Raw genomic sequence first — 72089 nt, 5'->3', positions numbered from 1 at the left:
CATCTTGTTGTCTTCACCCGTGGACGTAGACTAAAAGCCAAACCACATAAATCACTGTGTTTCTTATGTATGTTTATTTTTGCGTCATTTTCTCGTGCCATTAAGACCCACACTGAGTAAGTGATTTCTATAACATCCTGGTGCTATTCACAACAAATTGGTATCAGAGCTAACTATCTACCGATGTCTTGTTACGATGGCTGCACACGTATCAATTGCTAAGTATGAAATCGAGAAATTTGATGGGCGAAATAGCTTCAGCCTGTGGCGTATCAAAATGAAAGCTTCACTTGTTACACAAGGGTTGTATAAGACTTTAAAGGGTAAAGAAAAGTTACCTGGCTGCCAGAAGCAGACAAGGAAGACTTGCTGGCAAGGGCTCACAGTGCTATATAGTTGAGACTAATGGACGAGGTATTGCAAGAAATTGCAGAAGAAGAGACGGCTTCTGATCTATGAAAGAAATTGGAGAATTTGTACCTGGATAAATCTCTCACGAACCGATTGTACCTGAAGAAATGGTTATACACCCTGTGGATGAAAGAAGGTACATAAATAAATGAGCACCTCGACGAGTTCAATAAAATCATTATGAACTTAAAAATTTTGATATTAGAATTAGTGATGAGGACCAAGCCTTGATTGTGCTATGTTCTCTACCTCACAAATGCGAGCATTTCGTTGATACTCTACTCTATGGAAAAAATACTATGTCTATGGAGGATGTTAAAGCCTCCTTGAACTCTCAGGAGTTGAGAAAGAGAGTATCTAAAAATGAAGTAGAAAAGCAGGCAGATGGTCTGGTTGTGAGAGGTAGACAAAGAAAGAGGTTCAAGAAACAAAGCTCTCTCAAAATCTAAGTCCAGAAAAAGTAAGTGTTATCACTGTCACAAGGAAGGGCACTTCAGAAAAAACTATCCAGAGAGAAAAGCTAAAGGAGACAACAAAGGTAAAGCCTCTACAAGTGCTAAAGCAACTATCATAGAGGAGAATTCTGATGTTGCGGAAAATGTCTTGTACGTGACCACCGACCGCTTGAAATATGAATCGATTCTTTGTTCGTCTTATTCCTTTCACATATGTCTAAAGAAAGATTGGTTTACCACCTGTCAATCAACCGATGGTGGCACTGTCCTGATGGGAAATGATATGGCTTGCAAAATTATAGGTATAGGACCAATGCAAATCAAGATGCATGACGACGTTGTGAGGATTTTGACAGATGTGCGGTATGCTACAAAATTGAAGAAGAATCTCGTATCTTTGGGAAATCTTGACTCCAAAGGCTACAAATATTCATCTATAGGTGGAGTTCTCAAAGTCTGCAAGGGTGCTCTAGTCGTGATGAACGGGCAATTGACCAACAACCTCTATTACCTTCAAGGTAACACTAAATCAGGTACTACGTCCATTTTTAAGTCAAGATACTCAAAAAGTCCACTCAGCTATGGCATATATGGCTTGGGCAAATGAGTGAACGGGACATGACGATTCTAAGCAAACGAGGTTTATTGTGCGATTAGAACACCAAAAATCTGGACTTCTGTGAACATTGTGTCTTTGACAAGTATTGTAGAGTCAAGTTCAGTATGACGGTCCACAGGACCAAAGGTACAATGGATACATCCACTCAGACCTTTGGGGTCCCGCTCCTACACAAACAAAGGGTGGCTATCGATATCTCTTGACTTTTATTGATGACTTTTTGAGAAAGGTCTGGGTGTATTTCTTGAAGCAAAAAAATGATGTCTTTGTCAACTTCAAGCAATATAAAGCATTGATCGAGAAGCATACTGAAAAGAAAATTAAGCGCCCGAGAACCAACAATGACATGAAATTTTGTGAAAATGAGTTCAACGAGTTCTACAAGAACGAAGGCATAGTGACATCGCACTGTTGTTAAAACACCACAACAGAATGGAGTTGCAGAAGGGATGAACAGAACTCTCTTAGAGAGGGTGCATTGTATGCTCTCAAACGTCGATTTCTTTAAGGACTTTTGGGCTGAAGCATCTAACATTGCTTATTATTTGGTGAATAGGTCTCCATCGACTGCTATTGAGTGCAAGACTCCTAAAGAAATATGGTCTAGTACTCCTATTGATTAATCTACTTTGAGAGTGATCGCTTGTCCTGCATATTCTCATGTAAATTATGGTAAACTTCAGCTGAGAGCAAGAAAATACATATTCCTAGGCTATGCATCAGGTGTGAAAGGATACAGGTTGTGGTGCACCGATCCAAAGTCACCTGAGTTTCTTATCAGCAAAGATGTAAAATTTGATGAGTCTGCGATGCTACACCAGCAAAAGGAGGACTCTATCGATACAGGAAAAAACCATGGTGTCAGTAAAAGGGTGGAGTTAGAAGTTGAAACTCCAGACGCCCATAATCCATCCAAGAGAAAGTAGAAGAAGAGGAAGAACAATACACTATTTCTACTGGCAGACAACGAAGGCAAATTAGACCACCGTAAAGGTACGCAGATTTTGTTGCTTATGCATTATTTGTAGCTGAGAACATAGAAAAGCCTTCTACGTATCAACAGGCCATCACGGGTTTCAAGTCTACCCAGTAGATTGTTGCCATGACTGAGAAAATTGAATCTCTTCACAGGAATCATACTTGGGAGCTAGTGAAACGACCCAAAGGCTAAAAGATTGTTGGGTGCAAATGGGTCTTCAAGAAGAAAGAAGGAACTCCAGAGGTTGAATATGCAAGGTTTAAAGCACGCTTATTGGTAAATGGTTATACTCAAAAGGAAGGTGTCAACTTAAATGAAGTACTCTCATCTATCATGAAGCATAGTTCCATTTGTGTGTTGCTGGCGTTGGTTGTGTTGTTTGACTTAAAGCTCGAACAGCTCGATGTCAAGACAACCTTTCTACATGGAGAGATGGAGGAGCAGATTTATATGCAGTAGCCAGATGGGTTTACTATTCAAGGAAAAGAACATCATGTTTGCTTGTTGAAGAAATATTTGTACAGCCTGAAGCAGTCTCCAAGATAGTGGTTCAAGCAGTTCGACACTCTCATTTTTTAACATAGTTACTCAAGGAGTGAGTATGATAACTGTGTTTATCACAGAAAGTTCTTAGATGGATCTTTTGTGGTACTTATTACTGTATGTTGATGACATGCTAATTTCTTCTAAGAACGTGTCAAAAATTAAAAGGTTGAAGACTCAATTGAGTAGTGAGTTTGAGATGAAAGACTTGGAAGCAACCAAGAAAATTTTGGGTATGGAAATTTGTAGAGATCGACAAGCAAGCAGGTTGTACTTGTCTCAGAAGAAGTACATCGAGAAGGTGCTTGAGCGATTCGGTATATAGAGTTCGAAGCCTGTAAGTACTCCACTTACTGCTCATTTTAAGCTTTCAGCTGAATTATCACCACAGACTGAAGAGAAGGAGAACATGTCTCGTGTTACTTATGCTAGTGCAATTGGTAGTATAATGTATGCCATGGTGTGCACTCGACCGAACATTTCATAAATTGTTAGCGTTGTCAATAGATATATGGGACATCCTGGTAAGATTCATTGGTAGGCAGTGAAATTGATATTGCGCCATTTGAAGAGTACTGCAGATATTGGATTGGTGTATGATAGGAACAGTGATTCCAATGGACGTGTCATCGGTTTTATTGATTTTGAGGTGATCTAGGTAAAAGAAGATCTCTAACAGGTTATGCTTTCACTCTCTCTGGTTGTGCCATTAGCTAGAAGGCAACATTACAATCTGTAGTTGCCTTGTCTACAACGGAAGTTGAGTATATTGACAACAGAGACAGTAAAAGAAGCTTTATGGCTGAAAGGTTTGGTTGGTGATCTGGACTTACAAACAGGATTAGACTGTTGTGCAATATTGCGACAGCCAGAGTGCCATACATCTGACCAAGAATCAGATGTATCATAAAAGAACCAAGCACAATGACGTTAGAGTTTATTTCATTCGAGATATAATCTTTCAAGGACGAATCACAGTGAAGAAGATTCCAATGGCCGAAAATCCAACAGATAAGATGACCAAACATATTTCAGTAGTCAAGTTCAAGCACTACTTGGACTTGATCAGTGTTAGTAGTACATGAGAGCCTCATTGGGGGCTAAGGTGGAGATAGCTGGAGAAGATTGTTATTTGAGCATGGGAGAATTCAAATCAAGGTGGAGAATTGTTATAATGTGACTTGAATAAGTCAAAAAGGATGTGCCCATTTGGTTTTGTGCAATGGAGATAAAATCTTCATCTTTGATAAGATGAAGACAAATATCCTTAATTGCATAGGAGACAAAAGCCTTCAAAAGTCTGTGACGTGCAACTCTCACCTATCCTGCCAACTAAATGTGAAAAACTTGTTTTTCATAAGTTATGCATTGAACACACATGGGACAGAGAATTCTAAAACTAATACAGTTCCATTTTCTCACCTATAAATAGGAAAGGAGAGGTTCTTGGGAAGCATGCAATTGAGTACAGAAAAACCCAATCACAGAATTACAAGTGCTCTTGTAATATTTCTGTTAGGTAGAGATAGGAAGAGTATAGTGGGAGTAATTGGGTAATGGGTTAGTGTGAGAGAGTGTTATTGTATTCTCCATTTTTCTCAATAGTGAAATCATCTCAATGTCTTCACCCGTGGATGTCGGCTAAAAGTCGAACCATGTAAATCCCTGTGTTTCTTGAATTGTGTATGTTTTTGCATTATTTTCTCGTGCCATTAAGACCCACACTTAGTAGGTGATTTTCGCAATATTCTGGTGTTATTCACAACAATCCAAGACGTTGGGACTGAACTACAAACCTAACAAGTACGTTTCTTCCAGCTTGAGAGAGAATAGCAGTTTTCTACAAGCCCAACTTGCTTTGAACACGACTAAGAATGTTATTCCAAATTATCAACTTTATATTTTTTGGAACCATTGGTGTTCCAAGATACACAAATTTCTCCTCCATTGAGAAAAAACCAAGGAAATATAAATTTTTACTCCTCTAGTAAGGAAAACTCTACTTTTGGAAAAGTTGATTTATTGTCTTGACAAATCTTGAAATAAATCCAGAATAATGCTAATAAAGATAGCATCTTATTTTGAAACTCGACCAAAAATTAAGGTGTCATCAACAACCAAGAGACGGTAATCTCAAGGGCTGACTGTCCAACCCTAATACCTTTGGAAAGGTTAAAATCTTGATATACTTGAAGAAGTGAGGAAAGTCCTTCCATAACTAGAATGAAAATATACGGACTTATTCATTTGCCACAAATGGATGATATTACTAACTATATTAGGCATTTAAGAGATCTTTGTCTATGCAGTCAAGCTCGACTCCAAACAATTTTGTATCTTCAATCTTTACCAAAAGTAGATGCATCTGATGGACAAGATAGCTCCTCCACATGAAAAAAAAATAACACACTAAATCACTAATCAATCACTTCATGGGATTACATTTGGTGATATCTTGAGAACATAGAGGCATTGATGATGGATGAGTTAATGAGATTCACTGTTGGTTTTTGGACCAGTTTACAATCATACTTTTTTTTTTTTATAATAAGAAAAAAAAATTTAAACAAGAAAAGAGTCCATACTATCAGTTATAACCATCTTAAGTTTTTCAAACATAGCTAACTTATTTGCTATGTTATGAGTTAAGCAAATGTAGCCCATATCCTGTTACAAAATATTACATTCAAAAAATAACGGAGCATACTTTATACTTTAAATATCCAAAGGTATGTGAAATAACTGTTAGATAGATTGTAATAAGGGGTTTCAAACCCATTAAGAAAAGAGATTGAACGGTCATGACTATTTCAGACTATTGAAATAGTCATGACTATTGGATTGAATAATCATGACTATGACCATTCCAGTGAATGATTTCCACTGAATGGTTTCCAATAAATAGTCTTCAATGAATGGATTCCAATGAATGGGTTCCAATGAATGGATTCCAAGGAATGGGTTTCCATTTTCCATTGAATGGGTTTCAGTAAATGGGTGCCAGTGGGTCTATATAAACCAAGGCTATTCAGCCATTCAATACAACATTTTTTTTAGTTCTCTCTCTCTCTTGCTACCGGAATCTCTTTAGAATTCTAAGTTAGTTCTTCAGTGCTTTGTTGAATCCTGAAAGTGAATTTGCTTCAACTGTGTGGGGGCAAATATCTCCTTTAAGACAGCAAGTACGCGTTCAAAGCAGTTTATAGTTTCCTTCTCCAAACGAAATCTTGTCTAACAATTTAAAGGAGATATATTGTAAACATGGAAGGAGGATCAGACAACGCTGCTTTGAAGAAGATGATGACCCCAGACTTCGTCAAACTTGAACGTTTTGGCGGCACCAACTACATCCGCTAGTAAGACAAGATGGTGTTGCCTATTCCTCAAATCGGGTACTTGTTTGCTACAATCTTAAAGTCTGAAACATTAGAGAGTATATGACTGTAGATTTGTATGATTATTTGAATTTATAATTGCTTATTTGACGAACCCGTTAGAGGTATGAGAATCAAAGTGACTACAACCAATCCATGTGGTCCGCAGAATTTAGCCTAAGGTGTCATCGTACTCTCTATAATGGTTTCATGAGGAACCAAGTGAGATGTGAAAGGATACATTCTCTCAAGGTATCCCTTGAAATGATAAAAGAGGTGGTTTATTGGTTTTCATTTTTTTTAAAGCATTGTGTCTGGACTGAATGTTTGTTATGGTTGGTATGAATGTGATAGATATAGTTATTGCTTGGATTGAGTTATGTTTTTGATTTTCTATTCTCTTTGTTTTAATGGAGAGAGAAAACCATGTATAGAACCATTATCGAAAAATGGTGTTGAGAATTGTGACCACTGTAGAGAGTGGTATCGGTTCTGGAGTCCATTTCACTTTTTATTGGTGATGGACAGATGTACCAAAGGCAAAGAGGTACATGACCGTATGTGATTTGTATAGTTCCCCTCGTTTCGTGTAGCAATTGAAAATTGGTAAGTTTAGAACTTCCAACTATACAAGGGAATCACATGTTTTGACTACGGATCCTATCCTATTTGGGTATGGATCTTAAGGCTCAATTTTTACAGTAAAAGTTGTGACTTTTGATGGATGATGTTAATTAATAGCATTTCCTGGTTACATATCATTTGGATACAAAGTGGTTTTTTCTGTACAATTCAACTCATTAATTGTTACCTCTTTACACCTCCCACTTCTGGGTACATCTTAAGAGGCACATGGCATGGCTTTTGAAAACCGAATACAATGTTCAAGAAGGCAATCGTGTTGGTTGATTATATATTGTTTGTGATTCATCATATTATTTGCTGCCATGTGTATTAATTTCTCAATCCCTCTAGTCGGGTGGGCGCCGGCCGGTCTTTCGACCAGATCCCCCTAAAAACCATATGTATGGGTCTCCCCGCATGCAGCTCATGCCATTCGAGGTGGCCCAGCCCAGCATTCATTCGCAAATCCTGTAGTGAAATTGAGACTGTTCGACCTCGGAAGCTAATTCACGTGTAGACAGCGTTGTCTGTCGTACCGTCATTCTGTGAACCGGAGACTCAACATTGCTATCACAAGAGTTGCTAAACCTTATGAACAACCTAAGATTCTTACAGAATTTGGAATATAGCTCTACAATTAAATAATAGAGTTTCATTTTGAAAGGCAATGAAAAAGGCTATTGAATTAACTGAACAAGCAGATACAAAAGGAATTCAGGTACAAATTGTAGGGCGTATCGACGGACTTCTTCGTTTGGTTTTCCTGATCTATGACCACCCTCACTCTCTCTAACTAAAATTTGATCAAATTTAAAACTCCCCATCCATTTCTTGATTCGATACCAGTTGTGATTCCCTACCCACTTCGGTCGAGGTGCCCACATTTGATACTCATCTCGAATTTCAGCTTGGGATGTCGAGTGAGACAGAAATGACGGAAGGGCTTGACCACTGCCTGACATGGTTAGATCGCCCGCCTCGCCCAATGAGAAGTTTAAAGTTGAGAAGAGGAAGTTGGCTTTCTCGTCAGAGGGAAGACAAATGGCATATCCCTTTCAGATAATCCCTTTCTTCTTTCTTTTCTCTTCTCTTGGTCAACGAGAGTGCTTTTTTGCTTTCTTCTTTCAATTGACTGCTCTGGCTCAGAAACTTTCTCCACATTGAAAGTGAAACATGTAAAGTGACGAGATATAGTTTGTGATCTTGAGTCTTATTCTCTTTTCGTCGAGATTGCTTCGGTAAATGTAGAAGATCGAAAGCTTTTTGTTGGTCTTTTTTCAAACGTCAGGTTTTATTTGATGCTTTTCACAAATTGTTGTTGATGGTATCGTTTGGTTATGTGATGGGAGTTTTAACATCAATAACCATAGCCTAAAGATTGCATTTAGTGGTTGTATTTGACCGTTGGATGAAACGGTTAGAATAAGAGTTAAATTTACAGCCTTTCATAAGAGTTGCAATGGTTAGATCTGTCCATTAAGCTTTGAAAGATCAGTCCATATGTAATATGTATGGCTTTAATTTATTATAGTTTTTCTTTGATTGTTAGTACATTGGTAAGTTGGACTCAGGAGAATCTGATTGTTAAGATTCAACGTTTTATCCTTCCAATGAAGTGTAAAGATATATATTGGTAGGACGATTCATGACTACTGGTTTGTTTTAATTATTGGTATCATTTAATATTGGTTTTGTCGGTTTGGTTATTTGCAAGAGAGATGATTTTTCAAATGGCTCGTCTTAATCATCTCGTTCTTGAGATAATGTTTTTTGTCTCATATAATATGAGGATGGTCGTTTGTCTACCATATTGTTCTTCTTGTTTCTGTAGAAAGGGAGACAATATCACTATGGTTTTACTGGTTCTCTTAGGATAATGAATGAAGTTGCTTATATGCAGAATTATATTAAACCTCTGTTTACAAGCCTGATTTTCACTCGGGATTGATTAGGTTCAGTAATCCAGTTGTGATTGAGAATCGATTGGCTTAATGGTAGTTAAAACCATATGAAGTTATGTTTTGAAAATCTTTCAAATGAACCGATTAAAAGGGCACATGACTTATGTGTCCCGGTTTTATTATATTGATGCAAAACTTAAAGAATGTCCTTGTTTGTTAGGCGCCATTTTGGATGACTATTTTATGGTTGATTATTATATTGATGGTGGATATATGTACAAAAAGTACTAATGTATGATTGGATTATGGTAAATCCAAGTACTATCTAATAAAGCCATGTGATCATATTGATTGACTATTGAGACAAATAGTATTTTATAATGTGTATTGGTTGGACACACAATTCATCAGTATTTGTGCATATAAGTTATATGGGAACATGAATTTTACTTGAATGCCACACTATATTTGATATGCAAGTAAAGTTGCATGAGTAAGTTAGTATGAAAGTATTTGGATTATAGTTTCTCACAAGGACATTCTCATATTTTATTGGCTTATATCTTTGAAAGTGATAAACCCAAAATGTGAGAGTTATTATGAGAATGTGTAAATTTACATGTTCAGTCTCTTTTTGAGAGAGAAATAAAACCAAGTAAAATGATTAATCTCTACTTGAAAATTGAATCTAACAGATATATTTAGATTCGACTATGTAAATTTAGAAAGATTACCTTCAAATAGATACGTTTAGATTCGGCTATGTAAATATTTGGAAGATTACATTGGTTTCAAAGGTAGCATATACAAACATGTGTTGGTGGGGGTGATTCATGGAATCGTTAATATAAGCCTAAATTATAGGTTCCACCATAGTTTTATTTTTATGGCTTCGTAAGAAAGTCGGATCTGGAGTCATAAGGCTATGAATATAATGATAGATATATAGTGTAATTATTTGTCTTTATGTCGATGACATGCTCATTTTTTGAACTGATTTAGTTGGTGTACTTGAAACTAAAAAGTACCTTACTTCAAAGTTTAAAATGAAAGATTTAAATGAAGTATATACTATTTTAGGAATTAAAGTAAATAAACATAGTGAAGGGTTTGCTTTATGTCAATCACATTATATTGAGAAAACAATAGACAATTTAAGTATCTTGACATCAAAAAAAGCAAGCTCTCCTTATGATTCAAGTTCTAAGACGAATGAGCATTCAGGCAGGGCTGTGGCACAGATTGAGTATGCTAGTGCAATTGGACACTTAATGTATGCAATGCATTATACAAGGCCTGATATAGCCTTGACTGTTTGCAAACTTTCAAGATACACTAGTAACCCTAGTTTAGACCACTAGAGAGCCATTGGTCGAGTCTTTGGATATCTTAAAAAAACTATGAACTTTAGTTTGTTTTATAGGAACTTTTCAACAGTGTTAGAGGGATACACGGACACTAGTTGGATAACTAGTAAAAGTGATAATAAGTCCATATTTGAATGGGTTTTTACACTAGCTGGTAGAACAGTATCTTGAGCTTCAAAGAAGCAAACATGTATCTCACATTCAACTATGAAGTCTAAATTTATAAGGAGCAATAGGAAAAGAAACAGAATGACTTAGAAATATATTACTGGATATAGAGTTGTGGCCACAACCAATGCCAACTATTTTTCTATACTGCGTTAATAAGCCATAATGTCTAATGCTTGTAGTAAAATTTATAATGGAAAGTCTAGACATATAAGCTTACGACATGAGTATATTAGACAGTTGATTCAAGATGGTATAATTATCATACTGTATGTGAAGTCTAACAGTAATTTAACGGATTCTTTTACGAAAAGCTTGCCTAGGGAGCTTGTAGAAGATACATCCAAAGGAATTGGACTGAAACCCTTCTAGTCACCTGTAGTAGGAACCCAACCTTATAAATAAGGTTTAATGGGTAATAACAAGCTACTGTTAAGTGATTGCGAAAGCATTGATATTAATAGCCTAATGGATCATCAATATTAACTGTTATGAGTTAAGGATAACTTCTATGAAGTCTTAATAAGGTTTATGTGAAGTGATAGTATCTATAGTAACATGGATACTAAAGAAAAACCTTATTTATATGAATACTGAAATGATGCTATTTCTAAACAAGAATTTAGGGTTTATTATTGGAAGTATTCATGAAATGAGAATAGAGCACAGGGCTGTAAAAGTGCTACCAAGTTGAAGATTTTGACATAGAATTAATCTTAGTTGTACGTGTGGTATTTTCGATTTTAATATTTAAAAGAATTGGTTTAATGCTGAGTCAACCGCAACCTTCTTTAAAGCTTTGAAATACTTACACTAATTGGAGGTTTAATGCCAAGTCAACCTTCTTGTATACATAACTATATAGATCGAGACAATAAGATAAATATTACAATCTAGTAAGAGATGGTTAGATAGATTGTAATAAGGGGTTTTAAACCTACTAAGAAAAGAGGTTGAACGGTCATTGGAATTGAATAATCATGACTTTTGGAATAGTTTCCAGTGAATGGTTTCCAATGAATGGTTTTCAATGAATGGATTTCAATGAATAGTTTTCAATGAATGGATTCCAATAAATTGGTTCCAATGAATGGGTTTCCATTGAATGGGTGCAAGTGGGTCTATATAAACCAAGGCAGTTCAGTCATTCAATACAATATTTTTTTACTTCTCTCTCTCTTGCAACCAGAATCTCTTTAGAATTCTAAATTAGTTTTTCAGAGCTTTATTGATTCCTGAAGGTGAATTTGCTTCAACCGTGTAGGGGCAAATATCTCCTTTAAGACAGCGAGTACACATTCAAAGCAGTTTATAGTTTCTTTCTCCAAACGGAATCTTATCTAACAATAACTGCCTAAGCCATATATTCACAAGAGTCATCTTGCATCCAATGTCCCAGTAATCTTGCTTGTTGCAGCCCTTGAAGCATTCCTCTTGCATTTGCTTCTTGTGCGTTCCCTGCATAACCATGATCCATAGAAACAAATATAAATTGAGAGATTTTGGAAGATAATGATAGATGCCCATCCAGCTTGACCAGAATCAACTTTGAAACTCCCATCACAAATTAATAAGAAAGTCCCATGTCTATTATAACTAAGATAATTCTGACTGGACAAAAACACAACAGTATTAGTATCCTCAGGGATTTGTTATGAAAAGGAAACATATTAAACTCAGCTAGCTGAGCTCAATATTTGGATAATGCACAAAAGGGTTTTTCTTTTAGAATCCAAATCATTGGCCTTCACAAGTTGGCAGGCCTATATACTGAAACTGGCCTTTTAGTTGGAGGGAAGGCCATAGGAATGGGCCCTGAATCACTTGAGTTTGATGCATGGGAAGTCCATTTATCTTTTACTGCATTTAATATGGATAGTTACTTGCGTAAGTCTTCGGGTGACCCACATAGATGTTATATCAAGAAATTGTATTATGGAGGTAAATGCCATTTACGGTTTGATTATTGTTTACTACTGTAACCCAACCAGATGTTATATCAAGAAATAATATCGTCGAGGTAAATGCCATTTACGGTTTGATTATTGTCTACTACTTTAACCCAACCAACCCAACCAATGAGGAGCATGGGAGGGAGGGAGCACCGCACAGGTGATTCTATCCTACATACAAAAGACTATTATCATTTCTAGTTTAAAATTATACATCTGCTGAGAGATGAGTATATAAAAAAATATAAAAATAATAGAGATCTTCTGGTTGGTATACAGTCATAAATGAGACCAATAAGGAAGAAAAAAAAATAATGAAATAACAAAATTTTGCGTTCCAAGTTTCCATCCAAAACGCTTAGCATATCTCGACGCATCAGTTTTCCTCTTGATTTTTCCTTTTGATATGGAGCTTAGAACATATTAATTACCACAACTTATTTACAACAGCTCTGTTCCAACTCGTGAGGCTGGAAATAAAAATCACCTACATCTGAAGATCTATACAACTCTGCCATAAGCACAACCAAAATAATGAGACCCTGCAAAAGAAATTCAGAACCACTTCATCTCCATAGAAAGAAATCCAGTATAGAAGAAGAAAATTTGTAAACAAAAAGTGTTAATGAAATATAGTATTTAGTTTAAATAGACCTACTCACATTCTGATCAAGCATTCATAGCTCTCGTTGATGCATAGTGTAGCCTTATAGATTCCAATATAGAGCACATATAATTTCCCTCTATTAAGAAATAACCAAGTGTAGCAGTACTATGAAGGTTCTCTAAGGCTAACTAAGGCATGACGATGATGCGTTATTCGTCATTGTCCTCTCAAAAGAGTGTTACCTTGAACTGCATGATCTATAATTTTTTTCCTTTTCTAAACAATAAGGTGATATTTACAGCAAGAAAATAAAATGCATCATTTCACATTGACTGCTGCAGACATTTTCCTCAGCCTCTGAGAAATTTCTGAAAAGGATGGTCTCTCTGCTGGATCAGATGCCCAACTACTTTCCATCAAAGACTTCCATTCAGGATCACACCATGTTGGAACTTGTGGCCGTAACGTGTTGTTCACAATTCCCCCTACAGAGGAAACAGAAGCAACAAGGATGATCAAGGTGGTCAGTGTAATGGACTGCTAATAAATATAATATAGCAAAGTACTAGCTCATGCATTCCTATGGCATGAAGAGAAAAAAAATAGAAAAATATTTATTTCTCATCTTGTCACATCCTTCCCATATTTTACCAAAATTTTCTTGTTTTCAGTAACAATGTAGCATGTCACCCACAATTACAAAAGAATCCAGCCAAAATATTCCCAGTACTTCCACCCAAATTGGATCACTTCAAATGTCAAGGGGCAATTAAAAGGTGTCAAGTTCTAAATACACCTATAGAAGTGTCATTTAGACACCTTAATGTCAATGCAATTTGATATAATTATGCTAATAATGACCTAATATGATAAAACCAACATATAATAAACAAAGCATAGGATATAATATAAGCATATTCATAAAAAATAAAAACTGTAAACATAAATCAATGTGGAGTGTCAAAAAACTCATATAATATAAGCATACAATACAAGCAAATTCATTATATGTTCCTCTATGAATTGGCATACAGAATAACACCAGAAATGGGCAGTTAAACAATAGTAAGAGGTAATCATCTATATATTCAAGAATTTTATATGATGCCGTTGAACAATATTGGCATATTTCACAGACCAATAATTGGGTTAGAAACGGAATCCATTTAATATAATATACAAAAATTATTTCATATAATATTTTAAAAAAAAACTATACACTACGGCGTCTACCCAAGCCACAAGGTGTCCAAGACGATTCCCAGGTGACCAAGGCAGTCGGCTTTCCTGCTCCAAGTAAGGTGTGGGTTAGCCATGGCCCAGAAAATCTGTCTAGATGCCTAGGCGGTGCCTTGACAACTATGCATTGATGAATACAGCATATTCCAAGAACATATAACATAGAATGAATGTAATAAGGATATAAACACCCAAAAAAAGAAGTAAATAATGATGACATTCCATTTAACCTAACAATGATGATCCAAGCTACTGTAATAAGAACATAATATCACTTGAACATGACAAGGAAAAACAAATCTCTAATGGTTTTCTGGTTTTATTGAGCTCATATGTACAAGAATGAACCATAATACGTTACATACAACAACTCAGCCTTATCCCAACTAAATGGGGTCAGAAACATGGATCCTTGTCCTCCAATCAGCTTTCTTCGAGGTCATACTTGATACAAGGCCTAAGCTATACATGTCTTTTCTCACCACTTCTCCTAAGGTCACTCTTTTAGTTCCTTCAATCTGAATCAAATCAATCCTCCGTATTGGGGCATCAAAAGGCCTCCATTGAACATGATCATGCCACCTCAAACGACTTTCTCGTAGCTCATCATGCATCGAAGCTACCCCCAAATCAGCTTTAATATGATCATTCTTTACTTTATCCTACCTAGTTTTGCCATTCATCCATCGCAACATCCTCATCTCCGATACACTGAGTTTATCTAGATGATGCTTCTTAACTGCCCAACATTTCGCATCATACATCATAGCCGCTCGTATGACTGTTCTATAAGATTTTCCTTTAGGCCCCATTTGTTTAGAGGGGACTTAGGTTGGATGGGAGAATTGGGGTGGGAAAATGCTGATGTAGAACTTCAAAATCCCACCCCAATCTTGTTTGGTTAATTTGGGGTGGTGAACTTACAAAAGCTCAGGGGACATCATTAATTGCTTTATCTGCTGATGTGGCACTGCAAAATCCCACCCCTTTGCTATCCAAAATCCTACTAAATTGGTGGGACTTTGGTTACTATTCATGGGAAAAGTAACTTTACCTCAACATTTCCACCCCAACAAAACCCCACCAACATGTGGGTCCCATCTTCCCAACAATCCCACCCCACCTTCCCCTCTAAACAAATAGGGCCTTAAGTTTTAAAGGTATACACTGATCACACAACACTCCAGACGCACCTTTCCATTTCATCCATCCTATTTTAATTCTCTATGAAACATCATCCTCTATATCACCTTCTTTATTTATGATTGAGTCCAGATATCTAAAATAATCACTTTGTGGAATCTCCCTCTCAACAATTTTCACCTCGTTATCCGTCCTAGTGTAACTAAAGTTATACACCACATACTCTGTCTTCGTTCTACTTATCTTAAAACCATTAATTTTTAAGGTTGATCTTCATAACTCTAACTTGGTGTTAACCTCTACTTTTGTCTCATCCACCAAAACAATATCATCAACAAAAAGCATACACCAAGGAACCTCATCTTGAATGTCTCTGGTTAAATCATCCATGAGAAGCGCAATAAAATAAGGGCTTAAAGCTAAATCTTGACGTAACCAAAGATTAATTGGGAATTCACTACCGTGACCCCCCACAGTTCATACACTTGTCACCGCATTATCATACATATCTTTAATTATATCCACATATTTACTTGAAACACTTCTCTAGTACTTGCCAAATTAACTCTCTAAGGACTCTATCATAAGTTTTTTCTAGGTCAATAAAGACCATATGAAGATCCTTCTTGCAATCTCTAAATCTTTCCACAAGTCTCCTAAGTAAATAGCTCTTGTCGTGGATCTTCCTGGAATAAAACCAAATTGGTTCTCCATAATAGTAGTTTCCCATCTCATGTGGGTTTTAATAACCCTTTCCCATAATATCATAGTATGACTCATTAGTTTTATGCCTCTATGGTTATTGTAGCTCAGAATATCACCTTTATTTTTGTAAAACGAAGCCACAATGCTTTTCCTTCATTCATCTAGCATTTTCCTTGTGCTCATAATCTTATTAAAGAGCTTGATTAGCCAAGATAAACCACAGATTCCTAAGCTCTTCCACACTTCTATTGGGACCTCATCTAGCCCTTATGCCTTGCCTTTCTTTTACTTCAAACACCCTCATTTTTCTTATATATCTACGACATAAGGTGTCTTGATGGGTAATGCAATATTCCGAAACACTATTACTCAAAGTATTTTCATTTAGTAAGCTGCAAAAATAACCTTCCCATCTCTTCTTACTGTCCTCATCCATTATTAGTATTTTACAATATTCACTTTTAATACATCTAACATGGTCGAGATCTCTACTCTTCCTTTCCCTCACTTTAGCTATCTTATAGATAGCTTGTTCCCTTTCCTTTGTGCTCAGATTGTTATAAAAATCTTCATATTTCTTCGCCCTTGCTTTACCACGATCTTCTTAGCTTCATTTCTAACAAATTTAAACCTTTGTATATCCACTACATCCTTAGTCCTTTGCCATGTCTTAAAACTAGCTTTCTTAGTCTTAATGGCTCTTTAAACCTCATCATCCTACCACCAAGTCTCTCTAGAGGAATGACGATTTTCTTTTGATTCGCCAAGGACATCTTTAGCAACCTGCTTAATACAAGTAGTCATCTCATTCCACATCATATTAGTATCTCCCTCAAAGTCCCACTTTCCTTGTTCAACCATTTCATCAGTAAATGATAAGTATCTCCTTTTAAGCTCCACCACGTTATCCTAGGGCAAATAAGCTCACCTTTCTTACGATTCTGTGTAACGATGCACATATCCATAACCACTAATCTATATTGTGTGGTTAGGATCTTCCCTGGTATTCCCTTACAGTCCTTACATAACAGTCTATCGGACCTTCTAGTTGGGAAGAAATCTATTTGGCTATGATGCCCACTTTTGAAGGTAACAAAATGTTCCTCTCTTTTCAAAGTAAGTGTTTACAATGAATAAATCATAAGCCACAGCAAAATCTAAAGACTGAGATACACTCCTCATTCTTCTCTACAAAATTGGGAATGGCAATGGAGCATCTCTCTCTACAAAATTACACCATTGGAACGACAGGCACATGAAACTAATATGTGTGTGCATTGATAAAGGGATGATATTATTGATTACATCTACTGCAAGTATGCATAGATTGAAGTAAAGTCAACTTGCACAATTCCTTGATCAAGCGTAGTTACTCTATCAATTGAGAACTGATTCTCAAAGCTAAGTGGGCAGCAAAACCAACCAGTATAGTGGAGTGGCTTATCTGTGGCATAGAAGACCAAAAACCTTAAATAGCTAGATAAGGTTAGGAGCTTGAGGTTGGGTGCTTTCAGAGTGGAGACTACCTAGCCTAAACAGGATGAAACTTAACATCCTATACTATAATCAATGTGAATATTATCTTGACCATTAATTGAGGCACAGAAGCAGCGAAACTTGTAGTTAGCCGCATAGTTGTCCAGGCGCCTTCAGGGTGTCAAGGCAAGGCTTCGCCTTACCGGATGTAGGTAAGGCAACCACCTAGGCTATTAGGCGTTGCCTTGGACGCCTTTGTCCGCCTAAGTGGCTGGGCAGGCACCTTATATTGTTTTTTGTTTTTATATTTTTGTTATATAATATAGATTCTTTTCCTAACTTCTTATTTGGCAGTGTACAGAATTATAATGCTTGTGATACATGGTAACATGGAATCATTGAATCTTAAACCTTGTTATCATAGTTGTCAGAGTGTCGCCTAGGCGTCCGAGCGGTTTTTTCTGGTCTAGGCGGTGATCTGCCTTATGTTAATAAGGCGCCCACCTAGCTCGCCTTTTAACCTGGCCAGTCGCCTTTGCATCATTTTTTTTTTTTTTTTAACTTCAAAGTATATTGCTTTGGGGATTCCATTTGTAATGATTTGATTTGCTTGTGTACAGGATTAAGTACACTGATACTACACAGGATAAGTGACTACAAAAACTCAACAACAAAGTCTCGGTCTCTCACAACTCTCTCTAAAGTCTAAACCCTGCAATAGAAAGGCCGAAAGGGTTTACTCCATTTCCGTTTTAGATAGTTCGAGTTCAAGCTTCTACTTCCTCCTAGGCCGAAAGGGTTTGCTGTATCTTCTTCTTCTTCCCGTGAGCCCTGACGCACTCAATCTGTTTTTCCCCCCTTCATCCCGAGCACTTTCACTTTCAAACTTGGAGTTTGGAATTGCCTCCTAGAACGTCCCAAAATCCTGGCTTTTATCCTATACAAGTGAAGCAGATTCATCACCAAATAGGGCTTGTTTGCTTAGGAATAAGTCTAGGATTGGGTTATATATATGTTGGTTTTCTATGTAATAGGCCACTTTTATGGGCCTAAAATATGGGTAATTGGGTTGCATACGGGATTCCTTACTTGGTTTTATTTTTATATAATTAATGGTCATGTGATCACTTAAGTGATCATGTGACTTGGTCAAGTGGTCATGTGACAACTTAAGTTGGGCTGGATTAGGACTCTATAAGTCCAGCCATGTTTTGAGTTTATTTCCTTTGTTATTTCACTTTCCTAGTCAGTTTAGCTTACCTAATAGGTTAAGGATTGGGTTAGGCCTTTCTATTTTAGTGTAAGAGTCTATTTTTGAGTCTCTTATATAAGGTTGTAAGGGGTCAAGTATGGAACATGAATTTTGATAATGAAAAGGGTTTTTGCTGCTCTATTCCATTGAAGATTTGTCTTGTATTTGATCAAGGCTGGTGGGATTGGTGTTTGATCTAATCGACACCTTGCGGTGTGAAGCCCGGGTGGTTCATTCAAGCTCTCTTTGTTCTTTTGAAGCCCTAATTACAAGTTCAATTCAAGTTTTAATTTTTATTCAAGATCTACAATCAAATAAATTGCTGCCAAGGAAATTCTGTAACAGCAGTGAGTTTGAATCATCCCCATCCCCAACAATTCTTCTTCTAATCCTCCTCTAACAGCCCAAACCCTAAATTCCCCCTTTTTTGTTTTCAATTTTCCCAAGACCTAAATTCTGCCGAGACCTAACCAGACATCAAAACCCACTCATATTTGGACCGAATTCTGCCCTCACCCATTGGAACACTCGATCCAAGCTGCTCCCTCATCTGACCATCATAGACTCTAAAAATTCATCTTTTCCTCTTTTCAAAACCCCGAAACCCTAACCCTAACCTTGCTGCCGATTCTAATTAAAAGGCTTCGACTTGTTAAAACTTAACAAGACCTTCACTGGAAGACTCCCCTACATCAACTTAGCATAACCCTACCATCAAACCCTAGGTCCAATCAAACCCTAACCCTAATTTCACAATTTTCACCTATTTTGACCTAGCCAAATTAGCTAGTTCATAGCAGATCCTGGTTATTGGCTTCTAGCTGGTCTCCTACCAATCTAGAACTACATTAACAAGTCTCCCTAGCAGGAGAACCAAGCCTGCAACCAGGTAATTCTGCGTTTGCGCTTTATTTGAAATCATTATTTGATTGTTGGGACTGTATTAGTTGGGAATCATGGCTCAGTGTTGCAAATTGCGTTTTATCACCTAATATTTCAGGCAAAACGATAGCCATAATAAACAGATTTCACAATCAAAAGGAGTGTACTGCACTGTAACTATAGTGTTTTTATTCATTGCTCAGTATGCTGTAATCGAAAGGAGTGTACTGTACTCTAAGTAGTACACTGTATATATATATATATATATATATTTTTTCATTCCTCTGTATTCTGTAATCAAAAGGGTAGTTATTTTTTATTGCTATGTTTCCTCTTTTACCAAGCAAAGCCTAAATGCAAATCAGTGTTTTTTGTTTATTGCTCTTTCTTTTTCTTTCTTCTTTCCGTGACTTCACATGTTAATGGTGTGTAGTGTACTGTCCTCCTGTGTTTTTGTTCTGGTATTGAGGCTTAAGTGCTTGAGCATAATGGTTAAATGTTAATGGTGTATTTCTGTTGGTAACTTGATTAAGTACTGTATTTCTGTTAATGGTGTATTTATGGTATTGCTCTTGGTTTATGGATTTGTATTTCTGATAAATATGGAAATAATATGCTTCTTTATATCCTATATTATGTCCATTATGTGTTGGTTTTCTCAGATTATGTCATTGCTATTAACACCGAAAAGGCAATAGCAGGCACCTCCAGAGCCCTGATTTTCACACAAACTACCACTTTCATGTGCTGGGAATGAGATCACTTTGTCAATCGGAAATGCTAGATGAAAAGATCCCTTTCCCACCAGGTGTATCAATAGATACTCGACCTTTTGCATTTATATTCCTCATCGCATAACTCCGGCGTGCTATAGTAGGGGCAACCTTTTTTGCAGAAGTTCTTACTTATGTGATGTATTAGGAGTTATCCACTTAGTCGAGTTCAGAATTGTAGGGGCCAATAACGAGCATAAAAGAAAATGGATGCACTAAAGAGCATACAGAAAGCAACTCAAACAACAGGAGAGGAGCGAAAGAGAGTTGCTAGCATATTTATACCATATTGCATTGATATGATTCTTGATGTAGCACCAAGGATAAAGCACTCGGTGCTGACCTAGGTTTCGACCATCCAAAACCAAAATTTGGTCGAAACCCGGTATTTTTTCCCAGCCAACTCGAGTTGGTGGATTCAAGGCCCAGAAATGAGTTTTTTATATGCAGACTATTTTTGACATTCTCAACACAATACATAAACTATTTCACAACACACACACACACACACACACAAAAAAAAAAAAAAAAACCCCTCAAAATGGTACTTGTGGTTTTACCCAAGTTTACCAGTGTACACTGAATGATCTTGTACAGTGTACAGTTGTACACTAGCCTTATATAAATGCTAACTAGTAAGTGCACATATAGTTAAACTACTAGAAAACTAAATAACTCATTTTAACTATCAAAACATAAATTATACAACACTCACCAATCATTTCCACAAGGAGTTTCTGGGTGAGTCTAATCCACAAGCTGCGTACCACTAAAGATATTGTAACCGTTCCTCCGAAAGCACCACATATGTATCCCATGACATGCTTTAGGCTCAATTGTTCTGATAGTCCATATTGCCCATCTAATCATCTATAAGCCCCATCAACAACTTGTCTGAGATATCCCAATCTAGGGAAGGGCTCACCGAGACTGTAAGAAGGTGGGGCCGTATACCCGAAGACACTGTTGACAAAAGATGACCTACCACTTGATCCATCCCCATATCCATATGTAGCAGAAGATGAATCATGGCCACTCCCATATCCAAATGAAGTAGAAGATCCACTATGGCCACCACCATATCCAAATGAACCGGTGCTCTAAAAGGATAGTCCACCAACATATCCACCATATGGTCCATACGCAACCTGTGATGTTGATCCGACGCTCTAGAAGCCACTATAATGATGTTGTGCTGGACTGGGGGTCTCTAGAGGATGGCACGCCCAAATCCTTTAGTCTCTCCCAAACTCATGGCTTCCATAGTACCAGACAAGCTTGATATATCCATCTCAGATGCCTCATCAGTAGGTCTGAACCACTTGCGAGGACCTCGAATGTAACCTCCGGAGGTACGTACACCATGATCATCTTGTGTTGCATGAGAAAATTGAGACTCCCCTGTAAATCTCTGTGGATCTGGCTCCTGAATTATCTGGTCCTCTGAACTGCATAAGGATGCTAATCTGGCATTATCATCATAATACTCACCAGTATCACCACCATCATCATCACCACCACGACCATCATCATCATCACCACCACTATCATAACCCTAAGTCTATATAGGTGTTTGAGTGCATCCGCGGAATGGGACCACTCATCATCATCAGCTTCACTACTACCAAGGTGTGCCTTGAATGGACGTGGGATCTGTGAATGAACTCTGCCCTCTACTGCCATATACTCATCAACACCAATACCTACCTGTGAAGCAATCTCGTTGTTGGGCTGACCCCCAACCTCATCTAATAAAGGCTCACCTCAATCCCTAATCCATTCATAAAGGGGATTCTCATCAACTTCGTCAACTTGGAATATTTCTAGTAACTCAATTAGGTTTGTATCGTGTTCCACGCCAAGTCATATGTGCTTCTCTCTCAATCTCATATTATAATGCACATAGATCAAGTCCTCAGGTCTCTTAGCACCCAATCGCGTCCACCTCTGGTAGCGTATGAGGTTGAACGTACTCCAGTTACACTCACATCCAGTGGTGAAACATGTCTGGGAAAGCACTCTAACTGCTATCTTAGATAGGTTGGGTGAATCTCTGCCATATTGCAACCAGAATTCAGTTGGATACGAGCATTAAAGATTATTGTTAGGTAATAGTAAATAAGGGTACATACTTAAATATGAATGTAAAGACTAAGGTGATTGGACCAACCAGGAGCAATGCCATCCCAAGCTATTGTTGCCACTGTCCAGCCAAAACTCTCAGTGACATCCCTAAAAGCTTTCATTTGTATCCATTTCAGTTATAGGAACCAGTGTTAGCATCAATACCAAAAAGTATAGTTGCATAAATTTTTTCCTACTAAACAATAGTTGATTCTCACCTCGCCATTGATAACCCCTTGTTTAGTTGGATTTGGCTCAAACCTAGCAACCACTGTATGAATTGCATCCATCAAATCTTGTCTCATCCCAAGTCTATGCTTGTAGTTGTACTTAGGATTTAGATAGTATGTTGAACACGGTGCAAAATACCATAATAAGAAACTAAATGACAATCACAAATTGACAAGTTGAATTGAAGTTAATAAAATAACAACTCCCCAGCCTTATGTAGTGGATGCATGAGCTGCCTCTCCCATCGTTCCCTAATAATCTAATTAAGCTTTGTATTACCCCTTTATTAATTGTCTCAATCTGCATCTTCATCATATCAATAGCTGCCCATAAGTGTGGTAAGGTGGGCTTCCTCTATTGGTCCACCATTTTCAACAGGGAGACAACTGAGTCTAAGATCTTTACGACCTTCTTGATATCATCCCAGAACCTGTCACTATAAATGGTGGTCTGGGCTATCTGACCTCCATAGACCCCTACCAGTTAATCATTCCTCAAAAGCAAACATCGACCTAAGTCCAGCCTTCTTCATCTCAAAGCTTTGAAGAGTGATCCAATTAGTTGCAAAGCGTGTAATCCCTGGCCTCACTAAGTCACCACCACACTTGCTCCTAAACATTTGCATGGTAAATCCATGATTATAGGTGAAGGTGTTCACTTGTCTTGCCTTCTCTACCACCCTTTTCACAAGTTTCAAATTCCCCATGTCCTTCAACATGAGATCGATGCACTGGGCTGCACATGGTGTCTAGAAGAGTTAGGTACATGGAATTGTTCATAAGTTTTTCCCCTGCCTTCTTAAAATTTCTCCTGTTGTCAATGTCAACCTATACCACTTTATCCACTCTCACATCCTTCACTTCTTTCAACAACTTGTAAATATATTTTGCATTCTTCTTTTCCTTGGATACATCAACAGAGTTGAGGACCACAATCCTCCCATCACAATTTAACATGAAGTTGATGAACTGTCTAGTGGGTTAATGTAGTCTTAGATAGGTAGGACACCTACTAGGAGCCAGACAACCAGGACCTGTTGAGCTGCTGGTTCGATGGGGGCAGAGTTGAGGTTTAAGGTCAAATTTAGGGTTAGGGTTTTGAAAGGTGGAAGATGATGGAATCTAGGGTACGAAATCAGGTGGTTGAATGGGCTTAATATTTAGGTTGAGTATACGTAGGGTGGAGGGGAATATATTCAGAAAGTTACAGCTAAATCAGATGGTTAAATCTGATGTTATGAAGGTTTCCTAGTTTGAGATAGGAGAGAGGGGTAAAAGAGTTGCAGACAATTGGATGGGTGGATGGTACTAAAATTTGGATCGAGTCTCTCTTAGGGTTTGAGGAATATTCGATCAAAATTTTAGTAGGTTCTAATGGTTAGATTTGGCTGGGCAGCATTTTCGCGAAAATCACCTTGCATGTGACCTTCTAGAAGGGGATAAGAATAGTTGCAGGTTGTAGGGTTCTAATGGATTTATGGTATTAATGGTGGATGAGGAAGGTAGTAAGGATTGAGTATTAGCAATGGGGATCGATGGGGGTGGGTTTAGAGGATTAGGAGAAGGGTAATGGTTAATAATGTCAAATACTAACTTGGAGTTGTAGGTCTTCAATGGCAGCAGCTTGAAGACTAGAAACAGGTCCTCCCGATCTACAAGATGCAAGGAGTCGATTGGAGGTCCACCAATCCTTTATAACAGATCCTCCCGGTCTACAAGACGCAAGGAGTCAACTGGAGATCCACCAGTTCCTTCACCTTGATATGACTCACAAGGCAACACTCAACAAAGCAAGGCAGCAGCAACAATGGTAGCAAGCAAAAGCTATTTTTATTAATCAAATTCGTATTCAATGTTTTCCCCCCTTACAACTTTATATAAAAGACTCAAAATTTGACTCCTACACTCAAAAAGAAAGGCCTAACCCAATCGTTAACCTATTAGGTAACTTAAACTGACTAGGAAACTGAAATAGACTCAAAATAGTGTCCTAATCCAGCCCAACTAAACAATTAAAAGACAAACTACTAAAATCACTTAAATTGAACCACTGGTTCAAACCAACTTTGGACCGGTTCAATTTCAAACATTAAAAACATGAAAATAAAACTAATTTCAAACATTAAAAACATGAAAATAAAACTAAGTATAGGACTAAAACATCTAATCCCGTATGCAACCTAATTACCCATATTTTAGGCCCATAAAAGTGGCCTATTACATAGAAAACCCATGGGATCAAAGGCCCAACATGTATATAACCAAACCCTAGACTTATTCTTAATAAAAAGAAGCCCAGTTTGGTGATAAATCTGCATCAATTCTCCCTAGCTTGAAAAAATTTGTCTTCGAATTTTGTAGTGATGAGAGGAAAACAACATGTGAGTAGCAGCTTTGACCATTCCCCAGCAGAATTCTGATTGCTTGTAGACTTTAGGGATGTAGTCTTTAAGGCGTAGAGCTTTCTCTTCAAAGAACCATGGTGGCAAACTCTATGTGCTCAACCTTTGAATCAATATCAACTGTATATATCGTGTCTGTAGAGTCTTTAATAGTGGTAACCTTTTCATCTAAGATTTGAGGCGCAAGTTGTACCTCTTCAAGAACAGCATCTTGAATGCCAACGATTTCCTGTGGAGTGCTCTCAACCACCTCTTCATCTTTTGTTGTTTCAGCTTTGTCTACTTTGATCTCTTCGACATTGACCTCTTCAGTAGAAACTTCTACATGTTGACTCTCCGTCTTTGAAGCTTCAGGCATTGTCTCTTTCTTTTCATCACAATTCACTGTGATCACTTCAGCTTTGTCTTCAACTTGTGCTCCCTCAATTTCCTTTGGCAATGTACATTTGTATTCAGCCGTTGATTTAACACTGGTGATGTCAGATTTCCAACACTCTTCCACTTGCAAACTGAATCTTATTGATGGAGGCTTCAAGTTGTCTTCAGATTTGAAGGCCTTTTGGAGGTGATGTTGTCGAAGGGAATTTATTTGACCTTGTTGTCGAGCTATGCATGCCGGTGGTAAATATTTCTACTCATGCTTCATCTCAGCCCATGTAATAGGCGTATTACCTTCATACTGAAGATCTCTCTCAGTAGTTCTCCACCACTCATGGGCTGGCCCCCCTAGATTAATGCGAGCTAATTTCATCTTCCTAGGCTCAGATAAATCATACCAATCAAAATAATCATCTAAAGCAGCTAACCAATCATAAAATACCTGTGGATCATGGGTACCACCATATTCCTTCAACTCGAACGCCTCTGGAGGTCTAGGTCGTTCCCTGGAGTCTCTATATTCTCTATACCTGTCTTCCCTGTGTCTGTCTCTGGGATCTCTGGATCGATCTCTGTTATCCCTAGATCTGTCTCTGTAATTCCTATTTCTTCCAAGGTTCCTTGTATTTCATAATTAACTTGATATCTGTCCTCTTCAAGGGGATCACTGCTGTCCCTAAGAGGTGCGATCTGTTTTTGCTCAATTACTTGCAACCTTTCAGTGATAATTCTAGTCTCTTCAGTTAAGGTCTTTTGATCAGCAGTAAACTTCTGAAACATCTCTAACATTGCTGCCATAGAATCGGGTAGGGGTGGTAGTGATGGATTAAGCACTGGATTGCCATGTTGATCCACGGCTCTAATACCACTTAATATAGTCCTAGATAGGTAGGAGACCTACTAGAGCCAGACAACCAGGACCTGTTGAGCTACTAGTTCGATGGGGGCAGAGTTAAGGTTTTAGGTCAAATTTAGGGTTAGGGTTTTGAAAGTTGGAAGATGAGGGAATCTAGGGTAGGAAATCAGGTAGTTGAATGGGCTTAATATTTAGGTTGAGTATGGGTAGGGTGGAGGGGAATATATGCTGAAAGTTGCAGCTAAATCAGATGGTTAAAACTGGAGTTATGGAGGTTTCCTAGTCGACATAGGAGAGGGGTAAAAGTGTAATTTCAAACAATCGACTGGGTGGATGTTACTGAAATTTGGATCAGTCTCTCTTAGGGTTTGAGGAATATTCGATCAAAATTTTAGTAGGTTCTAACGGTTAGATTTGGCTAGACAGAATTTTCGCAAAAATCACCTTGCATGTGACCTTCTAGAAGGGAAGAAGAATAGTTGCAGGTTTTAAGGTTCTAATGGATTTATGGTATTAATGATAGATGAGGAAAGTAGCAAAGATTGAGTATTGGCAATGGGGATCGATGGGGGGTGGGTTTAGAGGATTAGGAGAAGAAGGGTAATGGTTAATAATGTCAAATACTTACTTAGAGTTGCAGGTCTTTAATGGCAGCAGCTTGAGGACTAGAAACAGGTCCTCCCGATCTACAAGATGCAAGGAGTCGATTGGAGGTCCATCAATCCCTTATAACAGATCCTCCCAGCCTACAAGACGTAAGGAGTCAACTGGAGATCCACCAGTCCCTTCACCTTGATATGACTCACAAGGCAACACTCAACAGAGCAAAGCAGCAACAACAATGGCAAAAAGAAAAAGCTATTTTTATTAATCAAATTCGTATTCAATGTTTGCCCCCCTTACAATCTTATATAAAAGACTCAAAATTAGACTCCTACACTAAAAAGGAAAGGCTTAACCCAATCCTTAACCTATTAGGTAACTTAAACTGACTAGGAAACCGAAATAGACTCAAAATAGAGTCCTAATCCAGCCCAACTAAACAATTAAAAGACAAACTACTAAATCACTTAAATTGAACTACTGGTTCAAACCAGCTTTGGACCGGTTCAATTTAAAACATTAAAAACATGAAAATAAAACTAAGTATAGGACTAAAGCATCTAATCCCGTATGCAACCCAATTACCCATATTTTAGGCCCATAAAAGTAGCCTATTACATAGAAAACCCATGGGATCAAAGGCCTAACATGTATATAACCAAACCCTAGACTTATTCTTAATGAAAGAAGCCCAGTTTGGTGATAAATCTGCATCATAGGTCCAGTCCAATCATCACACATCACACATCACAGTCACTCCATAATGCTCCCACATTGACTTCAACTCATCAATATACTCCATCAAGTCTTCCTTGTGGTGGGGCAAGTAAACATTATACATTTCATATGGTGTGGGCCCCTTCACTCTGAGCCAACCGTAACTATCTTATCTAACATGTGCTGATAATATGGCCCCCTTAGGTGACATTGGTTGGAATACTATGGTAGAAAGCCTACTTGGAGAAAGCAATTTCCACTTTCTCCTTCACATTAGTCCACATCTGTTTTAATCTCTTTTGTTTAAACTCTAGTCTTGGAAAGAGTGCAGGCTCCGTCTGAAGGACATCAACAGCTGGGTTACGGGCTGGGGGTGTGGTGGAACCCGTGGGGCAGGGGCCCGTAAAGCTAGGGGGGCGTGGGGCTGGTTCTGGTTCTGAGGCCCTCACACTCTGGCTCCTCCTGAATGGAATCTCTGGCTCTTAATCTCTCAACTTCCTCCTTTGGGGTTGCTCTGGCTCTAGCTCATCTCTGGCCTATCTAGATGAACCAGATCCCCCGGCCATCTATAACAGTCTTTCTTGCTGAATCCTAAATTACTCTTTGCTCTCCATCTTTGCCCTCATTTGTGTAGCCTCTGTCACTGTTCCTACATCATCATACTCATATTTGCTCATCACTGTCATAATCCTACTTCCCTAACTCAGGATACTTGTCTAGACATGCTTCATCAAACCCATCCCTGGATGTCATCTCCCTCCTAGCTTCTACTCCGCCCCTCAGATGCGTTGCCATAACTATCTTTATCTCACTTGGCACATTAGGGCAGCCTATGACATTCCTATCTCTACCAGCAAGATGCCACTTCAATCTAGTGGCTCTACCTCCCAATATTTGCTTCCTACAGTAATTACACTCTGATTTTTTCTTGTCAGTTGAAAGGGGTCTCCCATGCAGCCATGCAATGTCCCCCATTATGCAATACTAGTTTTTACCATCCTATTGCAACAAGAACACTACAAATATGACTCCTAAACAACAACAAAGGATATTCTAAATTTTCCCCAAAGTATGCTATTTTTTGCCTTTTTAAAATTATTTTAATGATTACGTATTAATTAATTAAAATAAATTAAGAACATCACAATACTAATCAAATACAGCTGAAAACATATTCTATATACTTTTAACTATATTTCTACATTTTAAACTAAAATAGAATATTTCTCTTATTTATTTTCAATTTTTTTAATTTCAGAAATTATTTTTAAAAATCAGAAAATTTAAATAAATAAATAAAAGTAGAAAAAAAATCCGACACCGTCACGCTGTAGATCAGGGTGATATAAGTCATATATTAAATTGTTATCCATCCAACAAATATAAGTCATATTTTTTAGAAAATATGTTGTACGAAAATAGTTTTATAAAACAGAAAATTAAAAACTTAATTGGCCAACCAAAAAAAAAAACCGACTCTGTAGAGTCATAGATCAGGCCATTGAAGCTAACATATATATAAATTGATTTTTGAAAATAAAACACTGTTACCTTTGAGATTCAAGCTTCAAAATCTCTTCTACGAAGCTTGATAGAACTTGTAGCTGCACAAAATGTCAAAATTGAGCAAAGAAATCAGAGTTTTTGGCCCAAAAGATCACTCCCAGTATCCAAATTGTCAGCTCTAGTACCTCTCGGTCGAAACTGCTCAAATTGAGCAAGTTTCGACCGAGATATGTGACTTTAACAAGAGTTTGACCATGGTTCAACACTGCTTCGGTCGGAACAATGTCGAAACCAGTCAAAATTAAAGTCGACCATCAACTCGTCTCGGTTGGCTGTGAAATCGGGTTGTCTCGGTCGAAATTACATGTTTCGACTGAGTTCTTCTTCCATGTGTAGCACATAAATAGAATTATATAATTTCTAATATGTTATTTGGGCCTTTGGCTATTTGCTATACTGGTAGTAGTAAATATAATGGAAACATAAAAAATAAATAAAAAGAATTGACTACTATGCTTGTTATCATGTTGTATCTGGTTATACCATTATAGTATTGCTAATTCTCTGCTAGAATCAAATTCTAACCCTATGTGATATCAAATATCATTGAACTGAATTACTGAAATATCTTTGATGTAGATCACAGGTCCATGTGTAGCCGCAGGAACAAGCTCCAAAACTAGCCCATTGTAGGATTCAACTGTTGTGAGAGGCAGCCTGGTCTGATGATGTGGCAGGTTTCTGTTGGTTCGATGGAGCATCTCATAAGGCTGCCCCAGCCCATAGAGAATCATGAAGAAGAGAAGGAATCAAGACAGATTTTTTTATTAAAAAAAAAAAAGTTACTGTTCATGTGAATAGTGCTGTGGGTTATATGGACAGCTGGCATGGAAGATTAAATGCTGCCAATATCATATTTCTAATCTCTATTTCATTAGTTTCTATTTTAGTTACCTTCTAATTTTGTTACTTAGCAAAGTTCAATTACTTGCAACTCAAGTCTCAGCTCTTCTAGAGACTTTCCATTTTTATCGTTTCTATTTTGGGCTCAACCCTTGAGTCTATATAATGTAATGCCCTAAGAGGCCTCCACACAATTTAATGAATGAAGTTATGTTGCTGTTTTGCAATGCATTGTCGTGAGAGAGGCTGAGAAGGGTGAGAGACCCAAGGCTGAGATAGCCAATCCCCTCCTATCCCTATCCCCCCTTCTTCTATCTTTTATTTTCCAATCAATCTATGTGTGCTTGATCTACTGCAAATCTGAGTATGTTCAATTGATCCTACTGTAGAGTGGTTCTAACTTGAACTACTTCTACATTAATCTTCTTTGTCCAATTTATAACATATAGTTTTTACTGCTAGTTTGTTCTGAAAATCGGCCGATCTTACAATGGATGTTAATTTATATGTAACTACTGGTTTCTTTAATTGGCTGTTAATTTACTTATGATGTTTATGATGTGTCCATACTAGAGATATGGGATAGGTAGGAAAAACACTAGGGCATCTTGTTGCCTAGGCGCCCCTCCGGCCTTCACCACCTTGGGTCACCTTGGTGCCTTAACTATGGTTAGACGTTTTTTTCTGCAAAAGTACCGCAGGCCTATAGCCAGACAGCCAGCATTGATGAATTAATTAGATGTCAAAAAACACAAGGTTTAACCAAAAGAGGGAGGAGGGACTATAGAATGGATAGCTGCAATCATTAAATTCAATAAATTTTGATCGGAGATGTATGCGGGAGGGTATATAGGTAGGTAGGTCACAAACACTTGTTTTATTGCACAACCTGTGCAATACAACAGAAAGCATGGCAGATCCAAGTATGCTTATGAAGCAAGAAAATTGTGATTTAGTGAGCCTTCTGTAGCTATAAATGTAAGAGACTGGTGGCAATTCATATCCATTAGTTAAAAGCTTAGAACTTCAACAAAATGCTGCCTACCTATAATAGAAGCACAATGCATATTGGCATAAGGTTCCTCGCCAGTAAGCAATTCCCACATGATAATCCCAAATGAGTAGACATCAATCTACAACAACAGGGGATGAAAAAAACATAAGACAAAATACCACATAAAATTGAAGAGACCATAAAAGACAAGATACACAAAATATAATCTGAAAACTTCACAAGCATGATAAGATTGACCTTACTTTTTCTGTTACCATGTTACTTTTTCCACTAAGGAGTTCAGGTGCCATCCATGGTAAAGTTCCCCGGACGCCTCCTGACACTAAGGTGTGTTGTCTTACTTTCGATAATCCCAAATCACCAATCTTATAAAGAACGTAAAAAATAAAAATAGATTCAGTACCACACACCTTTCAAAGATCTGACAGAGTATCAGTACTAACCCCAAATAATTTACAACAGAACCAGATGAAGAATGAATATTGCAAGAGTCCATACAGAAGAACAGAGAAGTAACTCGTCCCATAATACACTTGTAGTTAGACACATGCCAAACGCCCCCCCCCCCCCCCAAAATAAAAAAGGGAAAAGAAAAGAAAATTACATAAATCAAAAATATATAAGGAGTTGTAGAACTTGGACATGAAAACATCTTGGGCTCGGATATGCAATTAGACAAACTGCCTCAACAAACATAGAAATGCCTACAGATCTGTACAATAGACTTCATTTATCATAGACATAAAAGGGCCTACCAGTGTACAAGGCTCCCGCCACTGCGGAGTCTGGGGAGGGTCATATTGTATGCAGCCTTACCCCTGCTTTCGCAAAGAGGCTATTTCCAGACTCAAACCCGTGACCACTTGGTCACAATGGAGCAACCTTACCATTGCACCAAGGCCCGCCCTCATTCATTTATCATAGACATGTTACTAAATACACTTAGTTCAAGTAAAATGCAGTAAAAGGAGGATACATATAAAAGAGACGAGAGAGAAATATCTAAAAAGTTGTGTCTAAAAGAGATGATGCCTTTAAGGATACATATAAAAGAGACGAGAGAGAAATATCTTAAAGTTCTGTCTAAAAGAGATGATGCCATTAAAATTATGTAAAAAGAATAAGATACTAATTGGATAAAATGAATATTTATTATAAATTAATTTTCTCCAAAGATCACTATTGGAATATGAGCATATCATTGTGACTTTAACCAAATTTTAGAAAACACAATTTCCTTACTATGTGGGTCATGAGCTTTCTTAAACACGATTCCACTGATGAAAACTAAATTATTCCAGAAATATTCTGGAACTGAAATAAATCACAGACTTTCATTACAACAGCTCAACAAAATTCACTAATAAATGGAAAAACATAACCAACAAAAGAGAGAAACCCAAAAAAAAAAAGAAAAAAGAAATCATCGACACACTTACCTTGCACACGGGTCTTTGGGGATCTCTCATATTTACAAGCAGATTTTCACATTTCAAATCAAAATGAACAATATTCTTTCCATGCAAATACTCCATTCCAAATGCAGCATCCATAGCTAAGATGAGTCTCTTACGACGATCGATCGTCCTGTTCAAAGTTACAATGAGGTCAACGTGACACTTTTCATGCTCCACACATCAGTCAACAGTAACAATTCCAAAATGTGAGAATGTTATTTATGACTATCCAAACTATCTACCTGTCTTTCTTTTGCAGAAATTGCTTCAAAGATCCATTAACCATGAATTCCGTCACAGTTGCCAGAGATCCATCAGGACCATCACGAACTATACCATAGAAAGATACAACATTCGGATGATGCAATGAACTCAATATCAAAGCCTCCTTCCAGAAATCAGCAATCTACCAAACAAAATAAACAGAAAAGAAGTTTAGCATGAACTACTAAAGTAAGACTGTAAGAGTACTGAAAAAATTTCCAAAGATTTACAACCTACAAGACCAATAAGTAGAAACTAGAAAGCCAAGCTTCTTAGAAAGAGTTTTACTAAAAGTTTAATTATATAAAGTTAGAAAAGTAATTACATGAATACAGAGGTAAGCAAAGAACATTGGCCGGTGAATGAGGTCAACCAAGACTACAAGTTCAGCAGAAAGGTGGGACACAGAAGCAGAAACTAGGCTTCCTTTTGCTGTTGTTAGCAATCCAATTTATCTCTATCTTATCTTTATCTCCAGAGTCAGTCTTTTGATAAAACAGATAAGGTTGTATGCAATTAGTTCCTACAATATCCTATTTTGGGCTAGCAAACACTATAAATACTTAAGGGCCTATGGCCTCCCCCAATAATTCCATAAATCTTAATATGGTAAAACATTGCTAAAAACCAGAAGTGCGGTAAAATATCCATTTGTTATGATGTCCAAAAAAATATTTTCATTTAGAACAGTTTTGACAGCATTCGCACACACCAAATTAAGTTTGACTGGTACATAACTCCTTCAATATAAATAGATTTAAGCAATCTTGGACATGTTGGAAAGCTATCAAAACAAAGCTTTCTAACAAATCCAAGATTGCTTAAATCTGATTTATATTGAAGGAGTTATGTTCCAGTCAAAAACCTTATTTGATACCATGTCCAAGAACAATATACAGTATCAAACTTGGATCAAAACCACAAGTAATATTCTTAGTGTTCTCTATGTGAAACTAATGTATGTATTGGGTTTAAAATGTCAAAAATAGGCAGCACAACAAGAATAAGGGCAAAAAAAAAAACTTCTGGGCCTCGAAACCAAGGTTCAAGTTGGCTTGAAGAAAGTCCCAGGTTTCGACCAAGATATGGTCAAAACCGAGAACCCAGACGAACTCGATTTCTGGCTGGTCGAAACCTAGTTGGAACCCGAGTTTTAGAACCTTGGTCCGGAGTACTATGTGATCAGCATATTCCTTAAAAGCTTAAAGAAAAATTTTATAAGACTGCCATATGACCGGCTACAATGTATGGTGCGAATGTTGGGCAGTTAAGAAGCGTCATATAGATAAACTAAGTGTAGCGGAGATGAGGATGTTGAGATGAATGTGTGGCAAAACTAAGAAGGATAAAGTAAGAAATGACCAAATTAGAGCTGAGTTGGGAGTAGCTCCAATTCATTATAAGCTACGAGAGTCGTTTGAGGTAGCATGGCCATGTTCAATGGAGGCTTTGGGTTGCCCCAGTACGGAGGAGTGTGATTTGATACAAATTGAAGGAGCTAAAAGAGCTGCTGTTGATTTAGTAGTAGCTACTATGGATTCAGTAGTGTGCTTGGTGGATTCCAAGTGAAGGCTAAGGTGGATTCCATAGTGGAAATGTGAATTCTCTTCAAGAGTTTTGGTGGATTCCAAAACCAGCGAAGGTGGATTCCCACCGCATTATCCCTTCTATCTTTCAATTTATTATATTCAAGTTCACAGGTCAGATTTCTGTCAAATACTTCATCCATGTGGCACCTCTATTATAACTCAATTTTCTGGTTTGTTCCCCTGTTCTGCGATCCTGTTTGTACTAGTCTCTAGCTGGATTTTTCTGGTTCAGCATTAGTATACATAAATTGGTATCATCAAAGCTATGGCTAGCATACAACACTCTCAATTTGTTGACCAAAAAGTCAAACAACTATCTGACAATGTTGCTGTACTGAAAGAGGAAAGGGTTGAGGATTATAATCCCCCCAAGACCTGACCACCCTGATATTCATAGAGATGAGAAGGGAATACCTTCTCATTCTACAGCTAATAACAATTCTAGGGTCATAGGAAGGGCCGCCGCCTTCAGACCACCTACACAAGAAGTTTCTTTAGAAAATCACATAAGCACTATTGCTGAAAATAGTAAGAAGGATTGATGACGCACAAAAGGTCAATCTGGAAATCAAGGAATACAATGGGAAACTCGATTCCCAAGTGTTCTATGATTGGCTTGCCTCTTTCAACGATTATTTTGATTGGCACAGTTGGACCTAGATGAGAAAACTGAAGCTTGCACGAGCCAAACATCCTGGTCCTGCCAAGGAGTGGTGAACATAGCTTTCATGGCGACAAGGCAACCCAAGGCAGTGGCCAGTCGCCATGTCACCTAAGCGATGCCTAGGCAACCAAAGTATGCACATACAAAAGGGGGGAGAGTTACATGTTAAGATGTAATTTTTAGGGAGGGTTAGGTCTAAATATTAAAATTTCTTTCTCTTAGCTTTACTTTTACAGGTCATTTGTGTAAAATAAAATGTTCAGTTCCTTTACTTGCATATATGTGAAAAATAACAAGATATTGGCAGTCTTTTTTTATTCTTCTTCTTTTCTGCAACTCCAACAACACAGTGGTTGCCACTTTTTTTTTTTCTGCAACTCTGGAAGCAAAGTGGCTCCCGCTGCAACTTCTTCTCTTTTCCCTCAATTTTTTCCCTGCTTTTCGATCTTTTTGCCCCCTTTTTGCCCTTTTTGTGAAAGATTTTGGAACCTAGGCACTGAGACAACTTGGCAGTTAGTCACCTAGGTCCTGGAAAACCGCCATTGGAGCCTAGGCAACACCTTGACTATAGTGGAGAATGTATGAGCATCAATTACGTGTTTGTGACATTGAACCTACCACATGGGAGGAGATGAAAGAAAATTTGAAAACCAAGCATCTTCCTCCCAGATTCAGGGCCAGATTTCACGACAAGCTCAACACTTTGCAACAGGGTAATCTGTCAGCAGCTGACTACATGGAGTAGTTTGATGCAATCAGTTCTCGTACCATGCTTGATGATGGCATACAGCTGGTCTCACATTTTTAGTCTAGGTTGAATTCTGATATTAGAAAAGAGATTAATGTACATGACCCATACGACCAACAGGATTAATTCCAAAAGGATTTGCAAGCATAATATACTTAAAAAAACTCCCTTCTAGGAGGTTCGTAATACTACAGGAAGACTGATGATATTCGGGGAATTGTGACATGTCCATGTCTATGAGACACCAACCAAGCTTTATTTATAATAGAGTAAGATTAGGTATAAGTACAACAGTGCCCCCTAGGACAAACACTTAAGAAACCCTAAAGACAATTCTATCCTTACACCCACATTACAATACTCCCCCCCTCAAGTTGGTGCATAGATATCACACATGCCCAACTTGTATACAAAGGATGAAAAACCTTACTACTAAGATCTTTAGTAAACACATCAGCCAACTGATCACCAAATTTAACAAATGGTATACAAATAACACCATGTTCGAGTTTTTCCTTGATGAAGTGGCGGTCAATCTCCACGTGCTTAATCCTGTCATGCTGAACTGGATTATAAGCAATGCTAATAGCTGATTCACTATCACAATACAGCATCATAAGAAGTTGGATGGAAACACTAAGATCTTGAAAAAGACTCTGAAGCCATAACAACTCACAAATACCATGAGCCATAGCATTAAATCCTGCTTCAGCACTTGATCTAGCAACCACAACCTGTTTTTTGCTACACCAATTAACAAGATTCCCACCAACATAAGTACAATACCCTGAAATCGACCTCTTATCATTAGGAGAACCAGCCTAGTCTGCATCTATAAAGGCTTCAACACGCATGTGATCATGCGGAGAGAAAAGAACACTTTTACCTGGAGCAGACTTCAAGTATTGCAAGATGTGAAATACTGCTTCTATATGAGTAGAATAGGGATCATGCATGTACTAATTGACTAAACTCACAGCATAAGCTCTATCAGGACGAGTATGAGAGAGATAAATCAACATGCATACCAATCTTTGATATCTGCCCTTGTCAACCGGTTCACCCTCATTAGTTTTGAGATGTGCATTGGCTTCAAGGGGTGTATCTGCAGGCTCATACCCGAGCATCCCTGTCTTACATATGAGATCAAGAGTGTACTTTTGTTAAGAGAGAAAGATACCTTTTGATGAGTGCGCAACTTTGATACCAAGAAAATAACGTAGGGTTCCCAAGTCCTTAATCTCAAACTCCTTTCCCAGATAAGACTTTAGATGGGATATCTCAATAGGGTCATTTCCAGTAACAACAATGTCATCACCGTAGACAATGAGAACAGTAAAGTGATCACTTGATTTCTTGATAAATAATGTGTGATCAAGGTTTTAGGTGTCGCTTTCGCCCCTGGTTTCGCCAGGCCACGAAACCGAGTTCTGCCAAAAATTCGGCGAGTTGGTGTATTTTTTCCCGTCTTGACTCAGTAGTGGGTTTCAATGGCCATATGGTCAAGATAGGTCCTGAAACTTGACACTCACCCTATTTTAGGCCTTCTAAATACAATGGAAACATTAGTGTTTAGAAATTCAAACCCAAAATAGTACTTTGACTTCGGACCCTAGGTTGGTAGTTTATGGCGTAGGTGAGCTCTATCCTAGGCTATTCCACACAAGATTTAGAACACATAATTAAAGTAGAGGTGTAAAACAACCTAATTAAGCATTAAAAAATAAAAAACATCAAACCATAAACCATTTAAGCATTAGGCATCATATTCAGAATCATATATGGTGATGGTTTGATAGTTTGTTAATAATTGTTAGAAACTTGGAAAGAGACATAAATCAAACAAATATAAGTGTAAGTGTGTAACAAGTCCTACCATTTGAGAGTAACTAGTACTGAAATGAGTGTCGGTGGACATTGTATCACATATAAAAAATACACAGTCAACCAACAAGAACTGATCATGAATCTCTAAAAATAAAACACCAAAACTCTCTCTTGATGTTGAAGCTTCAATCTTGAATCTCCAAGCTTTAATCTTCATTTGAGGTGAGATTTGCCTAACAAAAACATCAAAACCCTCACCTCCAAGTGTTTTTCTTTCATAACAGAGCGAGAGAGGCGAGACGGAGATGAGATTTCGAGTTGAAGTCGAAACCTCACTGAGAAGGTGCATTTTTATAGCTTGGTTTTCGACTGAGTAGAATCAAGATCGAGATATATCACGAGATCTTGCACAAATCCTGCATCGCCTATCGTCTCATCTCGAGACTTCACGAAACCGAGTTTTTTTCTAGATCTCAGCGAGATCTCGCTAAGATCTTGTACCATGTGTGTGATCAGTGTTACTCTGTTTATACCCAATAGATACCATAGCCTTATGAAAACAACCAAACCAACCCCTGAGTGATCGCTTCAATCCATAAAGTGCCCGTGAGTGTCTTTGCCAAACAAGCCAACAAGAATTTCCATATACACCTCCTCCTCAAGTTCACCATGTAAAAAGGCATTCTTGACATCAAGTTGTTGTAGTTTTCATCCCAAGTTAACAGCACGATTCAAGATCTCGATTTTGGTAGAAGTTATGCCCAACCAAAAAACTGAGTTGGGCCGAGATGTTGGCAAGTTGGTGTAATTTTTTTTTTTGAACTCGAAGGCTGGATTCGGTGGATATTAGACCTAGTTTGGGCCTAAAACTTGGTATTCGGCCAATTTTAGGCCATTTAAACACACTGGCAGTATCAGATTTTGCAAAACAAAGTCCAAATAGGAGTTTCACTTCGGATCCAAGGTTGGTAGGCGACGACGTACTAATAGGCCCTATTTTACACATACTTTAGTAATTGAAAGCAATCAAATCATACAATTAATATAGACCAACTTAAATAAACATTACAAATGTAAGAGTGTACAATACATCAATCTTAAGATATTATATATATCTCTATCATAAACCACCGTCGGAAATCCTCAAAAATAAAGTCAAATGCACACTTCTCAGTCTAGTTCACCGAGACAGTCGAGTTCTGGAGAGATCTTGACTGTCTTGGTCGAGATATGTAAATTATAAAGGTAAGTTTGGTCCAAATCTCAGTTGAGCCAAAATCTCAAACCAAGATCTCGACCGAGTTGGGGTATTTTTTATTTTGCCTTTAAGTCTAAAAAAAAGAGATATTACAAAGACCTCGACGAGTTCTTGAACTATGGTTAAAAGCAAATGAAAGAATAACTCGAATGGTGTTCATGTTGGCAATTGTACCATGTGTGTGATCAGTGTCACTCTGTTTATACCCAATAGATACCATAGCCTTATGAAAACAACCAAACCAAGCCATGGGTGATCGCTTCAATCCATATAGTGCCCATTTCAGCTTGCATACTTTTCTGTGAGTGTCTTTGCTAGAGAAGCCAGCAAGAATTTCCATATACACCTCCTCCTCAAGTTCACCATGCAAAAAGGCATTCTTGACATCCAGCTATTGTAGTTTTCATCCCAAGTTAACAACACATGAAAGAATAACTGGAATGGTGTTCATCTTGGCAATTGGAGCGAAAGTCTCCTGATAATCAATCCCATATGTCTGGGTAAAGCCCTTTGCAACAAGCCTGGCCTTGTAACAATCCACAGTGCCATGCATTTTCTACTTAACTATGAAAACCCATTTGCAACCCACAGTTACTTATCTTTGGGAAGAGAGACTAATTTCCATGTGTCATTTTTTTTTCAAGAGCCCTCATTTCTTCATTCATAGCATCTTTCCATCATGGGTCTGCTAGAGCCTCCTACCAGTTCTAAGGAACGGAAACAGAAGACACAAAAACACGATAGGATGGAGAAAAGGATCATAAGACACAACATGAGAAATAGGGAGTTGTGAGTGCAAGTCCTTTTATCTTTGTGAACAGCAATGTGTAAATTAAGAGAGGGATCATTATGATCACTAAGAGGAAGACACTCACCTAATGGAATGGATGGTACTATGGATCCTGGATCAAAGGAAGGCGGTTGACTGGGTAGAGTAGGCACAATTGCATAAGGTATCAACTTGCTTGTTCCGCACACATCCATAAACATGTAGAGGCTAAGTAGATGATACTCCCCCCCCCCCCTGAAATTGTGGTTTAGGCTGTGTAGAATCCTCCTGAATAGATTCACTCTCTTGAAATATTGGCCCATCAAGTGGAGAAACCATCGGCACATCTTCTCTAGAAATATTGTTCTCCCCCTAAAGAGGTGACAATAGAGAGTAATACGCTTTAGACTCATGGAAGATTACATCCATTGTAACCAATAAACGGAGAGAAGGTGGATGATAACACTTGTAGCCTTTTTGGGATGCAAAGCAACCAATAAATATACATTTGAGACACCTGGGAGAATATTCCTCTAGAGAATCCAACCAATCAATGAAGAAGAATAGATCCCTCTGCTCAGCAAAATATGAAACTTCTGACTTCATGTTCCTTGTATTACATCAACCCATCGATTGGAACATGCAACAACCCCAATTAGAATCACAAGCACAACTCAAGTACAGGTACTGATTCAGACTTGTAGCAGTATAGAAACTTGATATAAAATATCACATCTCCAGCCAAGAGTATAGTAAGACATTACCCACAATAAAAGATCCAAATAATCCCAGCAGTACAGGTCTTGGTTAACAGATCACCAAATTAGAAACAGAACCAGAATTAGAAGGTTAAAGATTAGAGCTCAAACCAGTCAACAGATAGGTCTCAAACCTGGGTCGAGTGGAGCTCTCCAGGGGAGGAAATAACCCTTCGAATATGGGCCTGATCAGATGAATACTTGAAGAGATATAGGAGTTCTAAGATGCAACAGAGTAAACCAGTCGGCCAATGTCAGTTACAGGAGAGTTTTCTGATCTTCTAAATCTGTACTCAGAAAACCTTCAAAGACTGGTCGAGTGTGGCTTGAATGGAGCAGGAACAAACCTCCAAATCTCCTCTTGGTTGAAAGAATGCTGAGATCTGGGTCTTCGAATCAGCAACAGAGATTAGAAAGCCGCAAGTCCTGGCTTGTCTCCTTCGATCCAGCTAATAAGTCAGGGTTGTTGTGGGGCTCTTAGATCTCAAAAGCTTGAATCAAACTCCAGAAATGCCACTCGGTATATTGGTTGCAGGGTTTTAAAACAGAATAGGAAATAAGAAGGTGGATCGAGTAGGGAAGAAGATAGGTGATGTAGATTGACATATGAAAAAAAAGAGGCCAAAACACTGTTCATGTAAACAGTGTCACAGCCCCTTATTTTGCTTTGGTGAGAATACTGTTAGAAGATTCTGTGGGGCCTAAGATCAGATTGTGTGGTGCTTTATAAGAGGCAGACAAACCCACTCTGAAACAAAGTTAGTTATCTTTCAGATTATAGATAGAGGAGATCCCGCTATAAACGAGAGGATCAAGTTACTGCATCCAAAACAAAATAAGTTAATGTCGGTTTAGGTATCCGAAAGCGAAGTTAAATCAGTGGTCAGCCTTATAATGGAAGGGTAGCTAGGGTTCGTGCCTCCGTCCTTAGTAGCTCCTCGATATCCATTCCATGGCAATCCATATATTATATGGTAGTGGAGATTTAGAAGTTTAGCTTAGTTTCTAATTTCAGATTTAGAAAGTAGGCTTAAGTTTCTATTTTTAATTAGACTTTATTTCTATTTTGGAACTGCATTCATTAAAAATCAAGAACGAAGTCAGATCCATGAAGATTCCTCCTCCATGAGCTCCACACCTCCTCCTCCTCCACCTTCAACCTCCACCACCCCCTCCACCATCTCCGTTCCCTCCACTCTCTCCACCTCCATCCGCTTGGCCCCCGCCACCAACTTAGACTTTGCCTCCACTATCTCCAACACTCCAACCATTCCCGCCACCAACCCTGACTCCACCACCACCATCACCAGCACCTCAACCACCCCCGCCACCTTAGCAACCCCCCCCCCCCCCCCGGTGGTCCAAAAACCTGGTCATCCCTTCTCTCTCCCCCTCCCTCCTCCTCGAACTCAGGCCTCTCCCTCCACTTTGTAAAGCCCTCTGTCGAAGATGGTGTCTCCTTTGCTCTTTGCCCTAGTAACCTGCTCTCTCTAGAAAATTTCCAAATGGCAATCGTGTCTTGTGGGGCACTTCCTTGGCTCAAGGCCTTCTTTCAACACTGTCAAGGCTTCTCTCTCTAAGTAGTGGAAAGCTCATGGTGCCCTTGATATCTTCCTTCTTGACAATGGCGTCTTCATTTTCAAGTTCTTCTCTGAGGAATCAAAAGCGAGAGCTCTGAACGGCGCTCCGTGGTTTGTCGGCTCCAAGCCTATCTTCCTCCGCCAATGGGATCCCTACATCCAGCTCCACAAGGTCGACCTCAGCTCCATTCCCTTGTGGATTACCCTGCCAGGTCTACCGTTTCACTACTGGAGTCAAGAATGCTTCAATAGAATTGGTTCAGTCCTGGGACACCCCCTCTACTCCGACGTGCGCACTCTCAAAATGGACAGACTCTCTTTCGCAAGAATTTACATTGATGTCTCTGCTGCTTGCCCACCGCCATTTTCCATCTTCATCGTGGAAGAAGATGGGTTTTGCTTTGAACAACCTATCAAGTTTGATTGGCCGCCTCCTCGCTGCCTCCACTGCAAGGTGCTTAGACACCACTCTCGTGACTGCTCCGGCAAAGCTCCTTTTGTCTCCCCTGATGACGATCAAGACACTACTACTCACGCCCCTGCAGATGCCCTAGCTCCTTCAGTTCAATCTTCATCAGTTCAAGCTCCTTCATCTTTCCCCTGCTGCCACCTCGGACATGCCTCAGTCTCTCGCCACTCCATCTCCTGGTCGCTCTCCCAATGCCGGCTGCTACCCTCCTCCTCCCCCAACTTCTGGCCTCTTCAGAACCCCTAGCAGAGGAAGGGTCAAGGTGCGCCTCCGCCATTAACGTCGCCACCACCACCATGCTCCAATCTTAGAGTCTCTGTTGCGCAGGGAAGTCTCGACTCCTGTGCCTGAATCTATGCTGATGGAACCTCGATCCTTGGTCCCCATGGGCCCCTCTAGCTGCTTCAAGATCCTCCAGATCGATTGCTCCCTGTTTTAGGTCAAGTTCTCTGACAGCAGAACCTGAATCTCGGCTGATCAGCTCGCCTTGTCGCACAGCTGAATTCTCCACAGTTGTATCTACTTCCAGCGAGATATCCTCTCCATGCCAGGATGCTTCGTCGTCTAGAGCTCTGCCATCTCTGGCTTCCTTGGTCGTAGATCCTAAAAGGGATCGTTTTGGTCTTATCTCCAGACCCTCCTCTCTAGCTGGGAACCTCGAGAACATGCAAACTCATTCTGAAGTAAGGCCCTCTTTCTCTACCCGTTACGACAAAACCTCTTCAGTCCCCAGATCTCACCTTCCTCCTCTTTTACCTAAACCTTTCACTTAACCTTGGGTCCCACCATAATCCTGGCCCCTCAGCACACCCTGACCGTTCTACTCCTCCTTTAACGTCCCTAAACCAAACCCCTTCTAACCTGGCCCAACCGTTACCCAAACCTGCCCCTTCCTTTTTTACTTATAATCTTCCCCATCATACCCCCCCAAAACATCTTTATCTCAACCATACCATTAACCCAAACCCATCCACCTCTTCCACCAACACCATCATCGGGTCTCAATACCCAACCCGACCCTCTCCCCATAACCTTAACAATATCTTACCCGACCACTCCCCCCTCCCCTGTTCCAACCCCTTTTCCCTTCTCTCCTTGTCCAATTAGAGCTCCCTTCCCCCTGTTTCTGGTCAGATCTCTCCCCTCCTCCCCCTTTGCTTTCCCATTGTGAGCTGGTCAGCTCCTCTAACGCCATCGTCATTGCCCGTAATCGCCCTATCCTTGTGTACTTTCGCAGGAGGTACAAAAGTGTCCCCCCTAGGACTTTGGCACCCTACCCCCTTTAGTGGTCTATGTCTACAAAAATCTTTTGGAATGTCAGGGGTGTTAATTCCCTGGCCAAACATCATGAAATTAAAGCCCTCATCAAGTCTTCTCATTCATCTTTTTGCGCCCTGCTTGAAACTCGTGTCCTCCAAGCCAATGCCCCTCGCATTGCCGCTTCCATAGCCCCCTCTTGGTCCTTCATCTCCAACTACAACCATTCTCCTAATGGGAGTATTTGGATCCTTTGGGACCCCTCCAAGATCCACATCTCCCTTTCCCACTCCTCACCTCAGTTTATTCACCTCTTCTGCTCCATCCCTAACTCCTCCCTCTCCTTCTTCCTCACGGTGGTTTATGCCTTCAACCAGGCTGCCGACCGTTTTTCCCTTTGGGATGACTTGATTCTCCTTAAAGCCAGATTTGGATCCCTTCCCTGGGGGATTGGGGGTGACTTCAATGTCGTCAAATTTCAATCTGAGAAAATTGGACGTCGCCCTCTTGATTCCCTTTCTGTCAATGCTTTCAATGACTACCTTGAGGAAGCTGGTATTGATGATCTTAGATGGTCTGGGGCCCCCCCTAACTTAGTACAATCGCAGAGGGGGGCTACACCAAATTGCTTGCAAGCTGGATCGCTTTCTCATCAATGAAGCTTGGCTCTCCACCTTCCCCCATTCCCATGCCAATTTTCTTCTTCAAGGTCTGTCTGACCACAACCCCTGTCACCTCCTTATTCAATAGTACTCCTCCTTTGGCCCCAAGCCTTTTAAATTTTTTAACATGTAGACATCTCATCCCCTCTACCTCCCAACCATTCTCAAAGCTTGGAACCCCCCCGATTCCCGTCCCTCCCTCCCTCTTATTGCTTTCGCCAAAAAGCTTCGTCTTATCAAATCTGCCTTCAAATCTTGGAACTCTTCCACCTTTGGCAATATCCATTCCCGGATCTCTTCTTGCCAATCCGACCTGGCCAGTGTGCAATCTCGCCTTCAATCGGATCTGCTCAATCCCTCACTCGCTGCTGAGGAGAAGAAGCTTTCTAAAGGACTCTCTTCCCTTGCCTCTAATGAAGAAAGTTTTCTCCACCAAAAATCCTGTATTAAGTGGCTGGAGCTTGGAGATTCAAACACGGCTTTCTTCCACTGTTCTTTAAAAGCCAGATTGAGCTCCAATTCCATCACCTTACTCATTGCCCGTGATGGATCCCAACTCTCCTCTGTCCTTGACATCAAGTCTGAGGCTGTCTCCTTTTTCACCTCCCTCTTTAAACCCCCCCTTCCCCCTCCCTCTCCCCTCCCCCTGGCTTAATCAACAAATTTGTTCCCTCCTCCTTGGCTAGCTCCCTCCATGCCCTCCCTTCGGACGATGAGATCTCCAAGGCAATCCTTTCCCATAAATCCAACAAGGCTCCGGGCCCTGATGGGTTCAGCATGGGGTTCTTCCTCAACTGCTGGGATCTTATCAAAGAGGACCTCTTCAAAGCCGTCTGCAGCTTCTTCTTTAATCCTAGTCAGCTTGCCCAGGTCAATCAGACTTTTCTCTGCCTCATCCGTAAAAAAGATGGAGCCTCCTCTCTGTCTGATTTTCGGCCTATATCTCTCTGCAATCTTCTTTACAATTTCATTGCAAAGATCTTGGCTAACCGTATTCAACTTTTCATCCCTTCCTTAGTCAGCTCAAACCAATCGGCTTTCATCTCTGGCAGAAGCATTACGGAGAATATCATTCTCTACTCTGAAATTGTGCGCGGCTCTGATCGAAATCTCTCTCGCCCGCTGCCCTTATGAAGATTGACCTCCACAAAGCTTTTGATTCCCTCATATGGGACTTCAACTGCGATGTGCTTGCCCAAATGGGCTTCCCCCTGGCTTTCATCAGATGGATCTATGCCTGCATCTCCTCCCCCTCTTTCTCTGTCATTGTCAATCCCCGCAGGTTTCTTCCACTCTCAAGTCGGGATCCGTTAAAGCTGCCCCCCTCTCTCCCTTCCTCTTCTCTCTGGCCCTGGAAGTCCTCTTGAGGAGCATCCAAGCAAAAACTGACCTCCACCTCATCTCCCCTATTCCCAAGTGTAAGCTCCTCAATCTTACCCACCTGGCTTTTGCGGATGATTTAATGATCTTTTCCAAGGCCTCCCCCTCTTCTATCTCTGCCATCATGTCTTCCCTTCATCTCTTCGAGAGTCTTTCTGGCCTCCGAATCAACCTCCTTAAATCCAAGCTCTCTCTCTCTGGGACCTCGAATTCCGATAAAGTCTACCTTCTGCGCCTAACGGGCTTTTCCCTGGGCTCCTTTCCAGTGAAATACCTAGGCCTCCCCCTCATCCCTGCTAGGCTCTCTAGTCACCATTGCACCCCCATGCTTGACAATATCTGCATGCGCCTCCAACTCTGAAAAGGCAAACTCCACTCTTATGCGGTTAGGCTCGAATGCATTAGATCAGTCCTCCAATCTTCCTACATTTATTGGTGTGGTATCTTTGGCTTCCCTAAAACAACCATCAAAGCCATGGAGAACCTTTTTTGTGTTTTCCTTTGGAAAGGAAGGAAACTTCCAAATTCCTCCACCCAATTAGCTAGAAATCCATCTGCCTTCCTAAATCTGAAGGTGGCCTTGGCATCCGTTGTATCCGTGACTCCAATACGGCTGGAATTCTGAAGCTTATTTGGAAAATCTCCTCTAAGCATGACTCCATTTGGGTTCATTGGGTCTACTCCCATCTCCTTAAGAACGACTCCATTTGGACCTTCCCCACTCCTGATTCCTCCTGGGTATGGTGCAAGATCCTCCTCCTCCGCCCTCTGGCTCTTAGAGCCACCACCTCCTCTATTGCTGACATAGTTGTCACGGCGTCACGGCGATCCAAGTCAGTGGAGGGGTGTCACGTCGATATATCAACATGTCGCCCGCGATCATGTCGACCATGGTAGAATTATAATTAAATCCAAAGTTGAATGGCAAAGTTGAATGGCAAACTAGTAGATAAATCAAGATTTATAAGAGCAATGGCAGAATTGTAATTAAATCCAAAGTTGAATGGCAAACTAGTAGATAAATCAAAATTTATAAGGGGAATGGAAGAATTGTAATTAATCTGAAGTTGTAAAGGCGTGGCAAAACTGTAATTTAATGGAGTTAAAGAGAAAACTGAATGGGCTAAACAGAATATCAATAGAGAGTATAGGGGGTTTTATATAAATAATATAAGTTGTCCTTACTTGCAATTTTAAAGACTTAATGTCTTCTTCAACCTTGCAATAACACGATAGAAAGAGAGGCAGAGAGGCGGTCAACTAGGGTAGTTCCAGCAAAGGAAACTCCTTATGAAGACGATTCTCCCTGCACTTTCTGGAACAAAATCGCAGCACCAAGGTCTGCCGATCCCAACGAGAAATAGCCCCAAAACTCTGCTGGCAACAGAATGGTGAGATCTGAAATCAAATCTGGCGGATGTCTTAGTTGCGGGTTACTTTGGTGGAAGCAGTGTGATATGCATCTTCTGGGTTAAAATAGGAGATTTAGGGAAACAGGGAGTGGGTCTAAGGTTGGGGAAGAAACAAAAAATTAAAGAAGAAGAAATCGAAGAGGGAAAGAGAGACAGGACGCCATGGCGTAGGTCGATATGAACATGTCTCCAATGCCAGGACGCCATGGCGACGATATGGCGACGCCATGACAACTATGATTGCTAATGGATCCCCCATCTCTCTCTGGCTTGACCCCTAGCACCCTAATGGGATCCTCTACAACTTCTTTGGGGTAAGATCTATCTACTCCACCGGCATCCCCAAGTCCGCTCCCCTTTCCTCCATTATCTCTCACGGCTCCTGGTCCCCCCTCCCCCTGCCCCTCACCCTTATCTGGCCTTCCCTCCCCCCCCCTCCTCGATCGGACAAGGTTATTTGGTTCCCCTCTCCCCAACGGCCTTTTTAGCTGTAGATCCACTTAGAACTTTGTTAGATCTCAGGCCCCTACTATCCTTTGGCATAAGCTAGTCTGGTTCAAAGGTCACACCCCTCGCCATAGCTTCTTAGTCTGGAGAACCCTAAACCTCTGCCTCCCCCATCCAAGCCTTCCTCCTTCACCGTAGTATCCCAGTCTCCCCTTCTTGCATCCTCTGTTGGAACGGTTCTGAAGACATTGACCACCTTTTCTTTGTTTGCCCTTTTCTTCTACCATCTAGCAAAAAGCCCTTTCTTCTATCTGCAACACTGTTGGTAAGCTTGTGTTTGGTGCCGCCCTGTACCACATCTGGATGGAAAGGAACCTTAGGAGATGGACCTCCAATTCTCGGTCCTACGATCAGATTTGGAAAGCCATCTCTCTGGATGTTTCCTCTAAGTTGACTCTTCTTCCCCATAAGGCCTTTTGTGACTCCCTAAGGAACAGGCATATTGTTGTTTCCTGGGATTTAGATAGTGCTCTTTTACAGCCCCACTCCCTTTCTTAGTTTGGTTTGAGGCTTTTTTCTCCCCCCCCCCTGCTTTCCCCTTGTATATTCCCCCCTCCTTCTCTTTTCCTCGTTTTGGTAATATATTTTTTATCCACCAAAAAAGAAGTTTCTATTTTGAACCTTGCAACTTGGAGTTTTTATTTTAGTTTCATTACTTGTAACCCAAGTCACAGCCTTATAAGATTCTAATTTTTAGTTTCTATTTTGGAGCTCAATCCTTGGGCCTTTATACATTGTAACCTGCCCATAGAGGCACCCCACGATTTTATGAATTAATGAAGTTGCTTAGATTGCTTTGTGCAAGTTCTGATTATCCTGTTGTGAGGATGAAGGGCAGGGAGCCTGGCTGGTGAGAGCCGAATCTCCTTATCCCTTTCCCCTTCTTCTCCAGTTTAACTTCTTCTTTCCATCGATCCTTTGCTACTACCATTGCTGTGAGTGTGAAGGCCAGGATCCATCCTTGATCATCAATAGAAGGCTGCTACTGCTCCTGCGACCAAGTTTTGCTGCTGCTGCTTGTGAATATCATAACTCTGCAACCAATCATCAGACTTGGCAGATATTTGGTGCACACAACCCCCTCAATACCTCTTCCACTCGATCCCAATTCCAGCCCCTGCTGTTGGCTGGAATGCTCTGCAGACCATCTGATGTAAGACAAAACATGAAGAAAAAGAGGCCAAAACACTGTTCACGTGAACAGTGTCACAGCCCCTTATTTTGTCTTGGTGAGGACATGATAATCCAAGCTTTGATAAGAAAGAGGTTCGGCTGCTAGAAGAATTGAAGATCTGATTTTATTTTGTTACTATTCTCTTAGTAGTACTTAGTTACTAAATCTATTAGTTTCTGTTTTAGTTATTCTTGTATGTGGTTGAACTATAAAGCCTAGTAGTTTCTAATTTTAGTTACCATCTATTTTAGTTAGGGTTTAGTAGTTTCTATTTCCTACTTTCTATTTTCTGTTAGTTTCTATTTTAGGAAGTTTCTATTTTCTACCTTTTATTTTGTAAGCTTGCCTCAGCTATTAATAGGCCCCTTATTGCAAGGAAGGATCAAAATTGGAGAATAGAATTTGTGGCCGAGCTTGCCATCAGTTATGGGAGAAATTTCATGTTTCAACAGCTGGGATAGCTGTGGGTGAGAGACCCAGGCTGAGAGAGCCATTCCCCTACCCCACCCCCTCTTCTCTTCTATCTTCTCTTCTTTATCTTCTTATCCTTTATGTTCTCCATTCATATGTAATAAAAAACAACAATAAAAAAAAAAAAGAGAGTTTTAGTTATTTAATTTGTTCCTTATCGTGTTGATCAAGGATGCATTCGATCTCCCCCCCCTGGTTCTTCCCTGGTTCAAGGTCGACTTTTGCATTACCTTCACCTACTAATTCTGAGTTCTACCTTCTATTTTCAAGACCAACTCAGGTCTCCACTTCTGACCATCAGAACTGAACCAAACTTGCAGCAACGCTTCATCTCATCAAGGCTGATACTCGATCCACTCTGGAGCTCAAGCCCAGTGCTGGTTTGCACGATATTCCATAACCCTCTAATTTTGCTTTATCTCGTATCTCAGTTTTTAGCCGTTGGAATTGGCTGAAATTTGGAGTGTAGCATCCCTTCATCTCCATCTTCACTCGACCTAAATTGACACTGTTCTACAGGCTGGTTTGATCTGTACCTCCTAAGTTACTAATTCTGGTTTTATTGCTATTATGATGTTCTGCTGCAACCTGTCATCTATCCTACTGTAGAGTGGTTCTTAGTTGAACCCCTTCCACATTAATGGGGGATAGGTTAGTTATCTCTGATACCAAATAATGTAAAAGTTAGTTCCAGTAAGAACCACTCTACAGTAGGATTGATGATAGGTTGCAGCAGAACACCAAACACTTAATTGATTGGAAAATAAAAGAAGAAAAGGGTAGAAGAGGATGGATAGAAAGATAGGGTTTGGACTATCTCAGTCCTGGGCCTCTCATCCACAGCTACCTCAGCTGCTGAACAGGGAACATCCTCCCAAAGTCAAATTTTATTCATCAATTCATTCTCTATCTCTTACAATGGCTGCCTCTTTATTGACTCAGACCAACTTACAAAATTAGAAAGTAAAATAAAAAATAATAAAACTTAGCAACTAATGAAAATAGTACCTAGTTGGAATTAGAAACTAATTGGAAATAGAAACTACTAAAGGCTTTATAATCCAGCCTTCTAAACATGCATGGACAACTAAATTAGAAACTAGGCAGCTAGGAGTTAGACACTTAGACTGACCAGCCTTCCCAAAATCGTGGGGCTTCTAGAAACTCTGCTGAGCTGGCTCGATGGCTGGCTTGACCTGGTCCAATGCTGGCCCAATAAACTTGGTTCGATGGGGCTGTAACACTGTTCATGTGACCAGTGTTTTGGTCTTTTCCTCTTCATGCTTTGATATATATCATATAAGCAAAATCAAAACCAAGGTAGCTACACTAGCCAACTGTTGATGAGGCGTTTGGAAGCATAATGGACTTTCTACATCAGGAATAGTGGCCTTCTATTCCCTCCCCAGCCCATGCAGGTACTATAACACCCATACAGCAGACTCCGCAATGTGAGGTAAACTTAACTTTGATGGTTTCTGTTGGATTTATGTGTCCATCAAACCTGGTTTACCTTAAATTGAACCGTTTATTTGTTTTGGTTTAATTTTATCACATGCGATATAAACTTTTGGGAAATTTTCTTGTACACCCCCTTGGTACTTGCCCAAAAGCCAGGCCACCCCAAGGATTTGAAAAACCTACAACCACACTCCTGGAACTAATGGTGTTAACTTAGAACTTTTAACAAAAAGACCCTTTTAACCTTGTTATATCCCTCTATATAACCCATCTAATTAACAATTCTACCCTCTTCTTCTTCCTCCTTTTCTTCTTAGAACATCACCAAACCACCGCCCACCCATCCTCTGCAAAACCTGGAGATGTTTACCCAATAAAGACTCTTCTCTCTCCTCGAATTCCTAATTCTCTCCCGGTGATTTTAAAAGGTTCCAGTGGTGTGCTTTGAACGGGTAGGGGGCCTTGAGACTCTTTAGATGGCGTCTGGTGCCGGTGCTCGTGTTGTTGACTCTTTTGCTTCCTCTGCTGATTTTCACCGCTGCAGTTCCTCCCAATCTCATGTAATTCAAGTTGGAGAGCAGAGGTGAAATGGGACTTTCATTGTGCAGTGGTGAATCCAGAGTCTCGGCAAAAGACGCTAAAGAAGACACTAGAACATGCTGAAAACCCTAAAAACTTCCTATAATCCTCATTTTTTTCTTCTTCATCCATGAGATTCTCTGCAACTATTCTTTGCTTTGGAAACTGAACAGTGAACAATCAATAACAAAAGGAGAAGAAAAAATGAAAGGCAGAGGAAGGAGAGTGTGAGAGGTGGAAAGAAGATATAATGCAATCCAAACAAAAAGATTGATTCTTGAGAATCCTCGTCACGAGGACTCGAAGAGAAAATAACTTAATAAGGGGCCAAAGAAAGTGAGAGGACGTTTAAGGAGGAGCTTCAAAGTTGAAACAGTGAGAAATAAAAGTAAATATGGATTAAATAATGGAGTAATCTACAGCGGAAAAAGCTTGAGAAATTTCAATGAAGTTTAAGAAAAGGAAAGGAGACAGTATAGTCGAACTGAAGAAGGGGAAAAAACTGATAAAGTAGGAAGGAGGGAACAAGAACAAATGGTGGAGAAGAAATTTTCAGGAAAGTTACTGAGCTTAATAAAAGAAGAACACTGAAACTCCCGTTTACAGGGAATGGAAAGCGAATAAACAGTTTGGAATCACTTATCTTTGATCGTTTCCTGGCCAAACTCACCGTTCCTTAATCGATTCGATTTCTGGAAACAAAATGAATGGAATGAAGTAATGGTGTAGGATTTTCTGCAGATAGAGCGAGGGAGAGTGTTTGTTTCAAGAATCTCCAGAGAGAGATACTCAAGGAAGTTTCAGTGTAATTGACACCGAAATCCCTGTTTTATAGGATCACAAAACCCCAACTTAGTATTTTTTTTTTTAACGACGAAGAGATTTACTGGTAAGTAACCACTAGTAAACCTAGGAGAACTGAGGTCGCCGGTATGTCTTCGACGGAGAAGAAAGGGTTTGCAAATTGTATCCCTTGCGTTTTGGGGTTTTTGCATAAAGGGTAAAATGGTAAGTTTACCCGTGTTCAAAGGTAGTTTGGCAATTTAGTAAAATTTAACCTAATGACATCATCACTTAACAGGAATCAACTAACGGATTGGACCAACCTGATATTACTGCATACAAGTGGGGGTGGTAAATGTAATTTTTCCAAATCGCGGAGGTGAGGGTTTGGGCTGGGCACCCTCATCATATGGTCGTTGCATTGGCTACGCCTAGACATGTTGATGTCAGGGTGTGAATGTGAGTACACATGTTGATGTGTATTGGCAAATAATTGAATTATGTCTACTCCCCCATGTGTTACTACCAGATGTAAGTTTGGGATAAACATGTGTCACCCAGACTCAGTACCTGAGAGGGCCTTGGCACTGCAAAATGTGAACACATACTTTGGTTCATCATTGACGGAGGTTCTAAGAACCAAAGCCGATGTTCTGGGAATGTGCATACATTTTATGAGTGAAAGAGTCACTCAGGTCTCCACTGCTTGATTAGGGAACATCAAATGAGAGATTGTCTGTGGATGATCGGATGAGAATCAGGATCTAGTATCATTTTAAAAATGGTTTGCAAAACTTATTTTTACATAAAATGATAGATTATATGTACGTTTTGATTGAAAATTCGGGTTTTGCGGAATCCGATCAAGTACACAGACGCTCTAATATGGACATGTACTATAGAATGGGGTTTGGCAGTATTTGTATACATGCCCTAGATTCCATAACAACGGTGTTGATTAGTAGAGGGTTCGTAAATAATAAAGTGTATTATGTAAGGTTATTTTTGGGATTTGCTAATTAAATAATTTATTTATTTAATTTAATGGATATGATGCTAATATTTTACTATCCATTAAATAAAATAAAGAATTATTTTTTTTCTCCCTTTAAGATTCTACTTCTTCACCAATTAGAAGCACACTAGGATTGGACAGGTTCAAGTCTATCAAGAGGAGAGAGAGTCAGACTCTCACAAGGAGTGAGGGACCATATTTGGTCCCACACATGTAAAAGGACGGCCAAGTCCCTCTCTCTCTCTCTCTCTCTCTCTCTCTCTCTCTCTCTCTCTCATTCTTGAGAGTTAGGGTTTTGTGAAACCCTAATGAATTTGAAGCTTTGAAGAGATATCGTACTGGCTTGAAGAACCGTGGCTGCACCAAGAAGGTTCAAGATTGTCTTACCTGGTGCGCTCGTTGAACGAAGAACCACTATTTAGAGGAGGAGCAACACTTGAGGCTCTCCAGGTTAGCAAATCTTATTGTTTATTATTATGCATTAAGGTTTTAATTGGTTTGGTAATCTTGGGATGCGAAAGAAACCCAAATCGATCTCTTTCCGCTGCGCATTCAGGTATGGGATGGTTTACTCTTTTCATGGGATGATGGAAAGAGATGGAATTCTTTTCTTGTTTTACCCTAATTCTCATGGGAAAAACATTGAGATGATCCCAGGACCAACAGTTTCTCATTGGGTAATTAGGTGAACTTCATGTATTAAAGAGGATCTATTAGGTAGGGTGGTGGATAGATAGATGTTGCAGCACAATTGTATGTATAGGAGATTGGTGAGGATTCACTCTAAGAGTACCATAGAGACCAGAACTCCCATAACAAAATCGGAGGGCTCACAAAACCAGCAGCTAGAACACTCAGATTAACCCCAAACTACAGATCTGATCAGCCCCAAATTAACAGTATTGATAGGTCTCCTTATGGTCTTCAGTATCCCGAAAGTTGGTCTCAATCTGACGGTAAGATGGAAAGATACCGCAAGAAAGCCAAATTAGTAACTAGGTTCCAAATTTAGCAATTTTGCACTTACTTCTCATCAACACAAGCCACTCGTCATCAAATTAACAATATAACAGCCATTCAATAACTGGAATTACATATGTCAAAACCAAGGAGATTCAATTGGCAGATTCTTCAGGTCAACATCCACATGTAAATAGTAACTTGTCTATAAAATTAGTAACCACCAGTACTGCTACAACCGCAGAAATAAACCAACAGATAATGTTTCAAGACTACCCACCAATCAATGGTCAAAATAAAATATATCAGTACCCTAAGGTTGTTGAACAATAGGAACAGAAATAGCAACACTACATCAGAATTAGTAACTATCAGAAGTAGCCCAATCGCAGGTTAGATCAGTCCCTCAATATAGTCAGAGGAAGGCTACAGAGAGGAGAACTACTCTTCAAAAGAACAGCCCCAGATGCTGGCTGGACGTGGAGTAATAGCCTTAGCACAAGACTAGAAACTAAGTGAAGAAATAGCAACTTACAGATCCAAGAGATTTAGCCATTAGATCAACTTCAACCCACTGTCAAAGGGAGACTCTGTCATGGTCGGAATAATACCAGAAGCTGGCCTTTATTTGATGCACAGATGGGAAGTTATTGTCTTCTGAAGTTTTGCTGCCAGAACCTTCTACACTCAGATGCTGCAGGGTGCTTGATGGATATTTTAAGTCCAGTTCCTGTGAGACTCGATGAGGTACCCTTCTAATGATCACAGCAACAATAACTGAAGAGGCAGGTCTCGGTACCCTCTCAGATAACAGGTTATTGCAGAACAATAAAACAGAAACTAAGAGAAGGGGATATGATCTGTCTCTCAGATCTTGGCCTCTCACCAATGGCCACACACCAGAGACTCTCTCTCACAGCAACTGAATCACACAGCAAACCAGCAGACGCCAAGTTCTTTTAATCTTCTAAATTGTGGGAGTTGTAACAGCCCCTCTCTTTTATTAATAGATTTCAAAATATCCCTCCTGCGTGAGGAGGAAATCCCTTACAAAACTACAACCCAATGATAATAGAAAGTAGCCTAGATTGTTAACCAAAATAGAAACTGAAAACCAAATAAAATCTATCTAGTAGCCAATTACAAGAATAGAAATGAATAAAGATTACATCTTCTAAATACAAAATGCAAGTCAATAACCCTCCAGAAAATATTCTCCACGCAAGTCCACAACAGGTCCCACCAAATCTGGAGAAAATCTACCAGAATTCTTCCAACTAAAACTGTCAAAATATTAACCAGAATTTGAGCTGGTTGATGGGTGCACATGAGCAGCACATAACCTAGAAAATATGGGCTTAAAACCTGGCCCACTAAAGTGGACCACCATGGACTGTTCGATGGCCTGGCTGATAGGCTGCTGATGTGGCTGGATCTGCTCCATTGATCTACATCAGAGATCCTATCAGGAAACCATGGAGATTTTCCCATCCCATTAGACACATCAGGATTTTGCCTCTGAGTAAACTGCTTGTCCCAATGGAAACCTAGGTCACAGTAAATGAGACAAATGACAATGAGAATGCAGACTTTTATACAACCAACAATGTGTTCTGGGAATTCCTTTGTAAGATTGTTGATGCAATCCCGGGTTCCAAACCCTTAAATTGGGATCAATATGGGCCCACAACAAAGAATAAATGCCAACACACGAAGATAGAGGCTCCTGTAAATAGTTTGAAGTCCAGGACCTTTTAAATAAGGGTAAACAGAATCTAAGATGGAATGGTAAATAAACTAAGAAAAAGACCCACTTGATATGTCAAAAGGTTATGGGATAAAGTAGAACAAAACTCAGAAGGGGAGCACCATTATGTAATAACAATATTCTGTACCTACTTGCAAATATCAACAGTTAATGGCTTTTTCTTCCTTCGGTTTCTCAAGAAAAAACGAAAAAACACCATGATTTCAGCGATGCATGGAACCAGCGGCGACCCTTATCAATTTTGATTGCTTGTTCTAAATCACATCAAACCCAAACAAGCTAAAAAATCTGGGATTAGGTTCCTAGCTCAGAATCTTATTGAGGGTAACCAACAACAAGCCAACTAATCAACTGTAAGATTACTTACAATTTTCTGAAATCAGAGGGAGCAGTAGTCAAGGAACAGATTCAAAGATCTGGTTAGAACTTCCATCTGTGATCCAATTTTTCTCGCAGAACCTAAGAGTTGGGTTGTTTCTAGTATCAAGATCAACTCCTAAAATCTGGAGTAGGGCCTGATTTGGTATGATTTCTATTTCAATTGCATGGGGTGATCTCTATTTCAGAATATTAAACAAAACAATGAGAACTGAATGCTTGAGTGATCGATTTGATCAAACAAGCCCTGTATTTATAATATGTGGAATTACATCCTAATGACAAAAATAACCTTAGAAATCACCCCATGTATTTGGGGGTATACCAGAATAACCCCACGGTATTCTGGTATACATTATTCAACACTCCCCCTCAAGTTGGAGCAAAAAATGTCAATCATGCCCAACTTGACTAAATTAGGATGAAACATCTTTCCAGGCATTCCCTTGGTGAATATATCAGCAAGCTGATCAGTAGACTTCACAAAAGGAACACAAATAAGCCCTTCTTCCAATTTTTCCTTGATGAAATGTCTATCTACTTCAACATGCTTGGTACGATCATACTGTACCGGATTATGTGCAATGCTGATTGCAGCTTTGTTGTGACAGTAAAACATCATAGGGAGGCGAATAGGAATACCAAGGTCTTGTAGCAACCCCTTCAGCCACAGCAACTCATAAATGCCTTATGCCATAGCACGAAATTCTGCTTCAGCACTAGATTGAGCCACCACATTCTGCTTCTTGCTATGCCAAGTGACAAGATTACCACCTACAAAAGAACAATATCCAAAGATAGACTTGCGATCCGGAGAACCAACCCAATCAACATCAGTGTACACCTCTATCCGTAGGTGATCATGAGGAGATAGGAGAATGCCTAGGGGCCGACTTAAAATGGTGAAGAATATGAAGAACATCCTCCACATGGGAAGAGTAGGGTTCATGCATAAACTGACTCACAGTACTCACAGCAACAGCAATGTCAGGACGTGTATATGAGAGATAAATCAACTTCCGCACTAGTCTTTGATACTGGCCTTTATCAACAGGTTTACCCTCCTTTTCTTTGAGACGAACATTAGCATCCATAGGAGTATCTAAAGGGTGACATCCTAACAAACCAGTTTCAGCCAATAAATCTAGGACATACTTCCTTTGGGAGAGAAAGATGCCCTTAGAAGATCTGGCAATCTCAATCCCAAGAAAATACCTTAGCTTTCCTAGATCCTTAATCTCAAATTCCTATCCAAGAAAGGTCTTCAAACGGCTTACCTCATCACCATCATTGCCAGTAACCACAATATCATCAACGTAGACTATAAGAACTGTGAGTTTTTCACCAACCCTCTTCATAAAGAGAGTGTGATCAGCATTACTCTACTTGTAGCCCACAGAAATCATGGCCTTGTAAAACCGGCCAAACTATACTCGAGGTGACTGCTTCAGCCCATAAAGTATACGCTTCAATTTACACACTTGGCCTTGATTTTTGCCACAAGAGAACCCTGGTGGAATATCTATATACACCTCCTCATCAAGTTCTCCATTAAGAAAAGCATTCCTCACATCCAGCTGTTGTAAATCCCATCCAAGATTGACTGCACAAGAAAGCAAAACTCGAACAGTATTCAGCTTTACAACAGAGGCAAAGGTCTCCTGGTAATCAATCCCGTATGTTTGAGTGAACCCCTTTGCCACGAGTCGTGCCTTGTATCTATCCATTCTGTCATCCACCTTCTGTTTCACTACAAACACCCACTTACATCCAACAGTCCTTTTCCCTGGTGGAAGCACTACAAGCTCCCATGTGTCATTTTTCTTCAAGGCTTCCATTTCTTCCATCATTGCTGCCTTCCACTTTCCATCTGATAGAGTTTCCTGCCAATTTTGAGGAACACGAATAGAAGAAAGAGAAGAAACAAAAGCACAAAAAGATGGATAAAGGGAATCATAAGAAACAACATGAGATATAGGGTGTTGAGTGTAACCTCTAACACCTTTGCAAGTAGCAATAGGTAGGTCAAGTGAAGAAGTATTACCAGGTGGAGAAGTAGGTTCTGGATCCAGAGTTGGCAACTGGATGGGTACCTGTGGTGTAGTGGATTGAAGCTGTTTATGTCTGGTTTGGGTATAAACCATCGAGTTAGATGCATCAATCCTTCGCTGAAATTCACCAATGGTCTTCTGGACAAGAGTGATCTCCCCCTGAGTAGGATTTTCGGTAATCTCCCCCTATGTAGGAACATTTCCTTCTGAAGAAGGGGGAGGAAAAGGACTAGGAACATCTCCCCCTGAAGAAGAGGTAACAGGAGCAGAAACAGGAGCAGGCTCATCATACACATACCTAAGAGGAAGGTCTATGGTCAACACATCTTTACTAAAACTCTCCCCCTGAAGAGGTGGGGACGAATAGTATGAGAGAGTCTCATGAAAGACAACATCCATACTGACCATGGTACGTCGGACAAGAGGATAATAGCATTTGTACCCCTTTTGGGTGGCAGAGTAACCTAAGAAAATGCAGCGAAGACCGCGGGGCTCAAGTTTACCAGGGAAACTAGTATCCCTAATATAACAAACACAGCCAAACACCCTAGGGGGAACAATAAAAACGGAAGAGCCATATAAAAGCTCGACAGGGGACTTAGAACCAAGAACCCGAGTAGGCAGCCTATTAATTAAATAGGCCGCAATGAGGACAGCAACCCCCCAATAAAAGGAGGGAACATTTTGAGCAAACAAAAGTGCTCGAACCACCTCCAAGAGATGACTATTTTTTCTCTCACCCACTCCATTCTAAGCTGGAGTATCAACACAGTTGGTCTGATGTAAAATCCAATGGGCACCAAGGTATTTTTGGAACTGACTTTCCATATGCTCTGTCACATTGTCACTTCTCAAGACTTTAAGAGTGGCATTAAATTGGGTCTGAACCATTTTATGAAAATGTTGAAAATAGAAAAAAACTTCATTTTTTGTGTGCATCAGGTAGACCCAAGTGAATATAGAATAACAGTCTATGAAAGTGACAAACCACCGATGACCAGAAATAGAAACTTTACGACTAGGACCCAACACATTATTATGAATCAAATTAAATAGGGAAGAACATCTTTTATTAGAAATAGGATAATTGGAACGTGTCTGTTTGGCCAAGACACAAGCCTCACACAAAAATTCTTCCTTATTACAATTTTTCACTAATGCTAGAAATAAATGGGATAAAGTCCCTAGAGGGGTGTCCTAATCTAGAATGTCATTGGTGTAATTCAAAGGAGAAAGAAGATGGCTGACATAATTGGGAAGGTAATGCTCGTGGAACAAGAAGTCCATCATCAAGCAAGTACAATTCACCATGCACTTTACCTGATCCAATCGTCTAGTTCCTGAAAAACACAATGAGTAGGAAAAAAAGTCACTTTGCAATTCAGATTTTTTATAATACTACTAATATAGAGAAGATTAATAGTGAAATTGGGAATATGCAAAATAGAAGACAAGGTGAGAGAAGGGGAGAAGCTAATGGATCCTTTCCCAGATACCGATGAGAGGGAGCCATCAGCCACTTTGACTTTATCCTTGCTTGAAGTAGGGGAATATGTATGGAAACGGCTAGAAAAAATTTTCATGTGATCAGTGGCACCGGAGTCTATGATCCATGGAGTGGAGACAACCGATGCACAATGACCAGCAAAGTAAATACATGAACAAGCAAAGTGGGAACTTGATGGAGTGGAGTAACTGGCAGAAGAGATGTGGCAGAGGTAGCAGAAGTCTGTAACATACGCCTGAAAGCTTGTAATTCCTCCTGGGAGAGACCATTTTTCAGCAATGGGGGTAGTAGCTACACTTTCAGTGTGATTAGCCTTATTTCTAGTCTTGCCACGACCACGTTTGGCCTCAAAATCAGAAGGCTTCCCATGTAATTTCCAGCAAGTAGCCTTAGTGTGATAAGGCTTATTGCAATGATCACACTTTACAGGCTCTTTTGCTGAAACAGCCGAAGCAGTACCCTCAGAAGGAGGAATAAGGTTGGAACCAGCAGCTTGTAAAGCTGATCTCTCAACCATAGGAGTGAGCAACGTCGTAGCCCGACGGATCTCCTTAGTGTGAACAAAAGTAAAGGCCTGCTCCAAGGTTGGAAAAGGAACCCAACCAAGAACTTGCACAAGAATTGGATCATATTCAGCATTAAGACCAGCTAAAAAATCATAAAGATGAATCTAGTCCACATATTTACGATAGGCAACAATGTCCGCAGTGGTAGAGGGCTGAAAACGAGAGTACTGATCCAATTGTTGCCATAGGCTCTTGAGGGCAGGCAGCATAATATTTAGAGACAGACAACTCTTTTTGTGTAGTGGCATGGAGCATCTTACGAATCTCGTAAACTTGAGCATCATTCCCCAACTGTCCATAAGTTTCCTTGGCAGCAGTCCATATTTGTGAGGTTGTTTCAAGGAGAAGAAACTGACTAGAGAGATCAGGTTGCATGGAATTCAATACGAATGACATAACCATCGCATCATTAGCAGTCCAACGATCCCGAAGGGGGCCCTCATCAAGGGGCTGAATAGAGGTGCCAGTAAGATGGCCAGTGAGTCCTCTTCCAGCCACAGTCAAAGAGAGAGATCTTGCCCACATTAAGTAATTGGTACCATCCAATTTAATAGCAGCAGCATAAGGAAGAAACTCAGTCCTGGACTGACCATCACCTCCAAAAGTAGCCATGGTAAGATCAGACATCATTCCACCAGCCAAACAAAAAACAAATCAATATAAGCAATATCGATAAAAAACTTGGGGACCTTGGTATCTTCAAAAAACTGCAACAAAGGAGGCTGAAATTGCAGTCGAGTGTGCCAATAGGATAGGGAAGTCTACCCAGAAAAAAACTTCACAATCAAATGGCTGAAACCCTAAGATCGATATAGTGTTAGGGTTTTCAAAACCCGAACAGTTGAGATCAATATAGGGGGAAGAGCTGGTTCTTTTGCGGTCTTCAATTGCTGATGAAGTAACTTGATAGATGTTGTCTGAAGCCTGCTGGTGGAACTCCAAGGTGAACAATCAATCTTCCAAACTGATATAGGATTGATTTTCAAAAAGAGGAAGCAGTCCAAAAATCGCAGGAGAGGAGAGGGCAGCAGCTATCAAAAAATTTGTTTTTAGATCATGTAAGGTGAGGTGGTATGGAGGGCAGTGTCTAGATCATAATGTGATCACCTCATTAGTGCTGCCCTTGAAGGATGGAGAGAACCAAGGAGAGAAGAAGAAGAGTGATCGAGAGAGAGAGAAAAAGGAAGGTGATAGTTGAAAAAACACAGTTTTGTATAACCTAGATCAGAAAATTGGCTCTGATGCCATGTTAAACAAAACAATGAGAACTGAATGCTTGAGTGATCGATTTGATCAAACAAGCCTTGTCTTTATAATATGTAGAATTAAATCCTAATGACAAAAATACCCTAGCTTAGCCGACTTAACTAGGCAGCACATAACATAAAAAAATATAACTATAAAAGGACCAGAATACTCCCACGGTATTCTAGTGTACATTATTCAATACGGAAGTTGTTTGGTTTGATTTTTGCACCTTATTTCAGTGAAATAGAAATCAAATTTCACTGAAATTCTGAAATAGGTGAGCCGCTCTTTCAATTTCAAAATTGAAATTGCATTCTCTTGTTCTTTAACGAGCACATGGTTAATTTTACGGGCAAAGCGGTAATTTGTTAAAAATAAAACACTGTGCTTCTCTTGATGTCTCACCACCACCACCCCTTCCAGCCCTGCCACCGCCACCACCACCACCCTCTCCCAAAGAAATATAGAGAATCTATTCTCAGAAATTGAACTACCAAATGGATTTCTTATTCTTGAACTATTTCAGATTGATGCAACCAAACAATTTCAATTTCTTCACCAAAATTTTTTTTGTTGACTGTTTCATAAAAATCAATAAAAAATTGAAATAGAATTCATACCAAATCAGGCCTAGATCTGATGACAACCAGAGGAGATTGGTCTCAGTATTTGGGGCTGCAAAGTGCAGCCCAAACAGGATTCAACTGAGAAATCAAAAGGAAGCTCAGCAGAAAGGAGAGAAAGGGGAAAGAAGAATATATTAGCAGAAAAAAACAGAACTAACAAAGTAAGATCAGACCTGACAAGAGAAACTCAGCGCTGATTCGAGCACAGGGAACGGGAGAAGAGGAAGACTATCACCAGTCCATGCAAGTAACGCTCTTAGCAGAAATAATTTATATTCAATTCCCATCTGTCTTGGGTTGATTACATGCTTTAATTTAAAGAATAATAAAAGACTCCTAACTGGACTCTAAAACTGACTTTGCAATCAACTACTACCAACTATCTAAAGGAATTCATATTACAAAAAACAACCATAACACTAAAAAAAAACTCATATTTGCCCCTAGTGAGTAGTGGCGTAACTGCATATATTGTGTTGCACATTGTGGTACTCTATTTCTCTCTTTCTTTTTTCATTTTTCTGTCATACAGATTTTCGGTATGTTGTAGTGGTTTAGACCCGCCTTCACCCTATTAGAGGGATTGTTGTACTGCCATTCTTTTTCCTTCCTGATAAAATTAAAATTTGTTTATTTATAGTTTACCATAGAGCTTCACTGCTACTAGTTTTCCCTGAAACATCAAAACACCACAAATTATCACAACAATGCTTGCAGAAAATTACAGCAGTAAAACAAATTTTTTTTTTTTTTTTTTTTTTTGGTTGGGGGGGAGGGAGGAGCCCAATAAGATAGGGTCGGAGTGCTTTCAGGTATCTAGATGTCCACAGACATCACTCCCTAATGGGACTCATAGTCATAAGTTGAAAAGTCAACTACGCAAAAGCTAACCACCCAAAACCTCTTAACCCAATTGAAACAAACTGAGACAAACAGTATAATAAACTAAGAGGTCCAAAGCTAAAGGAGATTTAAGGAGAAATCAAGTAAGAACCAACAAACAGACATGGATCTCTTTCAAATTCAACCCAGCCAAGCCATATACATAAGCATGCCCCTAAACCAAAATTGGTGGCTAGACCGAAAAGAGAACCACATGTTAGCCCACACTTAAGGATCGACCACACCAAAAAAATGATGGTTAACTGTTGGTCATTCTTTCTGCATCAGATAGTACATCTATACACAGTCATCAAATATCAGACAAAATGTAGTCATGGCAATGGTAACAGAATATAATGCACATGCTATTTGGAATACAAATTTTATCACCAACAAGCAAAATCAGTTTGCATGAAGGGATCCTCTGTTTTCCCTCTTTACTAATAATTTTTTCTCCCTTGGCATCAATATTTGAATACAACTTTAAATGGCATGAAGACTAACATACAATTGCATGTTTGCACCAGAAGGTTACATAACAAGATTTTCCAAAATCACACTGAGATTGTTGTTCAAATCATGGTAATCCAATCTTCAGCTAACATATCAAAGCAAAAAAGTTCTATAATAGCATTTTCCATATTTCATGCATCATAAGCTTTGTTCTATGAAAAATTTGCAGTGATAAGATAAATCTAGTTCGCAATGATGAGGTTAAAGAAACAGCATTTCATAACAGAAATCTATTATGAACATCACTTTTATCAGGAAAAAATAATCAGTTATAAACAACATAAGGAGACTACCAAGCGTTCTCTCTCAGAAGGTCTTCCAGCAAAGCAGCTCGCTTTTATTCTTTTTATCGCTACATCAGAGCCTTTCCACTTTCCATGATAAACAGCTCCATAAGTCCCAGAACCCAATTCTCGGATTTCCTCCAGGTCATCATTTTTAATTGTCTACACAGGAGGCGGGAAAAGGAAAATATTTTAAATTGATCATTGGAAAAGGTAGATTAATGATATTGATGACTAAGAGAAATGATAAAAGAATACCTGCAACCCTTTAGACAAAGCTTCTTCCTCTGCCATAGTCGGCTCGATCTTGGAATTCTTTGGATGGTCACTATCAGAATCACGCTCCAAATCCACATGGTTGATCTATGGACACAGTATATTTGAAGTCGATAGTCAGTAAATAAAATCATAAAGAACATCCACTTCCAAAATGAGAAAAAGAAATATGGCAGGGTTAATTCTCACCGCAGATTCTAATTCATGCAAAGCTTCTTCTATTGTTGTTGGATCATGCGTAACATCACCATCAGCATTTCCTTGCACTATAGCTTCTACCTCCTCAACACTCTCTAGGGCAGCCTTTTTTACAGAAGCAATCAACTCAGGTAAGTAACTCAAACGTCTAGCTGAAAGATCTTCATTCTCAACTGCGGCATGAACATCAGTTTCACCATGTTTCACAGAATCACCATGCTCTTCAGCAGGCCTAATGTCACGTGAAACAATATCTTCCTCCCCATTTTTCTCATCAGGCTCTAGATTTTCATTTGAAAAAATAGTTGTCAGAGCAGAGTTCCCTGCAGTTCCCCTATGCATTTGTTCAGAACCCTCTCTGAGAATATTTTTCTCTTCCATCACTACTCCAACAGTACTGTTATCTCTTGGCCCTGGAGTGCAACCTGAAGCAGATGAAGCACCCACCTTATTATCAATCACAGCCGAGGATGAAGACACCATTTGCATAGGTTCCATTGAAATGGCATGGTTTACCATGTCAGGTTGAGTTTGAACAGGATCTGGAGCAACATTCTGGTTCTCATGACTAAGGGTGTGTGCATTAAAGTTTGAAAGATAGCCTTGGGGATATTCCGATGGTGGAGAACCATCAAAGGCATATACTTTTTGAGATGGCCCAGACCAAGCATTTGGATTATCCACTGCAATACGAAACTGAGAACTACCATCTTGAGTTCCCCTTATGAACCCCGAGTTAACCGTACCATTAGCTTGAGGCAACAAGGCCGGAGGTTCATAAGATGATGCACCATGCAGTGGGTTCTGCACTTTCCTCCATAAAGCAGGTGCAGGTGCAGGTGCAGGTGACATCTGATAAAGATTCTCTGTTCCATAAGCAGGAGGGAAGTTCCCATAACGGACTCCATGGTCTTCAGGTGCAGGAATATGAATGTGAAGACCAGCTCCAATAGCTTGGTCATGAAACCCTTCGTTCCCCATTTCAGGTCCAGATAGATATCGTGGGTCTTCATGATTGATACAATTGGAAGACACATGATGACCATCACAGCAATTTCCATGTGGAAGAGTAAAATTCACACCTGCAGCACCATCTACAATGTAGTGATCACCGATTCGTCCAGCTCCAGAAGCAAGTGTTCTAGGTTCCTCAGCCCGATGGTTTAATTGGTTGTGTAGGACCCAACTTCGTTCATGACTGTGAACTTCATTATAGAAAGATCGAGCTTCATTTTGCTCCACATTCAAAGTGTAATCCCTACCCGAAGCACAGTCAGCACATGGATTAGAAAATTGGTGAAATTCATTCCCTGTACTTGGCTGCTCCAAATGTGGTTGCACACCATGCTTCCAGCGAGAATCTGGATAACGAGCAGCATCCGATGAAGTTTGATTTCTTTGGAAAGCCATTCGACAGTGCTCACAGATATTGCTCCCTTCGATAACATTGTGTGAATGGGCCAAGTTAGCAGGAAAACCAACCTTATCACTAGGAATAGCAGGAGGAAGCCATACAACATTGTCAACATATTGTGGTTGATGATCATATTGGGTCTGCTGACTCACTTGTTGCCGGGCATATTCCTCACACAACCTATCGAAGCCCTTATCATGCAACTCTCCAAACGCCATTCTATATCGGCCAGAAGATGGCGAAGATGGGTACTCTGGCACAGGCCGAGGATCATGATGTCCGTGATGTCTGGGAGAATAGTATGCAGGGCTCCAAGGAGCCTCCATTTCATTGTACCTCTGAGTATGGGATTGTTGATGTGAACCAGATCCTAGATGAGGAATGGTAAGATGATGTAAATTAAACTGTGGCAAGGGCATCTCACAATTCCGCTGGTTATGGAGACCAGCCTCAAGGCTGATTGGATTGAAGTATTGCTCAGCCACTACAGGAGCCATTGTAGGGGATTCAGACAGTTGTTGCTGTGACTTCCTGAAATCAGGTCCATCATTCAGGCTGTTCAATGCATCCACATACCTCCTTTCAGTTTCCCTCTCATCTGTATCGAAGTGTGAAGAAGCATCTTGATCAGGGTGTGAGAAAAGAAACATCCGGAGCCTGGTAAACCCATCCCCAGCTCCCAACTTATCATATTCCTCCATCATGTTCGTCACATCATCATCATTAACAACCGAAACCAAAGCATCAAGATCTTCGTCGGGCTGCTGATATTTCAATAGAGCGGCCCCATCAAAAAGCTCTCTCATCCTAGCCATCAACTCCTCATAAGTAATCTCCCTAGGCAAGCTCACTATCCTAGTCTCTCCACCAATATATCTGAGCTTCCCATCCTGAGGTCTAGGCAAAATGCTACCTCCAAAGCTACACAGGAACTTGACACGAGGGCTTTCCTCGTTGGAACCTGGCGACTGCTGCGTTGCTTGGGCTGTGGCAGGTGTCTCCATCCCGTACACAGCCTGGTATTGCTGCTGCTGCTGCTGATCAAAGAGGTTATCAGACTGCAAACACGATCGTTCCAAGCGCCCAATTCCTTTATTACACATGAGGAGAATTCACAACCAATATCCAACAAGCTTCATAAATCCCAACCCAAATCCAAAACCAAGTAATCGAAGCTCTCGAAACCAAATCGAGAGGTTCTCCATTGGGGAATCTATAAGAGGCAATCCGTTTATTCCCCAGAAACGAAACTCCAAACGAATGAACTTGCTTTTCCATCATCAGGAGCCATGGTTACTCCTCCGAGTAATCATCAAAACCCTCTCTTCCAATTAAAATTTTCAAAAACTGAAACAAAAAAAATAAATAAAAAACAAGTCGAAAAATCAATCAACTTTGTCCAATTAGGTAATCCAAAAATGCCCCGAAACACTACCTTCTCATCCAGAGATCCAACTGAGGGAAAGATAAATTTTTTTTTTTAAAAAAAAAAAAAAGAACCAATCGAGTTTGAACAGAGTATTATACCTGAGATACCGATTCCAATGCCAACAAAGAGTCGCTGAATTCGATGCCAAACAAGACCAACAGTGAATCTTATCAGCCAAAAACGCCTTCTCTGCCTCTCACTCTCACTCTTGTCTCCGGTCTAGCTGATGATTCTTACAAATAAAGAGCACAAAAATACAGAGTCGAGAGAGATATTACTCGCTGGCGATTCAGATATACAGAAATCCAACCAAAAACTTGAAAAGAGATGGAAAATTTTGATTCTTAATTTATATCATGGAAGGGTTTGAAGCTCTTGTGCCAATGAAACACAGGGATGAATTGGAAATCTCTCTCACCCTTTCTGTGTATGGGTGTGTCTGTAAGCTTGTGAGGTGATGAAGGAATGAAGATGGATGACCGCCTTCGTCCCGTCTTGCAGTTGCAAGATGCGCTGTCGCACTGCCAGGTCGGTGCCATGTGGCAGGACCTCGTTGATTGAGGAGAGCATCAATTTATATCCATTCGCATTTTCCTCTTTTCTCTCTCTCTCTCTCTCTCTCTCTCTCTCTCTCTCTCTCTCATATCTCTCAACTTATTTTTACTAAAAAATCTCTCAACTTATTTTTACTAAAAAATAAAATAAAAAATATCTCACACTTTATTATACTAATATTTATTAAAGGGCCCTTGAATGATATTAATTAATTAAAAGGTCCTTTCATGTGTCATGACGAGACTGGAGCTTTTCACAGCTTTTTATTTACCCTTACAAGTGCCTTTGTTGGTTTGGAATGAAGGGACCGTGCTTGTAAATTCTTTTTTAAAGGGATGTCAAATGTTCTCTCTGCCGGGGGGCGTAGGCTGCACCCAGACACATGGGATGGGCAGAATGACCACCCATCCCCCTGAATAGCAGGCTCATGTGTATGAGCGTAGGCTACACTGCGGCATAGAAAACATCAATCCTTAAAGGAATATTGTATCAAATCCCTCTCCCTCTTCCTCTTTAGCTCAGACTTCTCCTCCCTTGTTGACGGTAGGGGGGACAATGTGGTCTTCAATACCCTGCAAGGTTAGATGTAGATGGCAACAAGGTCGAGCATTGCTTAACTAGGTCTACACCTTAGAGAATCGTCAATTTTGGGAGACTCCACCTAAATAGTCTACGACGGATCCACATCCTCTACTTCCATCGCTAGTACTTCCATCCTACTTCCACGATTTCTCAGTGTGCCACCTGTCTTTTTGACCATCCAACGGCCTGTATTGGATTCAAAATTTTTTGAAAATTTGATGAGACCTGTTTGAACCACCTTAAACCCCAAAACAAACCCACCCGACCGATTCAAACACATCCTTAACCCAATCCCTACCCTAATCTAACCCATTCTCTCTCCTCTCACTCCTCCCCATGCCTCCCTGCCTGGTTTCTCTTTCTTTCTTCTTCTCTGTAGAGCACGTCACACCTGCAACTCCGGAAAGGTTCTTTGTCTTCAACCTTGGGAACCCCGGCGGAAAACTCAAAATTAATTTTGAGAGAAGAAATCACTTGATTTTATCTCCTACGGATTCGAACCTTCAGGATAAGGCTTCTGACCCATAGCCCTATGGATTCCAGCAACGAATCAATTGATTCAACAGCTTGAAGACTAATAGAACTTTTCTGAAACATGAACCAGTAGGAGTTGCAGGTTCAGATATGGATCCAGATGGATATCTCACAGCAGGATGAAACTAAGGGAAGGAAACCTAAGGTTTAGATCGCCCGGCCTGGGATATGGATCTTATGCCCAAAATAGGAGGGAGAAAGAATACGATGCGAGGGAGACCAGCCACCAAATTGAGAGTGCAAGTACCACAAGACCCACCATCATTTTTCATGGTTCACATTCTATGAGATTATCTGTGATTTTGTCTTATATCATCGTTTTTCCTTCTCATAGTATTTGATATACAAGCTATGTATAGAAGTATAAAGGAGAGATTCAACTACTCTAAAATCAATTAAAAAAATGGAAAAGGAAAATTAATACAAATCTGCCTCTTCGTCTCCCTCTGTCAAAACATAAATCCAGAACATGAGACAAATTCTTTCTAGTTTCTGCTCCTCTCAAATTCTTTCTTTTCCCTTTTTAAACATTCTCATTTTTTTGGTATTTTTTACAACTCTGAGCGGTGGTTCTTGTTTGTTTGTTTTGTGTCTTCCAACTCTATCTTTGCCATTGGAGCAGAACACCACCGTCACACTGCAACTCTGGGTGGAATACCAAATGGACTTTTCTTTATCTAAGCCATCAGCTACCTAACCAAACACCTTATGCCCATCCTAAAACCCGACGTTGTTGCTCTGAGTTTCTGGAAGAAAAGAAGAAGAGACTAGTGGAGCGGAGCAGATGGCGTTAGATCGCCATGGCCATGAACGATTGCAAGGAGGCTTGAGTTTTTCAGAGGAAGAGGAGATCTTCATTCGATGGAGTTGCTATGAGTTCGGAAGAAGAAGAGATAAATTTTGATTTGAGGGAAGATGGGTTTGGGGTTTGGTTTGAGTGAGTTTGAGTCAGTTGGGTTAGGTAGTTTAGGGGTTTAAGGTTTGGTTCAAAGGTCTCATCAGATTTTGAAAAGCATTTTGAATTTTTTTGAATTGTTTCATTTCCAGACGTTGGATGGTTGTCAGGCCATGTGGCGCGATGTGAAAGCTTGGAAGTAGGATGGAAGTACCATAGATGGAAGTAGAGGATGTGGATCTGTCTACGACTCATATATGCTCTTCCCTTCTCAAGAAAAAAGGAAAGAACCACATGGAAAGGCAATTGGTTAATGCAAAGTATAGGTAGGTTTTAGGTTACATACTATGAAGGCGTTAGTCACCCAGTCCCACCCGGCCAAAGCCGGTGTTCCTAGACCACTTGTTTATACTCACTTTTATTAACCATCAGGGGGTACACATGGTTTCCTAAGATTGAGGGTGTCAATACTGTGAATTCACCTAGAGGGGGGTGAATAAGTGTAGGTTCAAAAATTAAAAGAACTATGCGGAATTAAAAACAACAATAACGATAGAGAAGAGTAAAAACAAGCAATGCACAGAGACACAAGCAATTTATAGTGGTTCGGCCAAAATATGCCTATGTCCACTCCTCTCACTTTAGAGAGAATTTCACTATTTAGAATCTTGAGTGAGCAAGAGGACTCGTACAACTACTCTTGGGAAACGAGCAAGAGAACTCAACTACTCTTGATTCCGAGCAAGAGGACTCAACCAATCTTGATTCCGAGCAAGAGGACTCACTACTCTTGATTCCGAGCAAGAGGACTCAACAACAACTTTAAACAAAGTAAAGTAACATACTAAAAAGTTTAAGATTACCTCAAACCTTAGTAGAATAAGTGCTACCTTTCAATCTATGCAGCTTGAATGCAAATAAGTATGAAGGGAGCAAGAGTGAGATTGAACTTCTTTGATCCTCTTTGATCTTGAATGTATAATCTCACTAGAGAGTAATTGATCTTTTAGAGCTCTTGATTGTAGATAATTGTTGTGTTTAGAACACAAATTAAGAGGGTATTTATAGGCTAGGAGACTAGAACTAATAAGGAATCCAATTAACAATCGGATTCCACAGTCTATAAATAATCCGGTATATTGGATTACCTACTTTCCTTAAGGAACAGGGGAATAACGGTCATATTTTAACAGTCAAGCACTGATCCGGTATGCCAGTTCAGGATCCGGTATGCTGGATTACAATCTGGCGTACTCCGAAAGGCTACTGTGAGCATTTTCCTAAGATTGCAACACTAATCCGGTATGCCGTTTCATGATCTGGTATGCTGGATCATAAAATTTCTGCTGACATTATTAAGTCCTTTATTGGACTTACTTGGGTCGATTCCATTGGACAAGTTCGGGTAAATTTCTTTGGTCTTAGTCCAAGTGAGAAGTGTCTAAAACAACCTCCTAGGGTCAAACTTCATGTATGCATGTGTGAGTGTGTGCATTACATATGGACTTTAACAAATGAATTTACAACTTAGTACAATTCTAAGTCTTCACAAATCTTCTCACTTCTTTACATGAGTATCGTCAAAGTGAGTTCCTCTAACTTGTCTTGATCTTTGTCTTCAAAACTTGTTCTCCATTCTTCATGATTCTTTGATGTCTTGAAAGATTGGACAAATTCAATTTGCTTTGAGCATCAATCTCTTGAATTAAGTGCTCCCCCTCACTTGATGCTCTGCTCTTATCTATGCATCTTTTAGACAAGAGTTAATACAACTAACTTATTTATTATCATCAAAACCATAATGGGTGATGTGTGGAATTTACCTCAACAAATACCACTTTGATCCAAATAGAAGGAGATCAGCATCCGGCTGAGCAAGACTAAGTGTATAACAACTTCCCACCACATAACCTGACACCTACCTAGAGATCTAGGGAAGACCAACTACCTTATCCATTGTGAATCAATCTTTCCCCTCTTTGGGGAGAGACCTTTGTGGAATTTTATGGGTCCTAAATCCTAATCTAGAAAGCAACTCTCAAACAAAAAGATGAGAAATACAACTACCAACGATACATCCCTCTCTACACTAAGCCTCTCAAGTTGAAAGACACAAAAAGGGGAGAAGACGGAGG

At 39.7% G+C, this 72089-nt stretch overlaps 1 protein-coding gene across 2 annotated transcripts; it reads right to left on the bottom strand.

Annotated features, from left to right (window-relative positions):
• Positions 1 to 12679: 12679 nt before the first annotated feature.
• LOC122658001 lies at positions 12680 to 68007 on the bottom strand. 2 transcript variants are annotated; one of them, XM_043852835.1, is made up of 10 exons: positions 67487 to 68007; positions 64537 to 67306; positions 64330 to 64434; positions 64081 to 64233; positions 32904 to 33067; positions 32644 to 32791; positions 31447 to 31569; positions 31235 to 31322; positions 13056 to 13485; positions 12680 to 12935 (listed from the first exon to the last, which is right to left on the bottom strand). In XM_043852835.1, exons 2-9 carry the CDS (start codon positions 67060 to 67062, stop codon positions 13319 to 13321), a joined length of 3474 nt encoding a protein of 1157 aa, XP_043708770.1. In that variant the 5' UTR covers positions 67063 to 67306; positions 67487 to 68007; the 3' UTR covers positions 12680 to 12935; positions 13056 to 13318. The 2 variants fall into 2 exon arrangements, with proteins under 2 accessions (XP_043708770.1, XP_043708771.1); XM_043852836.1 differs by having other exon boundaries at positions 12680 to 12904.
• Positions 68008 to 72089: the final 4082 nt, after the last annotated feature.

The sequence above is a fragment of the Telopea speciosissima genome, chromosome 4 (assembly GCF_018873765.1).
Source record: "Telopea speciosissima isolate NSW1024214 ecotype Mountain lineage chromosome 4, Tspe_v1, whole genome shotgun sequence".
In the NCBI taxonomy this organism is placed as follows: domain Eukaryota; kingdom Viridiplantae; phylum Streptophyta; class Magnoliopsida; order Proteales; family Proteaceae; genus Telopea; species Telopea speciosissima.
Note: the sequence above shows the minus strand (reverse complement) of the source record. Positions and strands in the feature narration are given on the sequence as shown.

Bases quoted from the DNA above. Each gene is read 5' to 3' on its own strand.
- LOC122658001 (XM_043852835.1), bottom strand. From the start codon at position 67,062: ATGTGTAATAAAGGAATTGGGCGCTTGGAACGATCGTGTTTGCAGTCT. The intron at 64,234-64,329 runs GTATTCTTTTAT...CCTCCTGTGTAG, and splicing joins CTTTGTCTAAAGGGTTGCAG to ACAATTAAAAATGATGACCT. The intron at 33,068-64,080 runs GTAGTCTCCTTA...TTTGTTTGGTAG, and splicing joins CTTCTGAGAGAGAACGCTTG to ATTGCTGATTTCTGGAAGGA.